At 39.0% G+C, this 60,948-nt stretch overlaps 8 protein-coding genes, 1 long non-coding RNA gene and 1 pseudogene across 13 annotated transcripts; 4 read left to right on the top strand and 6 right to left on the bottom strand.

Moving 5' to 3' along the window:
• Window positions 1-1,053: 1,053 nt before the first annotated feature.
• LOC125201453 (Transducin/WD40 repeat-like superfamily protein) lies at window positions 1,054-4,292 on the bottom strand. Its single transcript, XM_048099569.2, has 8 exons — window positions 4,070-4,292; window positions 3,924-3,983; window positions 3,752-3,841; window positions 3,504-3,636; window positions 2,952-3,070; window positions 2,811-2,878; window positions 2,585-2,633; window positions 1,054-2,297 (listed from the first exon to the last, which is right to left on the bottom strand). Exons 1-8 carry the CDS (start codon window positions 4,124-4,126, stop codon window positions 1,272-1,274), a joined length of 1,602 nt encoding a protein of 533 aa, XP_047955526.2. The 5' UTR covers window positions 4,127-4,292; the 3' UTR covers window positions 1,054-1,271.
• Window positions 4,293-8,380: 4,088 nt separating this feature from the next.
• LOC125190592 (receptor-like protein 33) lies at window positions 8,381-10,800 on the bottom strand. Its single transcript, XM_048087925.2, has 4 exons — window positions 10,631-10,800; window positions 9,977-10,562; window positions 9,107-9,919; window positions 8,381-8,578 (listed from the first exon to the last, which is right to left on the bottom strand). The coding sequence occupies exons 1-4, from the start codon at window positions 10,798-10,800 to the stop codon at window positions 8,381-8,383; spliced, it is 1,767 nt and encodes a 588-aa protein (XP_047943882.2).
• A 1,482-nt stretch (window positions 10,801-12,282) lies between these two features.
• LOC125190581 (receptor-like protein 33) lies at window positions 12,283-14,055 on the bottom strand. The gene has a single exon (XM_048087914.2). It carries the CDS (start codon window positions 14,053-14,055, stop codon window positions 12,283-12,285), a length of 1,773 nt encoding a protein of 590 aa, XP_047943871.2.
• Window positions 14,056-14,907: 852 nt separating this feature from the next.
• On the top strand, window positions 14,908-16,936 carry LOC125190570 (receptor like protein 24-like). Its single transcript, XM_048087903.2, has one exon. It carries the CDS (start codon window positions 15,572-15,574, stop codon window positions 16,823-16,825), a length of 1,254 nt encoding a protein of 417 aa, XP_047943860.2. The 5' UTR covers window positions 14,908-15,571; the 3' UTR covers window positions 16,826-16,936.
• A 1,967-nt stretch (window positions 16,937-18,903) lies between these two features.
• Window positions 18,904-19,660, top strand: LOC125209012 (uncharacterized). The gene is made up of 2 exons (XR_016135489.1): window positions 18,904-19,029; window positions 19,399-19,660. It is a non-coding gene; the product is annotated as an uncharacterized LOC125209012 (long non-coding RNA).
• A 7,750-nt stretch (window positions 19,661-27,410) lies between these two features.
• LOC125190561 (receptor like protein 27-like) lies at window positions 27,411-30,084 on the bottom strand. 4 transcript variants are annotated; one of them, XR_016135976.1, is made up of 3 exons: window positions 28,318-30,084; window positions 28,121-28,241; window positions 27,411-27,894 (listed from the first exon to the last, which is right to left on the bottom strand). XR_016135976.1 is itself a non-coding variant. In XM_089066112.1 (2 exons), the coding sequence occupies exons 1-2, from the start codon at window positions 30,073-30,075 to the stop codon at window positions 27,791-27,793; spliced, it is 1,899 nt and encodes a 632-aa protein (XP_088922238.1). In that variant the 5' UTR covers window positions 30,076-30,084; the 3' UTR covers window positions 27,411-27,790. The 4 variants fall into 4 exon arrangements, 2 of the variants coding, with proteins under 2 accessions (XP_088922238.1, XP_088922239.1); XR_016135975.1 differs by having other exon boundaries at window positions 28,121-30,084; XM_089066112.1 differs by lacking the exon at window positions 28,121-28,241 and having other exon boundaries at window positions 28,281-30,084.
• A 1,969-nt stretch (window positions 30,085-32,053) lies between these two features.
• On the bottom strand, window positions 32,054-40,489 carry LOC125190551 (receptor-like protein 6). Its single transcript, XM_089063957.1, has 2 exons — window positions 39,168-40,489; window positions 32,054-33,827 (listed from the first exon to the last, which is right to left on the bottom strand). Exons 1-2 carry the CDS (start codon window positions 40,487-40,489, stop codon window positions 32,117-32,119), a joined length of 3,033 nt encoding a protein of 1,010 aa, XP_088920083.1. The 3' UTR covers window positions 32,054-32,116.
• Window positions 40,490-42,293: 1,804 nt separating this feature from the next.
• On the bottom strand, window positions 42,294-44,366 carry LOC125190541 (receptor-like protein 54). The gene has a single exon (XM_089064958.1). The coding sequence runs from the start codon at window positions 44,364-44,366 to the stop codon at window positions 42,294-42,296; it is 2,073 nt and encodes a 690-aa protein (XP_088921084.1).
• Window positions 44,367-46,358: 1,992 nt separating this feature from the next.
• LOC125190533 (cytochrome P450 71A8-like) lies at window positions 46,359-50,885 on the top strand. 2 transcript variants are annotated; one of them, XM_089063773.1, is made up of 4 exons: window positions 46,359-46,385; window positions 47,123-47,406; window positions 49,154-49,754; window positions 50,280-50,885. In XM_089063773.1, the coding sequence occupies exons 3-4, from the start codon at window positions 49,722-49,724 to the stop codon at window positions 50,883-50,885; spliced, it is 639 nt and encodes a 212-aa protein (XP_088919899.1). In that variant the 5' UTR covers window positions 46,359-46,385; window positions 47,123-47,406; window positions 49,154-49,721. The 2 variants fall into 2 exon arrangements, with proteins under 2 accessions (XP_088919899.1, XP_088919900.1); XM_089063774.1 differs by lacking the exon at window positions 46,359-46,385 and having other exon boundaries at window positions 47,129-47,408; window positions 49,156-49,754.
• An 8,342-nt stretch (window positions 50,886-59,227) lies between these two features.
• Window positions 59,228-60,948, top strand: part of LOC148931933 (uncharacterized) — a 3,284-nt pseudogene continuing 1,563 nt past the window's right edge.

The raw sequence follows: 60,948 nt of genomic DNA, 5'->3' as shown, positions 1-60,948 counted from the left end.
TATCTTGCTTTCCAATTAACTTACAAGAGAATAGATTCCTACTTAGAGAAAAATAATGATTAATTACTTGAGGCTTTTTAATGTTCTTGAAAGCATTGATACTCCATGTATATTGGTCAAATAAAAGAGCCCATTAGCAATAATTTAATTATAAAGGTTAGGAAGAATCTTAGGAGCAATTCCCTTTTATTGTGGCCATTGTTGACTCATTGAGTTTAGAAGAGGAAAAACCATGGTGGATATTTGGATCTTGGATTAGGTTTCACACATGTTTGAATCAATCCAAAAATTCAAAATTTGAAAGAATATAAATTCGAATTTGAAATCCAATTCTTAACTAAATCTGAGCTGAACCAAAAAATCCAAAAAAATCCCAAAAATCCAAAAAATTCTATAACAACAAATAGAATCTAAAAATAATCATATAAGAAATATAAAAATAAAGTTATATATATTAATTAAAATTTGAATTTTCAATTCTTTTTCGATTGAATTAAAAAATCAAAATTCAAAGAAAAAAAAACTTATATGACCCAAAAAGCCTAAAAATCCAAATCGAATTTAATATATTGTTCTGTTATTCGGATTTAGAGTTTTTTCGCTCTCTCTTTAAAAAATTAATGTTCATGAGTTTTTTAAAAGTCAATAATGGTCCGATTTAATATCTAAATGCACCACCTTATCTTACCATTCATGGATTATGTGTATTATTATATTAAAGTTTATTCAAGTAATTAGTATTATTAAATTTTCCCATTATAGTAGTGTGAGATTAACCATCCCAACATTTCATCACTACCATATTGGGCCAGTTTTCAACTCAAAAAATAGTCCATCATTTGCAAGACCCAATTAATATTTTTTATTAACAAAAAAATGAACCTACAGAGTTTTTTTTTTTTATAAAAATAATATAATGTTCAATCCTAGTGCCCAAATTATTAACTAAAAACCAAAAATTAAATAAAGAGTTAGTAGCAAAGAAAAACAGTGAAAAATAAAAAGAACAGTTGTGGTAAAGTAATGGTAAAAAAACGAAATAAAAAAGTTAAGTAGAGAAAAAATCAAGCTTTTGCACATAGCAAAAAGATAGCACAGCTATCATTCATCTTACATAACTCAGAATTTCTATGTGTAAGCTGCTGCATTTGTCCCATAAATTAAAATAAGCTGGATTATCTATCTAAGTTGCCAAAATTTCAATTTCTACAACAGTAAAGGGATTGATTGAGTAAGAAGAAAGAGCATACAACACCTTGTGGCGGTCGCTTTCAAGAAGCCGGTACCTTCCGTGCAAATCGTTGCAGAGACTTGGGCAATTGATTCTCCTCTTCAACTCTCTTTCTCTTCTTCTTCACCGTCTCATCTTGTTTCTCCAAGAAAGGTTTCTTGGCTCTCATTATGGCTTCTTGCTTCTTCTTAGTCACCTTGCTAGGTTTGCTCCGACCTTTCGTTTTCTTCTTGAGTTTAGTCTTCTTCGCATCTTCTATAGCAGCTTCCTTCTGTGCTTCAATATCCTGCTTCGTGGGCCCTTCTTTCTTCGTAGCAGGCTTCACTGAACCAATTTTGGATGGGTCCAGCATGATGGTCTCTGGGGGAAGTTTGTCGAGAAGGGAGCGCACTTCCTTCTCGTTTCTTTGCTTACGTGTCTCAAAGGGATTCGCCACCCAAGTGTCGAAGTTGGGCTCCCCAGATCCTGGAATCAATATGGAAGACCAACCCTGTGAATGCCCAATGGCGAGAACGTCTTCGTAAGGTCTAAACTGTACTTTCTTTATTTGGTATCCTTTAGCCATGGAATGACCCATGTATCGGCTGTACTCTTGTGACCCGGATAAATCTCCGAATACCTGCACAAAGGATCCGCCGGTGGCAGCTGCGAGCAGACCTTTCTGACTGAATTGCATAGACTTGGTGGTGCCTGGTAATGTTTGGAGAACCTCAAACTTTCTCAAATCCCACAGTTTTATTTTCCTCTCCATTCCGGCTGTTGCCATGAGATGTCCGTTGGAGTGGAACGCCATAGCTGTGACGGGACCTTGATGACACAGCATCTTGACGAGTGGAGCAGCACTGGTAGGCTTCCACATGCTTACTGTGCCACCAGAATGACCGACGCCAATGACATTATTGTAGGGATTAACCTCCATTGTATCAGTGCGACCCAGACCAGTTCGGTAATTGCCAATCATCTCCCCTGTTGTGATATCTTGGTAATGAAGCTGGCCGAGTTTATTGATGGAGGTCAACAGGAAATGCTTATTCAGAAACTGTAATTTCGTTACAGCACCATGCTCCTGAAAAACAGAGAAATATGATCAGCTGTAAACAATCAAAAGAATAATCTCTCAAGCTACTTGTTGTGAAAAATTGGATCTATTGAACATATGGCCAATATTAACTTCATCTAGTGTTGAAAGTCATGAAACATGATCCATTCAACCAGCACAAAAACCAGCTTTTCCACTCTCGATCCTGCATTTTTGTTCTAAATGGTTGCCCACTATGTAAAATCATACGCAGCCTAGTTTAAAACGCTAAAAGATTAGCAACTGTCTAATTAGCAAGAGATTAGATTGCTAACCTTGAGGCAGTGCATTTCAGTTCCATTGTCGCTATACATGTATACATACCTGCCACAAATAAGTGCACCATATTCAGATATATTGCTAAAAAAATCTCTTATATCATTTGGAATTTAAGAAGTTCCAAATAGTTTATGTAAACCATTTGCCCTCAAGAAAAAGCTTTTCATTTCACTGCACAACCAAATCATTTCTCATGTAAAGAAAATGACAAGAGGGACTTACTTCTTCTGAGCAGCAGCGAAAAGCTTCTGATTATGCAAAAACACCACATCACGAACAGTCTCCCTAACCTGAAAAGACTTGCACAGCTTAATATCCCATTTTCAACAAAATACAAATTAGCCTTTAGACACAACTATGTACCTGAAATTCTTTAATGAGGTCCATATTTTTCATGTCCAGAAGGGCCATATGACCCTTTTTTCCACCCGCTATCATATATCGGCCACTCAAGGAGAAATCCAGAGTGTAGGGGCCAAAATCTGCAAATAGATATAACTTGAGAATCGAGAAAAGGTGATGAAGTCATGAAGCAACAACATATATCCTCTGCTTCCAGATTCAATAAGAAGCAGGGTAAAAGAATATGTGAAAATTATAGGAAAGCAACATATAAACAGGTAAATGTTTGCCATTAATCATATTACTATCCAGTTTCTAAGCCAATAAACAAATATGAAGCGTAATCTATCCAATTAAGAACATATATCTAATACAATACCACTCTACATTCGGAAAATATCTTAATTTCCCCAAGCTCCAGAAGACATAACTTTGAGCCATTTCATATCATCGATCAATCAATATTCGAGTCCTCCAACTACGATACAATATATAGCACATCATATCCAAGAATAATTATCATCCAACTTAAACGCCAAAATATACGATTCCACATATAAATGGGATCCGAACCTGGCAAGATAATATCGAATTGTTTCCTCAAACTCAAGATATCTACTTCAGCAGCTATTGCGTCCTGCTTAATCCTCCACGTTTTCTCTATACCCTCAACTTCGAGATAGCCTCCTTCACTCGGCATAAGCCACTACGAAAACACCAAAAAAGAATTAATCTCTTCTCAATGCTGAAAGTTCACTAATAGCTCAATGTTACTGAAAACAAAAGGTAACAATAGCATCTGAAGCAAATCAAGGAGTTACCTTCTCAGCCTGAGCAGCAGCTTGGGCAGACTTCCCATACAACTCTTCCCTCACAGCTAGCTGACCCTTCAATTTCTTATCTTGTAGTTCCTGCAACAAGCAACAAACACAATTATCAAAATATCCAAACAAAAACCTCAAATCACAGCAGTAAATGTAAAAAACAATTTACCCCCAAATCCGCAGCTTCCCCTCGCAGATATTTCTTAACTGACATCTTCTCTTCTTCAGTCTGCCAATCCAAATCAACCTCAAACAATCAATTTACAGTCAAACAATAGAAATTGGAGAGATTGCCAACATTAAGCTTTACTTCACCTGCTCCGCGGCAGGTAAGGGTTTTGTTTTCTGCACTTTTGCCACCTTCACCACCATCTTGTTCACCGCGGTAAATTACCGATGCAGTCCAATTTGTTCAGAAAAACTTTTAAAAATGGAAGCGAGCGAACAGCAGCGGTTCACCGTCGGGAGAGATAACAATGACGGCGCGAATTCGAGCACACGGCGGTAGAGAGAAGAAGGGAGGGAGGCGACTCTGTTTTGAGAGAGAGGTTTGAATTTGGGTCATATTGTGCGTTTGGGTTGGGCCTTTCTTAAGTGTTTGGGCCGAGAAATCAAGATTCATATAAGGCCGAAGGGAATCCTTTTGGGCTGAAGTGTTTTCCGTCGCGTAGAGCTTATTCGTTTATTTAGCATCGTTTTTCTACTCTCTTATACTCCTTCCGTTCCATAGTAATAGAGACGTATCTTTCCGGCACAGAGATTAAGAAAAATTGTGTTAGGTGAGTTAAGTAAAAGGAAAATAAAGTGGAAAATGAAAAATGTAGAAAGATGAAGAGAGAAAAAAAGTAAGAGAGAGTAAAGTAGGTGTGTAAAAATGTGTTGACTTTTACTAAAAGGGGAAATGACTCTATTACTATGGAACGGAGGAAGTATATACTAGTATCACCCACGTGCGATGCATGATCCATTTTCTTTTATTTAAACTTATTTTATACTGTAAAATGATTTTATAAATTTATAAAAATATCATTATATGAAATTTGAAATTATAAATATATAAAATAAAAAACAATTATTAAAAAATATAAAATAAACCAAAGAAAAAAAAAACATATATACCGAATGAGAAACAATATTATTATTTCAAGTTCTAAAATCGCAAATTTATACCATAGCAATTTATTGTACCAATAAAAACTCATATAACCAAATAAGTTTATAAACCAAAAATTGCACATAAATCACATATCATTTAAATCACTTTTAGATCTATACTACAAAAGATCAATCACAAACACATGTAAATAAAAATAGTGCATAAATATATATTAGAAGATAGCCAAATCGATCAAAATCATCAACAAAAATACAACAAAATAGCATAGAATATACAACCGATATCAATATGCATGCATTTAGCCGATTTTTTTTTTGTTGCATACCCTAATAGTATACCCTGCATCGCCTACTTCCCGTGTAGCTGCTACCACCCATACCCGAACAGAGGTGAATCCATATCTCAATGCTTTCACCACTAACCTTTGTAATCCAGGCCTGCTGGATAGCTATTAACACAATTTGTGTTTCTTGGTCTTCAACAAAACCTCAAGGTTCATGACAACAGATGGCAGTTGTTTTCGTCTTCTGCATCCAAGAGCAGTAGAAACAACACGATTGATGATCAAATCTCTTTATAAATCCCAAAGTTAATAGGTTAGTGGGTAAGTGACAATGAATATCACTAGTGGGTAGTTAATCATGAAAAAAATGAGTAGTCATAGTATTAATATTTCATTTAGGTTACATAACCTGATATTTAAATTTAACTAGTATCACACCTGTGCTATGCACAGATTAATATATTTTTAATACAAAATTTTAAAAATTAGAATTAATATTAACGATGAACAATATGAGCAACAATTTTAGTTATTAAGAATAAAAAATCTATACAAATCAATATTGAAGCATAATAAATTTGGAACAAATCACATAATATAATGTATAAACATTAAATCATGGAATAGGAAGATAAAATTCTATCACAATAAAGAATTAAACACAATGGATAATTATTCATCATTTTTAAAATTTCTTTATATACTACATTAAATTTAAAATTAAAATCAATCTCATCATTATAAACTAAATTCTCCAGTTCTTCCCAATTCGTTACTCTTCAACAGAACACATAACTCATAGGTAAAATAACTCGTTTGTCATCTTTAAAGCCGTCCGCCTCACCTAAAACTACAATAAAATAAGAAACAACAATGTATTAAAATGATCATCCGTAGACCAAAGCATAAGATGTGATACGCTAAATGAACATTTAACCACCATGGTCGGGATGCTGCTACATTTGGTGCTGGTCTGTGCCGGCCCAGAACGACGGCCAGTATGTGGCAGCGTCGCCGCCGAAATACAGCGGTGATACGAACTGATTTGGTGATCGTGTGGGATCTGGAAAACTCATTCTCCTTCGTTTGGTGATCTCAGTAGCATCCAATTCTGAAGGGAGAATTTTTTTAATCAAGATTCAATTTTTCTTTTCTTATTGGAACCAATCAAATCCAAATGAAAACGAAAATCATAAAAATTAAAATTTAAAACCAATACTAACAGAATAGAATGAAGAGATTATTGACATGCAAATGTCGGTTTAATGGAAGGAAAGAGTCGTGGATGGGAGAAATGCCGTGAAAAATTGATGGTCCAGGATACGTGCTACTACAGCTGGCAAAAATTAATTGCAGAGACTGCCCGGAAGGGTCTTCAAGGCGAGGAACAATTGCAATGGGACTCGTACGAGATCTTGCATAAAGAGCCAACAACAATGGCAGCACAGTGTCGAAAAAATAAAAAAAGCTTGCCTAGACCAAAGGGAAGCAAGAGAGCGCCCAAATCTGCGGAGTAGAAGAGGAAGATATCAGGCCATAGCTGCAGAATGAGCTGATCCTGTAAGATCTCCGTTCCTTCTATCAAACACTCGTTCCCTCTATCAAACACTCATTTTCTAAGTTTACTATAGATAATAACCACCCATTAACTTCCCACTAACTTTAAATAACTCTCCACTATCTTCATATAATTACCTACTAATTTACCAAGTAACCGTATAATTTTATTTAAATAATAATATCTATTTTAAAAGAATATTTCCCTAAATACACTCAAAACTCCCCTTTTATATATTTATAGATAGATAATATAAAAAGTATATTAGAAAATCTTTTTATATTATTAATGACATTCACGTAATTATTTCCAAAACTCCACCATTGTATATTTATAGATAGATTGATTCCCACTATTCATCGGTGTTTCTCGAGCATTGTTATCCTCAGCTTGGTAATGTTGTGACAATATCAACAAATCTGCACTTATGTTCTCGTGATTAAGTAGTTATCATTACTATGAGATTGATTATCCTTGATTCGAAGTGATTAATCGTCTATTTAAAATTCCTTTTCTACTCTCCTCTTATTTATCCTCACTTGTGTTTCCCGGGCATTGCTATCCTTAATTTGGTAATATCATGACAATATCAAAAAATAAAGTTGATTCATTATATTTATATTTCAACTGCTCCGTATAAATGCAATATTACTCTTTTTGTGTCTATTAAATGTCCAACTTTTTATTTTTATCTATTTTTCTACGAATAAATATCTCATTTTCACTTTTACTTTCTATAAATTAACCTTACATTTTACTAACTCATTTAATTCTTTTTATTATACAATCATAAAACCAATATATACTATAAATGATTTTGTTGAAATCAATTATAGTTTCAATTCCCAAGTCTGAACAAAACTTCAAATTCTTATCCTCAAGTCCAAGATACGAATTGTGCTAATTATAAATTCCCCAATTCACTCTCCCTAACCAAAACAATTGGGCATCTATTTAATTGAAAAATCAACATAACGTTGCAGGAGGCGACAATCAGAGGATGGTCGGCGTCGGCGTCGGCGAGACGGGACGGGAGGTCAGGCAGTTACATTTTGTGATTCATTCATACACATTTATTTACAAATGTTGTTTAAAGACACTGTGTTTGATCATAATTTGCTTTAGTTTAGTATATATTGTGTCAGTGAGTTCACGTAAAAGTTGTTCTTGATGAAGATGCTTTGCTTGAAGAGCTTCTAACTGTTCGATGAAATGCCTAAAGAGATAAATTGGCAAATATTAATATCTAATATTATTAGTGATGCCAAAGACCATTTATAATACTAGCCCTTGTGGTTGGACTTTCGTTTATATGTTCTTACAAATAAGTAAAGCAACAAAATGTAGTACTATTATCTAAACTAAGGAAATGATTCTTCAAACATAGTCATGGAATCGCGTTGGGCGACGCGTATGGCTTGGAGTCTCTGTGTAACGCACGTCTTGTGGTGATGATAGAGTTTGATTTGTTGTGGAGACACATGGTCATGCGAATCTACAACGTTGTCCTCAACGTGGTTCTTATCCATCAAGATATGCGTATCAAAAATGCCATACTTTTACTTTGTACACATGGCATGAACGAGGTAATATTCGTATTTTCCATGATGCATAAACTGATGAATTCCAGCTTTGTGAGAGACGCATGAACCTCACACGTCTTTCACTTTAATGAAACGAATGAGCTTCATGCGTCTTTATGACATACGCATGAGCCTCATCACTCATGCATCTTTCATCGGTTCCTTCTTCAACTGCATCTGGACTCCCGACGAGTTCAAGTGAATGAGGCTCATGCGTCTTCCCTTCTTCAACTGCATCTGGACTCCCGATAAATTCAAGTGAATGAGGCTCATGTGTCTTCAACTGCATCCACACTCCGGACAATTTCAAGTGAATGACGCTCATGTGTCTTCAACTGCATCTTTCATAAAGACGCATGAGGCTCATTCGTCTCTCACAAAGGCTGGAATTTTAAAAAAAAGCTCCCCAATCTGTGAAGCTCTATCGTAGAATTAGCCAAAAGTAGAATTTCGCCCGTAAAACTTAAAATTACAACTTGTACTACCGCAAGACCTAACTTGTTCACTCCAGCTCGTTCAATTCGTCAATCCAACAATGAAATAGACCGACAACATGAGAGGACAACTTCCTTACAATAGATAAATACCAAACAAACATAATCACCTTCATAACCTTATAAAATTATATATCACACAAACAAAGAAAAGTAGAAACTTTCACACCTAAACAAGATACTCAACACCCTTATTTGTTTCTCAATGCATATCACCAACTTCTTTGTTGTCTCCTAAATTCATTCCTCATCTCTAATCTTCATCTATTTTCTTCTCTTCTTTTCGCGGCTCTTCGGTTCAATATCTCCTCAGCAACCTCTTCTATCTTCTCAAAGTATGGCTCCCTAAAGCTTCTGCAACATAAAAGTGCCCAGAAAATGCTTCCTAATCCCACAACATAACCAAGAGCAGCAAACACATATTCCCATTCTATCTCCTTGTGTTTCAATTTTGATGACGTGATACCAGCCCCAGGCGGCCCGTTGCAGTTTCTGTCGAGTGGGAAGCCGCATAACCCTTTGTTCCCTTCAAAGGAATTCGGAGAAAATGTTTGGAATTGTGGGCCACTTGGAATACCTCCGACAAGCACATTGTTAGACACATTCAAGAATGAAAGGAATGTGAGGCGCGCAAGCTCCTCTGGTATTCTTCCTCTGAGCAGGTTGACAGAGAGGTCAAGCGCTTCTAGTAGCCTCAGGGCAGCTAGTGATCTTGGGATTGCGCCAGTGAGAGCGTTGTGGGATAAGTTGAGAAGAAAGAGTGAGCTTAGATCACCGATTGCATCTGGTATGCCTCCGTTGAAACTGTTGGAAGAGAAATCAATGCACGTATACTCCGGAGTTATCTTGACAAGATTAAGCTCAATCCCCTTCATGGTTAATGTCACCTCATTATGGTAGTAATCCAATGGAGAACCAACATTAATAATTCTTTTTTTACGCCTGTTTTCGTCTGGCAGCCCAAAGTCCCCATGTGCTTCTCCTGCTGAGCTTGTGTCCCCAGTTGAGCTTTGGCTAGATGACATTGCTTTTCTGTTAGGCTGGTCAGGCTTTAATGTCAGATGACGTGTCGCATACGCGTGTAGTATCATTCCTTTCCATCCCGAGAATCTTAACGAACCGAGCTTCCACTAAAATCATTGAAGGAAATATCGACAATTTGAAGATTTGGCCAGCTGGTATTACACCTGACCTCGCCACCGAATCTGTTGAAACGCAACACGAGAACCGACAAGCTTGGAGGCAGCATGCATGGGAAGACATAATGAAAGTTGTTGTATCCCACATTCAAGACGCGCAAGGAGCCACAGTTTGCAATGGACTTTGGAATCTCCCCGCCCAAGTCGTTGTTGCTGAGGTCCAACGAGGAAAGGGAGCATCTCTGAAATTGATCCGGGATGCTGCCGTCTATTCCCCCTCAAGTTGAGCACTTTGAGGTTTTGCAGTAGGCAGGGAGGTATGCTACCGATGAAGTTATTGAAGGACAAGTCGAGGCCAACGGTGAAGGTTGGGTAACTGCAGAAGAAGATTGGAATATCTCCGGTTAGATTGTTGTTAGCAAGGTCTAAGAAGTGGCCCAGGAATTCTATGCTGTATTCTTCGCTTTCGGGTTGAGTAAGGGCGAGAAATTCGTCGATTTCGGGTTGGGAAATGTTGTTGAACAAGTTGTTTGAGAGTGAGAGGTACATGAGCTGGTGAAGGGCAAACAATTGGTGGGGAATCATGCCACCCAATGAATTAGAATTCAAATCTAACATTGTCAGATTTCTCAAACTGAAAAGATTTGAAGAGGTACTAATTTCACCTGAAATGGACTCATTTGAGAGATCCAACCAGATTACATAACCATCAATACATTGCACACCAGCCCAGCTGCAACACTCATTGCTTTGATTCCAATGCCCCAGTTTCTTCGAATAAGAAGGGTCGAATTTCCACTCGCTCTTGAGCCCGAGCAACGCAGCCTCTTGGTCCTCGCGGCATGGCCATGGACCGAGACACTCGTTGCCATCACCGTCACAGAGAAAAGGAATAAGTAGGGAAGGGAAGGAGATGCCATTGCATTGAATGTGTAATGGTACAATAATGAAAGAGCACTTGTTTGTAGCTTTTATACATGTTAAAAGTAACTGAATTACTCCCTCCGTCCCCGATTAAGAGTCACACTTTTCTATTTCGGTCCGTCCCCATTTAAGAGTCACACTTCATTTTTACCATAAATAGTAAGTAGGTTCCACATTCCACTAACTTAATTCACTCACATTTTATTATAAAACTAATATAAAAAAATGAGTCCCACATTTCACTAATTTTTTCAACCAACTTTTCTTTACATTTCTTAAAACCCGTGCCCGGTCAAAGTGTGACTCCTAATGGGGGACGGAGGGAGTATATTGTAATGCATAACTAGAAACTAAATGTAAATCTCAATTTAACATGAAAAGTATCACGAAATTTCTTAAAACGTGTGCTGATAAATTTTCTTAGACATTCATCCCACTTTACGATATACTCCCTCCGTCAGTTAATAGGAGTCTCATTTCATTCCGGCGGTTTTACGATATAATCCCACTTGTATATATTAGTTTTAAATGATATGTGAGTAAAATGAGTCGGTGGAATGTGGGGTCTCTTTACCATTAATAGTAATAATGAACCAGGACTCCTATTCGCGGACGGATAGAGTAATTAAGATCTTTATTATTTGATTCAAAATTGTTGGGGTCCTTTTGGTTTGCGAAGACTTGCCTTTTTCAAGTCGTTCTACTTTTGAGTTCCACAAAGAAAAAGGAAAGGAAAAGGAAAAATAATTTGATGTAGTTACGTTAATTTTTTTCGGAAGTGATAGTCCCTTTATGTATGATACATCTATATATCACTTGCACCTATCCCTGAGAACAGTAGAAAACCTGAGAAGGAGCTCTGAATATGCTCTTACAAATAAATAAAACAACAAAATAATAATTAACTAAAAAATTAATTCTTCAAACATAGACATGTAATCGTGTTAGGCAATGCGTGTGGCGATGAATGCGACTTGGAGTCTGCCTGTAACACTCGTCTTGTGGTGATGATAGGGTTTGATTTGTTGCGGAGACATGGTCATGCAAATATACAATGTTGTCCTCAACGCGGTTCTTGTCCATCAAGATATGCGCATCAAAATGCAGTTACTTTAACTTTGTACACATGGCACGAATGAAGGTACGTATTATTCGTACTTGTCATGACACACAAAACTCAAAATTATAACTCGTACTACCACAAGCCTTAACTCGTTCGCTCCAACTCTCGTTCAATTCGTTAATCATCAAAACCTCAACGATGAAATTGACAACATGAGAGGACAACTTTCTCACAAAAGATAAATACCAAACTAACATAATCACCTTTTCACCTTATAAAAATATATGACACAAAGAAAGAAAAGTACAAACTTCAATTCCACACACACAAAAAATACTCAACACCCTTATTTATTTCTAAATGCATATCACCAACTTCTTTGTCTCCTAAGCCCATTCCTCCTTTCTTCTCTTCTCTTCTTCTCTTCTCTTCTTCTTCTTACTCTTCTTTCATGTCTTTTTCTCCTTCCTCTCTCGTAGAATATCTTGTCAGCTATCTCTTCTATCTTCTCAAAGTATGGTTCTCTGACCCTTCCGCAACATAAAAGTGTCAATACAATGCTTCCTGATCCCACAACATAACCAAGCGCAGCAAACACATATTCCCATGTGATCTCCTTATCTTTCGATTTTGATGGTGCGGGGCTAGGAGGCGGCGTGCTGCAGCTTCTGTTGAGTGGGAAGCCGCATAACCCTACATTCCCTTCAAAAGAATTCGAAGAAAATGTGTGGAATTGACGGCCATTTGGGATACCTCCAACCAACACATTGTTGGACACATTCAAGAATGAAAGGAATGTGAGCCGTGCGAGCTCCTCCGGTATTCTCCCTCCAAGCTGATTGACAGAGAGGTCGAGCGCTCCAAGATCCGATAGCGCACCAAGTGACCTTGGGATCGAGCCAGTGAGAGCATTGTGCGATAAGTTGAGAAGATAGAGGGTGCTTAGATCACCGATTGCATCCGGTATGCTTCCGTTGAAATTGTTGGAAGAGAAATCGATGCACGTAAACTCAGGCCAAATCTTGACAATCTTAAGCTCAACCCCCTTAATGCTCAATGTCACCTCATCACGGTAGTAGTGATACAGACCAAGAAGAAGAACATTGTATTCTTCGGAATAGTTACGCTTTACACTTGAATTACTTTCTATTATCATTCCTTCCCAACTTGAAAATCTCAAGGAACTGAGATTGCCGCTTAAATTATTATAAGAGACATCCACAATTTGAAGATCAGGCCAGCTCATGTCGCACCTCACCTCTCCGCGGAATCTGTTGGAACGCAACACAAGAACGTGCAAGCTCGGAGGAAGCATGCACGGGAAAACCCCATCGAAGTTATTGTATCCTACATTCAGAACCTGTAAGGATTCACACCTTGCAATGGACTTCGGGATCTCCCCAGTTAACTCGTTGTTGCTCACGTCTAACGTTGTAAGAGCACACTTGGTGAATTGATCCGGGATGCTGCCATCGAGTTTATTCCCCTTCAAGTTGAGCATCCGAATATACGGATTTTGGAGTAGACAGCGAGGTATGCTGCCACTGAAGTTGTTGAATGACAAATCGAGGCCTTGGATGGTGGGGAGCGCTTTGCAGAAGAAGCTCGGGATGTCTCCACTTAAACGGTTATTAGCAAGAGATAAGAAAACAGTTGGCATTGAGAAATTGGTAGCAATAACAAAAGGACCTGTTGGAGGAGGGGGAGATTCATAGCTTTCTGGTTGAGAAATGTTGTCGAACAAGTTGTTCGAAAGTGTGACGGACCAAAGGCTGAACAGACGGTGGGGAATTGCGCCGCTCAATGAGTTATTGTCCAGTTCTAGGAACAACAGAGATCCTAAACTGAAAATACTTGAAGAGGTGTGTATTTCACCTGAAATGGACTCATTTGTAAGATACAACCCCTGAACTGTGCCATCATTATTGCATCTCACACCACCCCAGCTGCAACAGTCACAGGTCTCATTCCAATGCACTACCTTTTTGGAATACGAAGGGTCGAATTTCCAGCCGCGCTTCAGCTCAAGCAACGCGGCCTTTTGATCCTCGAGGCACTGGCCGTGGACGCGGACGGAGATGCTCGTTGTCGTTAGAATTATGGAGAAAAGGAATAAGTAGGAAAGTGAAGAAATGGCCATTGCAAAAGAGTGAGTAATGATACAATAAACCAGCCCTGATTGTTGCTTTTATGTATGTGAAATATGTCACGACTTTTCTTCAAAGCGTGTGATAATAAATTTGGCGTTTATTGAAAGGTTTGTGTTTTTCTTAGAGATTGGTCCCACTTTTGGATATAACCAATAAAAGAGAAGATCATTAACGATTTGATTCAAAGTTGTTGAATTTTTCTTAGACTTTGGTCCCACTTGGCTGCAAAGTCTTGCATTTTTTAAGTCATCGTAGTTAAGTATGATTAGAAAAAGGAATAGGAAGTCTTTCTAGTTAAGTTGACTTTGAATTATATATTTATACAGCTTGATGATCACTTTATTTATTCCAATAGTCACTCTAAACACAATATCATTTTATATAATACAAAACATTACTTTTTTTTTGGTTTCCTAAGGTATCTCTCGTGCCGACAACTGGAGGACTAATACCCTATCCCAACGGTCAGTGCACTAATCCCTTGTCCAATTACTCGAAAAGAAGCTCGAAATATCGTGTCAAAACAACAATGAAGGACCGGCTAAAAGAGTGAAAAAAGGTAAAACGTGTAAAGTAGAAAGACTTGAGGGTCTACTTTAGGGACAATTTTGAATGGTTCAAAGTCAAGTTAAGTAGAAAAACTTGAGATATTCTAGTCTTCCCAATTATATGTTTATATCTATCCAATATCCCATGCACCTATACGGTACATCTCCTCTCAATTTTCCATCTCTTCAAAATGCCAATTTCTTTGCTTCAACACCTCTTTTTCATCTCTTTAATTTTATCAATTATTAGCCCCAAAAATTTTGGTCATGCACGCAACCTATGCCAAAATAACCAGAAAACACTCTTACTTCAGCTGAAAACAACTTGAAATTCAATGCTTCTGTCTCAACAAAACTGGTGAAATGGAATCAAACTGGTGATTGTTGCGAGTGGGAAGGCGTGGGATGCGACGAAGCAGGCCATGTTGTGCTTCTGCAACTTGACAACGAAGGCATATCCGGTGGAGTTGAGGATTCATCAAGTCTTGTAAGTCTTGAGAAGTTGAACTTAGCACACAATTCATTTGATGGAACCATTCCCACTCTAAATCACCCTAGCTTGATTGTGTTAGATTTGAGTAGCAACCAACTCAAAGGCCCTATTCCCGACTCCTTCCTCAATCTCGAAAGTCTCGAGGTTCTCTCCCTAGCTAATAACTTGTTCAATGACACTACTGAACTAGAAAATCTTCATAGGCTCCACAATCTTACAACTCTCAATCTCTCTCACAACAACTTGTCACTTGATGCAAGTAGCCTGAGTTCAAATTGGTCTAGATTTTCCCATCTAAAGAAGTTGAGCCTATCTTCTTGCAACTTGCACAACATTCCTGAGTTTCTGAAACAATCCAACTTGAACTTTTTGGATCTCTCACAAAACCAGATAACCGGGGAAATACCTAATTGGATTTGGGAAATTGGAAATGGAGATCTTTACCATTTGAACCTTTCATACAACATGCTGGTTGATTTGGAAAAGCCTTTCCATATTCCCAACTTCCTTGCTGAGCTGGACTTGCATTCAAACCAGCTTCGTGGCGAGCTGCCCCTGCTGCCAGAAGGCGCCTTGTACGCGGATTTTTCTCATAACAAGTTTCACAACCCCATTCCTCTTACCTTTGTAAGCTCCAATTTCGTTTTGATTTTCTTATCCATTGCTAATAACAGCATAAGTGGATCGATTCCAACGTGCATTTGTAGTGCTGAATCCACCCAAGTTCTCGACTTGTCTTTGAATAACTTGAGTGACAGTATACCTCCATGTCTCGTGGAAAGGTTGTATAGTCTTCGAGTTTTAAACCTCAGGGGAAACAACATAAGTGGTGCCATCCCGGATAAATTTCCGAGCAACTGTGGCATGAAGATCTTGGATCTCAGTAGCAACAAGTTAGGAGGAAAGTTTCCAAGGTCGTTGGGAAATTGCACGTCGTTATGGTATTTGAGCGTTGGAGAGAACTACATCGGAGGTAGCTTCCCGTGCATGTTGCCAAGATTGAAAGTTTTGGTGCTGCGCTCCAACAGGTTCGAGGGAGAAATGAAATGTGGTGATAACTGGCCATATCTTCAGATCATCGACATCTCTTCCAATAATTTCAGTGGAGATTTGCATCGCATAAGCTTCTCAACCTGGAGGAAAATGATGTCAGACAGTGATCCACGATTTAGACATGGATACTTGGGCGTTAACGTGGTACGCCCCGACTTCAATTACTTGAGCCATGTGACATTAATAATCAAAGGCAATCTGCGCGAGCTGAAGTGGATTGTACCAGAGTTAATGTTAGTTGATTTCTCTAGTAATAGTTTTCAAGGAGAGATACCAGAAGCAATAGGTGATCTTAATTTGCTTATATTTCTCAACTTATCCCACAATTCCCTGACTGGCCCAATCCCAAAGTCAGTAGGCAACATGAAAAATCTTGAATTCCTTGATCTCTCAGTAAACCAGCTAACAAAGACGATTCCGGTGGAACTTGAACGGCTCTACGCACTTTCGTTCTTGAATTTGTCCTACAATAAGCTAGTCGGAAGGATACCAAATGGTAGCTGTCAGCTTTCATCATTTTATAATGATTCATTCAAAGGAAACACAGGGTTATGCGGTCTTCCTCTCACCATAAACTGCACCATGGATGGCTCACCACGTGGAAAGCCGAAGATAGAAGTGTATTATATAGTATCTTTTACCTTTTTAGCTCTCATTTACTTTTAGGTATAGCTTAGACTTTAGATCCATTTGGATTACATATTGTACCAATCACTATGTTTGTATGTTTGCACTAAGATCAATTACATGAAACCAACATCGATTTGTTAGATGAAATGCCCGAGTTAGAAAATTGAATTCTCTTATTAATTATTTACCATAAAAGCCTATCTAATTGGATTACTGGGATCTTAAAACTATTCTAATAAAGTAAAAAAAAAAAAAAAATCAATAGTGAGATACTAAAAGTGGAATAGATGTCATCCAAGTCAATCATTTAAGTCTTCTTCTCAACACATGTAAAAAAGTGTAAGTATTGTGTGTGTAAGTTGGCTTCATGGTTGATGCCGAGGCCAAAGGTCTTGGGTTCGAGCCTACCATGACGTAGCATTTAAATTTCAATTCATTTGCCTACAAAAAGTGTACAAAAAGTGTAAGTACTACTTCACCAATTAGATGAGAATTATTTACTCATGATCCTATAGTTTTCTAAATATGATTATTAGAAAACCAGAATGAAGCTTAAATACTAATCCATCAAGAGAAAAAATTTCCTAGTCTAGACATACCATTTGGCACAATGAGTTGGTATGTCCAATAAATAATCATTTGACAAGTGGAATTTTATAAAAGTTATATTCTAACTATACATGATTATATATGGAAATTAATGGATGTAAATCTAAAAGTCAATTATTACTTTAAATTATGGGAAAAAATCTAAATATTTTGTATTTATGTCATATACATACTTCGAATTTAGTGGGAGTAATATATTTACACAATTTTACATGTTTTTTGTTATTTTATTTTATAATTTAAAAAAATTCTTAAATTTTTATATTCTATCAAAAAATAGATAAAAGTTGAAATAATTAATAATATATCAACAAGATTTAAATTAATTGCCAAACTTTTTATTTTAGGTTAATATACGTTTGTGTATATAATATCACGTCTGTTCTACTGAGTACATAAATAATGAAGTGTGGCTATTAACTTAAATTTTGTTAACATACTAATGTATTAATTTTAATTTTTTTCTAATTTTTTAATAGCATATAAAAATGTAAGAATATTTTAAAACTATAAAATAAAATTGCAAAACACATGTATTATTATGTGTACGCAAATATTATTCCCATTGGATTCAATATGTAGTTGAGAATATTTAAAAAGGTTCAAAATATTTTGAAATTTTTTCCATAATTTAATGTAATACTCATTGAATGTTGATTTACAGTTTTCATGTATAATTATGTAAATGTTGATTTACAGTTTTCATGTATAATTATGTATAGTTGGAATATTAACTTTTATAGAGTTCTACTTGTCAAATAATTATTTATTGGGCACACCAATTCATCATGTCTATGTTGTGTGGATGGTCTACTGAATTTTTTCTCATCCATCAATTGGGGGGGTGAACTTGATATGGATTTATCCATTTTTGTCTTAATTATATGAAATTAATGTGGTAAAGGGTGGTGGGGTTATACTTTTGTTGCTCACATTCAAGAACCAATCAACATTCTTCATAAATGAGGAGGGTGCGTGGGACCTTTTTCATCCACCGGATGTCTAGACCAAGAATAGGAAAGTCCATTCATTAACATTTAAAACTGATACTCCTATGCAAAAGAACCAAATATTCCAATAATGAATCTTTTAAAAATTGTAACCATTTAAAAATTACTACTAATAAATTTGTGACGTTAAAAATGCAACTTATCAAAATTGTGATATGTTGTGATGGCAACTAACAAATTTTATTATATTGTTATAGGTAGTAAAATTAAATAAATATGCATAACTAAATAAACAAATTTTACAACACATTTTATATTCCCACCTAAATAATGTTTACAATTTTGTATCTCAAATTTTTTACACAAAACAACAGCAACTAACACAGCTGTTGCATTTAACAGACTCTGAAACGACGACCTATTAATTAGAGGAGAAATGTTTTATCAACTTAACAACGACCATTTAAAACCACATCTTTATCTGCAAATCCTTCACAATTTTCTCATCCACCTTAAACGCTCCAGCCAGATAACTGCGGAGGCGAAGGCCGCTGCGCTGCCGTACGGGTTGGAGATGTTCCCGGGGCGGTCGAAGCCAGTCAAGAAGAAGTCGTCTGCGGTTACTGAATTTGGATCCTTGCATTGTGCCGGAAGATGTTACTCGATTCATAAAGAGTAAAGGTCAATTTTGGTCCTGAACATTCAAGTTTTGAAAACTAACGCTCATTTTTCCATAAGAAATGAAAATGTCGACGGAGTGGTCATTTTTTTAAGATTCTGTAAAAAAACTAACGGTCATGCCACTGTGCAATTAGCGTTGACCGTTAGTTGTTTGACAGAACAGTAAAAAAAGGACTACTTCGTTGATATTTTCATTTGTTTTGGACCTATTTTCAAAAAGTGAATGTTTTGGACCAAATTCGTATTTTGATCATACGTTTAGGACCAAAATTGACATTTACTTTTATGTTTTAGACGATAAACCACAACTCAGCTGATAAGACGCATTTCGGTTTAGAAAAAATTGCTAATTTATATTTTTCCTTAAAGCAAGATTAACTCAGTGACGAAGGACACGAAATGAGGAGGTTAGATACCTTTTCCGGTGGGATCTGCAACGCAGAAATCTAGCAGAGGACGGGCGTCGAAGGCGAAGGAGATGCATGATGTATTGATGAGGGCTATTGTGATGAGTAAAATATGATTTGAAGCCACTGATTTGGAAATTTGATGTTTTTTATGTCAATGAAGAGTTGTTTTAAATTGTAAGAGTATAAAGAAGCCTCTTTTTTAATTATGTGTTGATGACTTAGTTTCAACAACCCCTTTTTTAATTATTTGTTCTCATTTATATACACTTCACCACAACATATTACACTGGAGATTCGTGTGTCGGTAGTTGGAGTCCTATATTTGGAAAAACAAATAAAAAAGTTTATTTTATTTATGATTTTTTGGTCTTTGGCAAGGGAAATCATTCCTCTCAGGCATTTCATCGAGCAATTTCCCGACCTTAACATCCATGTCCAAATTTGAATAGATAAATCGTAAATAACCGAGTTTGGATCAAGTCCGATCATATATATACAAAACCTAAGATCAATTGTGAAGAGACGAATCCAACTTTCGTAATTAAGTTCTTAGCTCTTTACAGCCAAATCATTCGGTACAGTCTCGTATTCGAAGTGAATCATGATATAACCAAAAACAGAAGATCTCAAATAAGAACCCGTCTTGTTAAAGGCTCAGTCAAGTATGAATATATGCTTTGTCGAACGCCATGATCGGTGACCATTGATTTCCATCAAAGTTTGGGAGTGACTATTGAGGCAAGAAACGTGTTCGATAAAATGAGTGACTGGGATGATTTTTCTTGGTCCCTTTACATACAAAATCTGTTGATGAAAAAGAAAATGGAAGAGGAAGCAAAATAATAGATGCGACTTTTCAATCTTAAAAATAGCTTATCGATTGATGAATTATTAGTTAGGTGTCATATAAAATATAAATACAATGATATTGATAATAATAGTAGCATGCAGTGGCGGAACCAGAAATTTAAAGAAGCCGGTGCTGAAATTTAACGATAAGACAACGCGACACTGACACCCTTATTATCTCCGAAAGCAGATAGTCGATTCTAGTAGTATTAGTTGTCCGCAGTGACGTATAATAATTATCAATTTATGGGCGCGAAGCAAATATTAATACTCTCTCTATCCTAATAAATATGAAACGTTTGGTTTCCGATACGAGATTTTATGCAGGTGAGTTAATGAATATAGAGTAAAGTAAGGAAAATAAAAAAGTAGAATATTGTTATTTTTTATTTTAGAAAATATTTTATTTTTAATATGACAATAAAATAACATGTTTTATTTGTAATAGGATAAGAGGGATTACTTATATAAAGATTGATACTATGAAAGTATTGCAAAATTGGCTAAAACATGTAGTGTATAAAGTATAAAATATAGATATAATGAATCAAAATAAGATATTACTATTACAACAAATTTTCAAATGGTAGCTGAGAAAATTGTAAATACGGAAACTTTGTTAAGAAAGAAAAAAAATTAATTAAAGTATCCCAATATTTATTTAAAGGATAAAAAGATAATTATACCCTCCTCTAAATTTTATAAATAAAAATATCCCCTACTCTGTGACACTAATACCAACAAAATTAATAAAAAATAATGGAAAGCTGTAACTAGGTGTGAACTAGGTAGAGTATTAACTCTCTCTCTCCTCGGCTCATTCACCCTCCCCATTCTCTCTGTCACCGTCCTTTCTATCCCATTTTTAATCTTCTCGGTAAAAATGGCGGACACTCCTTTTACTCTGTATAAATTGGTGGACAGCTCCGGCAAAGCCCCCGCTCAAGCGGGGGCTTGGCCTATGCTGGTTCCGCCAGTGGTAGCATGTTGTAATGGAGTGTTTGTACATGGAAAATAAAAATAATTAAGGTGTTTTGGAATCTAATGCCACAATACAATAATCTTAATTAGCTATAGAAACAGTCTGCTTTCTCAGAAAACCCTTTCTCACACACATAATAAAATTACCAAGAGCCAGGATAGATATATCTTTTTTTTCTCAGTGACTCTTTCCGCGCTGATTTGTAGGCACCTCAATAGGTGGGACAGCTGGCCCAAGGATTTAAAGCTGCTCCTCCATACTCAAAGGCAGGGATCGATCCCCTGACCATTTGGTTAAGGATGGACGAGTCCCATGCCACTCGAGCACACCCCTTGGGTTGTAAGTAACTATCTTCACAACACATTGCATACAATACTGTCAAATGACAATACTCGCACTGTGTTAAGAGTGAGTCTCTCTCAACGAAGAAATATCCGTCAACGTCTCCAACAACACACGATACCGGCGTCCCTGAGGTTGGGATCGGCGGCGTAGAAACAGAGGCTGGCGCGGAAGCTCCTTCCGTCGGCAGCAATCAGGTTTAATTTGTGTATTGCTCAAGTCAGGTGGGCAAAATAGTTCTTCATTCCTTGAATGACGGAATTAATGAATAGCCCTATTTATATATCTAAGACCCTAGGGTTGGTTCGACCTAGTCCTATTCATCGGGAAAGAACCAACAAAGAAAACCCGACGGAGCTTATAAAACGCTCGACTCAATTAAGTTCAAAAATAAAATAAAATAACAATAAGCAAGTAAAACAAAATACTTAATTTAATTAACTCCTAATTCTACTGCTCTCCATACTTCGGCGCCTACTTGGCGACGAAGTTTTGATATCGATCCGGTCGCCTTATTTGCTCCCGCGGCCTCAGCGTCCTGGTCGCTACACTCTCCTCTACTAACACGTCTTCCCCTGATATCTTCTCCTCACCTCCATTCTCCTCTACCTTCTCCTCAGTTGACGAGGAAGCTGGACTCGTCTCTGCAGCTGGGCTCGTCTCTGCAGCAGATGCAGTAGGCGAGGTTGTTGAGGTCGTAACAACTCCCCCTCCCTTAGAAACCTCCTTGCCCTCAAGGGGAATTGTAGGGAAACGTTTCCTGATTTCTGATAATGGCTCCCAAGATGGAGATTCCGACCCGTCGGACCACCGTACCAACACATGTTCAACTGCCGCCCCATCATACCACATAACCTGAGAATCCAAAATTGCTACCGGATGTACTATTGGTCTGTCCCTTTTGAATTTTTCCGGCAACGGCACCACGTTGTCTCCCTTTACGAAGGCGCGCAAAAGGCTCACATGGAAGACATTGTGTATTCGGCTCCCCTCCGGCAGCTGCAACTTGTAAGCTACCGGACCTATACGCTGCAAAATCTCGAACGGCCCATAGAAGCGCTTTGCCAGCTTAGCTGAAATCGGCTTTGCGACGGAGTGTTGGCGATACGGTTGCAATTTCAGCCACACGAAGTCACCCACCTCAAATTCAATGTGACGTCTATGCTTGTTGGCTGATGCACTCATGCGTTGTTGGGCCCTCTTCAAATTTTCACGCAACTCGATCAACAGTTCCCCCCGTTGGGTGATTAATTCCGCCACATTAGGAGGTGTCTTGGCTGACGGTGCAGCTGCCACCAGGAGAGGTGGCTCGCGGCCGTACAGGGCCCGAAAAGGAGAAGTGCCCAAGGCAGCGTGATGAAAACAATTGAGCGACAGCTCCGCCCACGGTAAAAAATTCGACCACGTTGATGGGCGATCAGCTGTGAAGGCGCGGAGGTACTGTTCCAGGCCCTTATTTCGAATTTCTGTTTGGCCATCCGACTGCGGGTGATAGGCAGTCGTGAAATTCAATTTGGTACCACTAAGGCGTAATATCTCCTCCCAGACTGCGTTCAGAAAAACAGAATCACGATCCGACACCAAGGTTTTGGGAAAACCATGATGGCGGACCACTGTGTTGACAAACAGATGAGCCACCCTCAAGGCGTCAAAACGGGTGGGTAGAGCAGCAAAGTGTGCATATTTCGACAGCCTATCCACCACGACCATTATTGTAGTATATCCGCGCGACTGTGGAAGCCCCGTCACGAAGTCCATTGATACATCCTCCCAAACTTGAGAGGGAACGGGTAATGGTTGCAGCAAGCCTGCAGGTTTCTGGGTAGAGTATTTAGTTGCTTGACAAATGACACAAGCATCGACGAAAGCTCGAACATCCTTCCGCATATTAGGCCAATAAAAACCTGCTGCGAGCAACCGGAAAGTCCTTTCGTGTCCCGGATGTCCTGCCATCGGAGTACAGTGGTGTTCTTCCAACAATAACCGCTTCATGGAAGATGAGGAGCTGACCAATATTCGTCGATTGAAGTATATCAGGCCGTCCATAAAGGTCAAATGAGCAGGTGCAGCGCCGGATTTGATCTGTGCGACTAAGTCTCGCAAGTCCGAGCGCGACGCCGTCTCGGAATGTAGCACCTCCAACAGTTTCGGGACCGGCTGGGCAGCAATAGTAAAAGCTGCAGCGATCCCCTCCGGGTCCGCCAAGTCCCGCGAATCTGCCGGGTCAGCTGGCAGAGCTTCTGGCCCTGCTGGTTCCTCGGGCAGTGGATCCCCCTCCTCACGGCGCGATAGTGCATCCGCCGCTTTATTCGAAATGCCCTTCTTGTACTCTATACGGAATTTGTAACCCATAAGTTTTCGCACATATAGTTGTTGATCCGGTGTTTGAACCACCTGTTGAAGCAGCTCCTTCAAACTCTTCTGATCGCTGCGAATTATAAACTCCCTCCCCAAAAGATATTGGCGCCACTTTTGAACGGCTTCCACTATAGCAAAGAGTTCTTTGTGGTAGGTTGAAGCAGCTCTGCGGCGAGGACCCAATTTGCGGCTAAAGAAGGCAATAGGATGACCTTCTTGGAGTAGCACCGCACCGATTCCTACATCTGAAGCGTCGGTTTCCAAGCAAAAGGGCTTGTTGAAATCTGGCAATCTCAACACTGGAGTTGATGTCATAGTCTTCTTAAGAGCGTCAAAAGCATCAGTTGTCGCAGCTGACCATACAACTGAATCCTTTTTAAGAAGGTCCGTCAGGGGCGCTGCGATAAGTGCGTAATTGGCCACAAAACGCCGGTAATATCCGGTCAAACCAAGAAAGCCGCGCAATTGTTTCACATTCTTCGGTACGGGCCACGACGTCATGGCCTCAATTTTGGACGGATCTGCCTTCAAGGTTCCCTCTGCAATTAAATGACCCAAATACTCAACCGTAGTACTGCAGAATACACACTTTGCCAATTTTACAAAAAAATGATGTTCAAGTAGGATGGATAGAACCTGAGATAGATGCGCACAATGTGAATCCAAGTCCGGGCTGTAGATTAGAATGTCATCAAAGAACACTATAACACATTTCCGTAGTAGTGGTTGGAAAATGTTGTTCATAGCGGCCTGGAAAGTTGACGGCGCGTTAGTCAAGCCAAAAGGCATTACCAAAAACTCGAAGTGGCCGTCGTGTGTACGGAATGCTGTTTTAAATATATCCGCATCGTGCATCCGTATCTGATGGTATCCTGATCTCAAATCCAGTTTGGTGAAGAATTTAGCCTTTCCCAGCTCATCAAACAACTCATCGGCAGTGGGGATAGGAAAATGATCCGGTACCGTCGCCAAGTTCAAAGCTCGGTAATCAATGCAGAAGCGAAACGTGCCATCCTTCTTCCGAATTAACAAGACAGGCGACGAAAACGGGCTCTGGCTCCGTTGGATTATGCCTTGCTCCAACATCTCTCTTACTTGCCGCTCTATCTCATTTTTTTGGAAATATGGATAGCGGTATGGTCTCACATTTACCGGCTTCGTGTTTGGCAATAAATGAATCCTGTGGTCGAATGCGCGGGCAGGTGGCATACCCATCGGCAGATCAAACACTTTCTGATTCGCCTCCAGTACCCGGCGAAATTCGACAGGTAAATCCACTGGGAATTGCTGTTCGGCAGACAGCAGCAGCCCCTGTTCGTCCGCGGCATCCAATGCCACAATTTCATAGAATTCGTGGGCGGGGGAATGCGAAGCCAGCAAGGCTAGTGAGTTTAGGGAGATTTCCCGAGGCCCTGGGAGAGAACCCTGCAACACAACCAATTTCTCTCCTTGGTGAAACTCCAATGTTTTCCCGACAAAGTCCGCCGAAATTTTCCCCAATGATTCTAACCACGCCATCCCTAGAATAACATCCGGTCCGTGAATATCCAGAATATGCAGATCCGTTAGGAAGGTCGCACCTTGCATAATTAATTTGGTTCGCCGAGCCACATGTGAGCAAACCAGAGAAGCTCCATTGCCGACATAGACACGAAAAGGGCGGATTGAGGCCAATGACAACTGTAAACGCTCTGCGAAACTTGGGTGCAGGAAATTATGGGTGCTTCCAGTATCAATTAACACAGCTACTTTAGTAGACCCAATTTCACCTGTAACTTGAAACGGAGCAGCGCGGGTATTTCCAGTCAATGCGTGTAAATGGGAGATATCAGCTGTAATCACAGCCATATCGTTCTGTTGCTCCTCCGAGCTACAATCCAGGTCCTCCGCGTCCTCCTCTCCAACATAACAGAGAAGCTTCACTGCGCAGACATGGCCCGGGACATATTTCTCCGGACAATGCCAGCACAATCCTTTCCGCGATCGCTCCGATTTTTCAGCATTCGAAACCAGAATCGGGACTACCTTTGCACGTTCTCGATCGCGGATTGGGGGACCCCCTGATGGCACAAGCTGAGAGCTGGCAGCCTGTCCAATTTGCTGCTTCGAATCGCGACTAGACCATTGGCGTTTTTGGAACGCTGTATTGGACTGGTGGCGGTGCTCTCGGTTAGCGGCTAATCGAAGGGCCAATGCCATAGCCTCCGCAAGGGATTGCAGTTGCTGCAACTCCACTTTCTCCTGCAGAGGTTGTTTTAGGCCTTCAATAAAAATAGGAATCAGTGCATAATCGGAAAGGCCCTCCACTCTGTTCAAATACTTCTCAAAAGTATCGTGATATTCGGCCACCGTGCCCGTCTGAACCAGTTTGGCGAGAGGACCTATGTAGTTCCGAAAGCTCTGGGGATCAAATCTGTGGCGCACATCCTCCACAAACTCCGGCCACGAAACGAAACGATTATTGTTTCGGTAGTTAAAAATCCATTCTGCAGCCGGAGGGTCAAATAACATAACTGCATAGTGAAGGCGCTCCTCCTCTGGCATCCGAACATGGTCGAAATAATATTCCACCCGAGAAATCCAATTTGTGGCATCCGTTCCATCAAAATGGGGAGCGCGCATCTTGACGCTCTCGCGAGTATCGTAATCATGCTGAAAGGTACGATCTCGGTGACGTGGTGGATCCCAACAGGATGCGCGACGACGGTCGCGACCTCCCCTATGACGTGGTTCAGGCGGATCCCAACTAGAGGTGCGACGCTGTCGATGTACCGCCAGCCTGGTTTCTGGCGCGTAATCATGATGCCACTCCCCCGCTCGACGAGAATCATCGCGGGCTGCATATGCACCTGTTCTTCCACGCCGTCCTGCTCCTCTATCGCGAATCCCTAAGTGTTGGCGTCGAGGGATCCTGTCGCGATAAGTTGCGTACTCCTCTTCATCCGAATCAAACTCATCGTCCGGAGGTTCCGACTCGTGAAACACCGGATTCGCCAAAGTCTCCACCCTCCGATCCGAGTTATCCATCCTAACCTCCAAGTGATCAAAACGTGTCATGATCCGATCAAAACCCTGCGTCAACGGATCAGCAGATGTACCCTCCCCGGGGAGGCGCTCTCCACGCGACGGTGGTCGCGGGGGACCGCGAGTCGTATTTTGATTGCGGCGGTAAGGGCCAGTACCCAACCCCTGAGCGTTTCCCCCTGTTAATACTACAGGGGAGCCGTTGAATTCTTCTTGAATCTCCATTCGTTCGGGATGAAAGCACCAGTTTGTTAAGAGTGAGTCTCTCTCAACGAAGAAATATCCGTCAACGTCTCCAACAACACACGATACCGGCGTCCCTGAGGTTGGGATCGGCGGCGTAGAAACAGAGGCTGGCGCGGAAGCTCCTTCCGTCGGCAGCAATCAGGTTTAATTTGTGTATTGCTCAAGTCAGGTGGGCAAAATAGTTCTTCATTCCTTGAATGACGGAATTAATGAATAGCCCTATTTATATATCTAAGACCCTAGGGTTGGTTCGACCTAGTCCTATTCATCGGGAAAGAACCAACAAAGAAAACCCGACGGAGCTTATAAAACGCTCGACTCAATTAAGTTCAAAAATAAAATAAAATAACAATAAGCAAGTAAAACAAAATACTTAATTTAATTAACTCCTAATTCTACTGCTCTCCATACTTCGGCGCCTACTTGGCGACGAAGTTTTGATATCGATCCGGTCGCCTTATTTGCTCCCGCGGCCTCAGCGTCCTGGTCGCTACACTCTCCTCTACTAACACGTCTTCCCCTGATATCTTCTCCTCACCTCCATTCTCCTCTACCGTCTCCTCAGTTGACGAGGAAGCTGGACTCGTCTCTGCAGCTGGGCTCGTCTCTGCAGCAGATGCAGTAGGCGAGGTTGTTGAGGTCGTAACACACTGCCTACACACACATAGCGCATGCACTATTATGGTTACACACAGTGCACAACACAATGCATAAATACATACACACACAGAATACACACTACACACATACATAAAAATACACATATACATCGTACACACATAGTGCGCCCACACTGTACACACACAACATACACACAATACGCACACTGCACAATTCCTAACCTAATCATGCATAATATTGATATTTTTAAAAATCTTACAACGTTTACAATGAGATCAATAGTAATATACGATGCCACCCCATCTCAGGCTTTCCACGTTTTCAAGATTTAGATCCATTGCAGCTTATGGTGAGAGGAGCACCACATAACCCCGCGTTTCCTACGAATGAATCATTGTCAAATGTTGAAAATTGATTACCCTGTGGTATCCTTCCAACAAGCTTATTGTAGGATACCCTGAGGACTGAAAGGAATGTGAGCTGTCTGAGCTCCACCGGAATCGTGCTTGTTAGCTGGTTTAATGAGACATCAAGTGCTTCAAGACCCGACATGTTTCCAAATGACTTTGGGATCGCCCCTATCAGGGAATTGTGGGATAAGTTGAGAACCGTAAGCGAGTTCAGATCACCAATTGCTTCTGGAATCTCTCCATCGAAATTATTGCTAGAAAAATCAACAACTTGCAAGAGCGGAGACAGTGAGCCTTGATTTGAGTCCAAGTAATTAAAGTCTGGAGGTAAAACCCTCTTGTATTTCTTACTACCTAACACCATTTTCTTCCAGCTTGAGAAACTTACCTGTTGCAGATTTCCACTGAAATGATTGGAAGATATGTCAATGATTTGAAGATTAGGCCAATTTGCACCACATCTCACCTCTCCAACGAACAAGTTCGAATACAAAATTAAAACTTTCAACCTTGATGCCAGCATGCATGGAAAGCTACCTTCAATCTTGTTATCCCCAACATTCACCATCTCCAATGAATTGCAATTTCCTAGAGACTTCGGAAAATTCCCTCCTAAGTTGTTGTTGTTGACATCCAAGAACTTCAAGCGACAACTGGTGGAAAATTTATCCGGGATGTCACCACTGATGTTGTTTCTACTAAGATCTAACATTTCAAGACTAGACATCCATTCGGCAAAACATGGAGGTATGCTACCACTCAAGTTATTTAGAGACAAGTCAAGAATTCGAAGTGTCTCACTACCGCAAATGGACGTTGGAATCGATCCACTTATACTGTTGTTTGCAACAGACAAGAACATCATAAAGGTGTTGGAGCTTACAAAGGTAAGAGGAATAGGCTTGTCAAATTTGTTACTAGAAAGGTCGATATACGAGGCGCCTCGTGGGAGAAGGGGCAACTCACCACGAAGCTGGTTCGAATGCAAATCCAACTCAGAAAGAAAGTCGGGAATATGGTAAGGCTTTTGCAAATCAAACAAGAGATTATAAGAAAGATTCAAATGATAAAGACCCCCATTTCCGATTTCCCAAATCCAACTAGGTATCTCCCCGGCTATCCGGTTGTCTGAGATATCCAAAAAGTTCAAGTTGGATTGCTTTAGAAAATCCGGAATCTTGTGCAAGTTGCAAAAAGATAGGCTCAACTTCTTTAGATGGGAAAATCTAGACAAATTTGAATTTGCATCAAGTGACAAGTTGTTGTGAGAAAGATTCAAAGTTGTAAGGTTGTGAAGACTATAGATATTTTCAAGTTGAAAAGTATCATTGAACAAGTTATAAGATAGAGAGAGAACCTCAAGACTTTGGAGATTGAGGGAAGAGTTAGAAATAGGGCCTTTGAGTTGATTACTACTCAAATCTAACTCAATCAAGCTAGAGTGATTTAGAGTGGGAATGGTCCCATTAAGTGAATTGTTTGCTAGCTTCAACTTCTCAAGACTTACAAGACTTGATGAATCCTCAATTCCACCGAATATGCCCTCGCTGTCGAGTTGAAGAATCACAACATGGCCTGCTGAGTCGCATCCCACGCCTTCCCACTCGCAACAATCTTCGGTTTGATTCCATTTCACCAGTTTTGTTGAGACAGACGAATTGAATTTCAAGTTGTTTTTCAGCTCAAGTAAGAGAGTTTTTTGGTCATCTTGGCATAGGTTGTGTGAATGTCCAATATTTGTTAGGCTAAGGATTGTTGAAAATAAAATGATGGGAAAAAACTTTTGAAGCAAAGTGATTGGCATTTTTGGAGTGGAGATATAGAATTAGATAGGTGGATGGATAAATATAATATGAAAATTTTGGCCTGCGAAGACTAGTATTTCTCAAGTCGTCCACTCAAAAAAATAAAGAAAAAGAAAAGAAAAGCAAAAAAAGTCTTTGTAGTTAAGTTTACTTTGATGGTCAAACACAATTAACCAGTTTTTTTCTGGCCCCACTTCCTTTTACCGGTTCATCCTTTCTAATGAACTAAACCGGCTAATAATGAGCTTCGTGTTATCTAATACTACCTCTGTCCCTGAAAATTTGATACATATTACCATTTCGGTCCGTTTCTGAAAATTTGATACACTTCACTTTTACCATTTTTGGTAGTGGACCCCATATTCCACTAACTCATTCCTACTCACATTTTATTATAAAACTAATACTTTAAAAGTAGGACCCACATCCCACTAACTTTTTCAACTCACTTTCCATTACATTTCTTAAAACCCGTGTTGGGTCAAAGTGTAGCAAATTTTGGGGGACGGAGGTAGTAATAATCTTCGTGTTGGTTCTATTGTTTGTCATTAAAATTGAGTTTTTGCTCAATTACTCGAAAATAAAAGCTCGTGGCGTCGCATGGAACAACGAGGAAGAGTATATACAACTTCCTCCATCCCATAAAATTAAACACTCTTTCCAGTTTGATTTGTCCCGTAAAATATAGTCCTTTCTATTTTTTTGTAGTAACTTTTTTCTTTTAATGAGGCGGGTCTCGTTATCTACTAACAATACTTCAATCATTTTTTTTATCTCTCTCCTACTTTACTGATGTGTAATTCCAAAAGTTTCTATTTTTATAAAACTGAGAGACTAGTTATTAGTTAAAATTACCTCCGAAAAGGGATAAGATTGGTTAAAAATCGTGAAAACGGTAAATATGTGTTAAATCATTAGGTCGAGAAATTTTCATGAAAGTTTAATTAGACCCATAAGAATGAAATTTCGTATCATTGAGATTCTTTATATTTCCACACGCTGTCTCCTTGGAAAATTTGAAATACATGTGGCTAGTAATAAGTTTGAAATGATATTAATTGACTAGGTAGCGTATTGCAAAGGTTTGAGGTTTTTTTCCACACTCATGCATTGTACATATATGGTTTACTTGATTTTTCTACTATAATTAAGCAAGTTGATACTTGATGTTGACCTAAGTGAATACCTTTTGTAAGTAGGCCAGCTTGATAATGATCGAATCTATACTGATCTTTGTTGATATTGAGTATGGCATCTGAAAGGAAATTGATTAATCTCCGAAATCTGCTCGAGGCAAGAATTGGGATGCCGTACAGTTATATTCTTTGGCTTGTTATCACCCATATATGTAGATAGATATCATATTGAACTGGATAAATGATTTCTTGTGTTTCGTCTTCAATATTCGATATTATTTGTGCTAATTTCCTAAATTTTGAAATTTATCAATTTTATACCCACCCTTTAGTAATTGTATCAATACTAACCTAGTTTTTTGAACTTACATATCTCAATATTTTTAACTTGTAACTAAATCTATCTTTTTAGATAATTTTTTTCTATAAAATAAAATTATGATTGTTATTCACGTATACAACTTATTATTAAGAAAAAATGATTGGTCATCTACCAACACGTCATGTCATAATTCTACTGTTGTACTGACATTCCGGTAATACAATGATGTAATCATGTAAGATTATAGTATATTTTTGCAAATTTGAACATAGAGAAAACTGGTTAATAATGAAATAACATTTATTTCAATCCTTCTAAGTGTAATTTCACTCACTACTAGAAAAATAGCCTAGTACTACATTAAGCTTGCGACACTTTTTAAAAACAGGTATTGTACATAGCCAATCAATACACAAACCTTTTACCACATTTATCTTTTCAGTTTTTTTTGTAATGGAGATTAAGCTAAGTGCCAAAATGCCATAGACATATTTTCAAAGGCTTGATAGTTATGGAATCACTTGTTATTTTAATACCCAAAATGTTACACACAAGCACATACACTAAATAGCAATACAAACTCTATTGTCTTCTTACTCTATTCCCCTCTACTCTTCTTGCCCGTCTTCTTCTCATGTTGGCGATGAACATGTCTTCAACAACCTCTTCTATTTTCCTGAAGTATCTCTCTCTGAACCTTCGACAGAATAGAAGTAGCCACACAACGCTTCCTATGCCCACAACATATCCAAGCGCAGTAGATACGTATTCCCACTCGATACCCCTCTCCTCTTCCACATCTTCATTCACTGGCGGCAACAAATCACTATCATCGCCACCGCTGCAGCTTATGTTGAGATTGAAACCACATAGCCCCACATTTCCTATGAACGAATCCGCTGAAAATGTTTGCAACTGACGGCCATTTGGTATCCTTCCAACCAACTCATTGTAGGAAAGATTCAAGACTGAAAGGAATGTAAGTCCTCCAAGCTCCGAAGGGATCTCCCCGGTTAATTTGTTTCCAGAGAGATCGAGTGATTCAAGTTGCCTCATTAGACCAAACGACGTAGGAATGCTTCCATTGAACACATTCTGGGAGAAGTTGAGAAGACGAAGGGAGCTGAGGTTCCCAACTGCGCTTGGTATCACGCCTCGAAAATTGTTGCATGAAAAATCAATAGCAGTGAAGTCAGGCCAAATCTTGACAAGCTCTACAGATAGTCCTTTCATGATCAACCTAACCCCAACCTTGTAGTAGCTTGACACCTTCAACACTTTAGAGGTTAACCGGTTGAACCTCACACGCGCGTCATTGCCTCCCGCCATAGCCCTCCAATTACCAAAGCTTATCGACTCCAAACTTCCACCAAAATCATTCAAAGATATATCTACTATTTGGAGATCTGGCCAGCTCTTGCCACATTTCACCTCGCCACGGAACATGTTGTCGTGCAGCATAAGAACGCGCAAGGTCGATGGAAGCATGCATGGAAACGCGTCGCTAATGATGTTGTTCGCGACATTCATGAACTCCAACGACTTGCATTGTTCGAGCGACTTTGGGATTTTTCCTTCCAGAGCATTACTGTTGAGATCAAGTATCTGTAGGCTACAATTTACGGGAAAACTATCCGGGATGCGACCGGTGATGTTGTTTCGGCCTAGGTTGAGCGCGACGCTAACGTTTCCAAGGAGGCAAGAGGGAATACTGCCACTCAAGTTATTGACAGACAAGTCGAGAACACTGAGCTTTGTGGCACTGCAAAGGGAGGTGGGAATCGATCCGCTTATATCGTTACTAGCAAGTAACAAATACTGGAGATCGGACCGTGAGTCCACGATGTTAGGTGGAATGAGCTGGCGCAGGTTTCCCCGGAGATGGTTAGACTGCAAGTCTAGTAACTGAAGAGACACAGGCATGTGATAAGGCTTTTGCAAATCTGTTAAAAGATTAAGGGAAAGGTTCAGGACTTGAAGCTGTGTTCCCCAAATCCAACCAGGTATCTCTCCAGCAATCCGATTGTTTGAGAGGTCTAAAATACTCAAATCAACATGTTTTATAACCTCAGGAAAATCATGCAAGTTGCACGAAGCTAGGCGTAACTCGTTTAACAATGAACTCAAGCTAGTGTTGCTTGTAACAACTGAGAAGTTGTTATAAGACAGATCAAGCAATGTGAGATTGGCAAAACTTTGAATCTTGTCTAGCTGAAAAGTGCCATTGAACATGTTTTCAAAGAGCAACAATGACTCGAGGCTCTGAAGTTTGAAGAACGAGTCGGGAATAGGCTGTTAGAATATGGAAAAGAAATAATGTAAGTAAGGCAAGGATCATGTAATTAGTGAGTGATTGATCTTGTAATTAATGTGTGATTGATACCACCAAAAATAGGAGATAGTATTACCATTTGTAAATTAGGGTAAGCCTCTATATTAAGAGGCTTACTCCAAACGATGAAATACGAAAAAGAAAACAATTCTCCTACAATGTCTTCTTCCTCTTCTCTCTTGGATATCAATTTCAATATGGTACCAGAGCAGGTTGAGAAAAATGGACTCAGAATATAATTTCATCACCGTCCATACCAATCCCGACCTTTCAACCAAGAGTAGAAACCTACATCCAAAAACAAACAGCAGCGATGTCAGACACAGAAGATCACAAGGAGGACCAAAACTCAATAATGAATTTTTCCGGTGATTTTGCAGAAAAATTCGCAGAATTCATCCGTCAAACCATGCAGAAATCCCCAACTCCAACTTCAAAACCAAAGCCAACGGCCAATCCAGACAACCTAGGCGAGATAGTTATTGCCACAAAACTGTCCGGGGATAACTACCCTCTCTGGGCGACCCTCGTAAAACGAGCTATTGGTGGGAAGAGATTATCCTCCCACATCTCTCGGGATTCAGAGCCTCCACCAATCACAGATCCAGATCATGAAACATGGCAGACGCTGGATCATTGCGTGTTCGGGTGGATAATTAACAGCATAGAACCCGAACTCGTAAATGAGGTCTCGCAATATCCGACGGCGAGGGAGCTATGGGAGGCACTGGCCGTGACCTATGGCAGCGGAGGAGATTCGCTACAGGTATACGACCTACACGTGAAAGCAAGCACCATCAAACAAGGCGATATGACCTTGGAGCAATTGTGGTTTCGTCTCCAAAACATATGGATGTCGATTGACAGGAAGAAACCAAATAAAATGATATACGCAGAGGATATTGCAATTCGCAATGCAGAAATACAAGAGGAAAGATTGTACCAATTCTTGATGGCTCTGAATGAAAGCCACGAAGTAACAAGGAAGGACATCCTAAAACGGGATCCACTCCCGTCGGTGAAGAACGCCTACGCCATCGTCCGAAGGGAGGCGACGAACGAAAACGTGCTCAAACCCACACCCGCCGGCGCTGACAGTGGCGGAATTGCAGCGGGCTTGGCGATTCGCGGCAGCGGCGGACGAGGCGGGCAGACTCCGCACCGTGGAGAGGATCGTCGTTTCGAGGAAGATAAGAACAAGCTCTTGTGCTCTCACTGTGGAGGCCGGAAACACACCAAGGAGCAGTGCTTCCACCTCGTCGGATATCCTGATTGGTGGGATGAGATGAAGAAGCGACGGGCTGCTCGAAATTGGGCGAACAAGGGAAACAGGGGACCACCGGCAACAGGGGAGCGAGACCGGGCTACCAGCGCTGCGAATGCAGCGGGCAGCACCGGAGCCACCACTGTCACCGGTCGAGATGAGGCGATTGGAATTGGGACTGCAGCGGCGCCTTCTGGAGAAGAAATGGCATCGGCAAGGGTTGGGAAAGGTAATGGGGGGTTTAATTTTAAATTAAACCCCTCACATCCACCTTTATTATATTCCAGTCCCTCCAGTTCCGTAGAATATGAAAATATACCCCATTCTCTTTTTATGCAGTCCTCAAACACTCCTAAATTAAATATTGACCCCATTTACTCTCATATTGTTGGAAAAAGACCCCCAGACTCTAGAAAATTGGAATTTGAACCTCAAATTGATTGCAAAAATAGGTTTCAAGTTCTAGAAAATTTATCTGCAGCCTGTAGTATGTCTGAATCTTCATATAAGGATAAGGACTGGATTTTTGATTGTGGGGCTACTGACACTATGTCATTTGATGAATCTGATTTTACTGGGATGTCCGAACCTCATAAAAAATATGTCCAGACTGCCAATGGGGAATTGCTTACTGTCAAGGGAACCGGAACCATTAATATTTCACCCGCTCTAAAAATCTCAAATTGCCTATATGTCCCAACCTTGTCCCATAAGTTACTTTCTGTTAGTCATGTCACGAAAGAACTGAATTGCACCTTACTAATGCAACCTTCTTTTTGCATGTTACAGGATACTCAGACGGGGACGATTGTTGGGCGTGGCACTGAGCGACGTGGTCTTTACTATGTGGATGAGGTAGCTCAACAGAGTATTGTGTTGCTGACTCACGGATCCGCGGACAGACAGGCTTGGCTATGGCATCGTCGATTAGGACACCCATCGCTAGGTTATCTTAAAATTTTATTCCCTAGTTTTGATAAAATTACTCGTATGGATTGTGATACTTGTTTTTTGGCTAAGAGTCATCGACATTCTTTTAAAGCTAATAATACCCGTGTGGACCAAGTTTTTTCCCTTATTCATTCTGATGTGTGGGGACCAGCACCTATTACGGGAGGTCAAGGTCTTAAATATTTTGTGCTTTTTATCGATGATTTTTCACGCATGACATGGATATATTTTATGAAATCTAAGTCAGAAGTATTTGATAAATTTGTCCTTTTCTATACCTTTGTTCAAACCCAGTATAAGAAAAACATACAAATCCTTAGGTCTGATAATGGGGGGGAGTATGTTAATACCCAAATGCAACAATTCTTTGCGAAAAATGGCCTTGTACACCAAACCACTTGCCCTCACACACCAGAACAAAATGGGGTAGCAGAACGAAAGAATAGGAAACTCCTTGAAATGACCAGAGCCCATCTTATAGAATCCAAAGTCCCAAAGACTTTTTGGCCTGAAGCCCTAGCCACTTCTGTCTATACCCTGAATCGCCTACCCACTAAAGGCCTCGAAAACAAATCCCCCATACAAGTCCTATCTACCCAAACACAGATACCTCTCCCACTTACTCTTGAGCCTAGAGTTTTTGGATGCTCTACCTTTATTCATATACCAAAACACGAAAGATCCAAATTTTCCCCTTGTGCTGTAAAAGGCGTTTTCCTAGGATATGCCCAACAACAAAAAGGTTATCGATGCTACGACCCCAAAGCCAAACGCATGTTTATCACAATGAACTGTGATTTCGTTGAAAATGAGTACTTCTATCACCAACTTAGCAGTCAGGGGGAGGGAAATCAAAAAGAAACTTCGATTGACCCGCTAAGTTTGTTCCAGAACCTAATCATCAGTCCTATACCAAGTCCTGTTCCCGAAGTGGATCTAACAGAGAAGGTTAGCTTTACCACCGAGCAGGCCTCAAACACACCGGCAGAGACCACTGCGCTCAGTGACAAGGCCCCAATATCTCTGACTGATTATCCTGAGGTAAGGAATTCTGATCCTAGTGAATTCCCTGTTATTGAGACTGACCTTGAGCATAAAGGGGAAACCATCCAAGAGGAGTCAGACACCTCCGGACAGCCTATCCTGCCTCCACGATGCAATAGAGGAGTGCCCCCAAAGAAATACTCCCCAGATTGGAAGGGAAGAAAAGCTCGCTACCCTATGGCCTGCTCCATGACTGCACAGATGACTGAAATGGCACGAGCATTTGAAGCTGCCTTGTATGAGGATGAAATACCAAACTCAGTAGAAGAAGCAATGAAGCACAAACACTGGAGGGAAGCCATGAAGAAGGAGATGGATGCTCTCCTCAAAAACAAGACATGGGAGAAATGTGTACTGCCAGAGGGAAAACGGCCAGTCGGATGCAGATGGATCTTTACTATAAAAAGGCGGGCAGATGGATCGATTGAGAGATATAAGGCAAGACTGGTAGCAAAAGGCTATACTCAGACTTATGGGGTGGATTACGCCGAGACCTTCTCACCAGTAGCCAAGATGAGCACAGTGAGAATTCTATTATCTGTTGCAGCAAATCAGAATTGGCCTTTACATCAGCTTGACGTCACTAATGCCTTCCTACATGGAGAACTAAAGAAAGAGGAGGAGGTATACATGGAGGTTCCTCCGGGCTACAATGGTGAATTTGGACCAGGAGAAGTATGTCGCCTAAAGAAGACACTTTACGGTCTAAAACAGTCACCCAGGGTGTGGTTTGGACGGTTTAGCCAGGCGATGCAGAAGTATGGATACCGGCAGAGCAACTCTGACCATACTCTCTTCCTCAAACAACAAGGTGATAGCATAACCTGTCTTCTGATATATGTGGATGATATGATAATCACAGGAAATGACTCAGTTGAAATCAAGAAGCTGCGAGAAAATCTTTCACAAGAATTTGAGATGAAAGATCTAGGAGATTTGAAGTACTTTCTGGGAATAGAAGTCATGCGATCAAAACGTGGGATATTCTTGAGACAGAAGAAGTACGTCCTCGACTTGCTAACGGAGACAGGACTACTGGAATGCAAGCCCGCAGAAACACCAATGGTACAGAACCATGGTTTGAAGATAGAAGAAGGAGCCAAACCAGCGGACAGAGAGCGATACCAACGTTTGGTTGGAAAACTGATCTACCTAGCCCATACAAGGCCCGATATCGCATATGCAGTCGGAGTGGTGAGTCAGTTCATGCACAGCCCACAGGAAGAGCACATGAATGCTACGATGAGGATAGTAAGATATCTTAAGGGGACAGTTGGCTACGGAATTCTACTGAAAGGTGGAGGGAATTTAGAAGTGTCCGGATACACCGATGCCGACTGGGCAAGCAATCCTATCGATCGAAAGTCAACAGCTGGGTACTTCATGTTCATGGGCGACAACCTTGTCACTTGGAGGAGTAAAAAACAAAAAGTGGTTGCACTTTCTAGTGCTGAAGCTGAATTCCGAGGAGCAAAGAGTGGAATAACCGAAATCCTATGGATACGGAGACTTCTTACAGAAATTGGCTTTCCACCTACTCAGAAGAGTCAACTATTCTGTGACAACAAGGCAGCAATCAGCATAGCAGAAAACCCAGTCCAACACGACCGGACGAAGCATGTGGAGATTGATCGGCACTTTATCAAGGAGAAGATTGAGAAAGGAATTATTGAGTTGCCCTTTGTCCGCTCAGAAGATCAACTAGCAGACATCCTGACCAAAGCAGTCCATTCAAAGGTGTTTGAAGAAGTATTAGGCAAGCTAAGCATCGGAGATGCCGTTACTTAGCTTGAGGGGGAGTGTTAGAATATGGAAAAGAAATAATGTAAGTAAGGCAAGGATCATGTAATTAGTGAGTGATTGATCTTGTAATTAATGTGTGATTGATACCACCAAAAATAGGAGATAGTATTACCATTTGTAAATTAGGGTAAGCCTCTATATTAAGAGGCTTACTCCAAACGATGAAATACGAAAAAGAAAACAATTCTCCTACAATGTCTTCTTCCTCTTCTCTCTTGGATATCAATTTCAATATAGGCCCTTCGAGACGATTGCTACTCAAGTCTAAAATAGCAAGGCTAGAGTGATTCACAATGGAAAATTCTTCAACAAGCCCACTAAATTGGTTTTTGTTAAGATAAAGTTCCACTAATGAAGGGAGACTAAAGAGAGAGTGGGGGAGGCTGCCAGAGAATGAATTAGCCACCAAATCAAGACGAACGAGCTTCAAGAGACAACCAAACATGATCGAAGAAAGTGAGCCCGTGAAGAAGTTATACGACAGGGTAACATACTCTAGCTCGGTTAGGTTAGCGAAGGTGGATGGAATCGGCCCTGTGAATTTGCAACCACCCAAGTTTATCTCGGACAAACCTTTTAAATTGTCAATTGAGCTTGGTATAACCCCGGAAAAGTTTGTGCCGGTTAGTTTTAACAACTTGAGAGATCCATTTTGATTGAATGGAGGTATGCATCCACTCAGAAGTTCATTCTGAGATAAATCAAGATACTCAAGAGTGGGTATTTGGAAGATCACACGAGGAAAAGAGCCCTTTAAACCCGAGTTAAAAAGACTCAAGGTGGTTAGGCTCGAAAAATTAGCAAACAAGTCTAAGTCTACTGCTGAAAGGTCATTTGAATCTAGCCGAAGAACAGAAAGGGAATTGAGATTCGAAAAGGACTTAGCCAAAGGGCCGGACAACGAGCACCAGACCAAGCTCAACCCGGTGAGGTTGGGTAGATATGATGAGACAATGTGGCTCCATTTTCTCCTCTCATAGTTTGAAAGAAAGACTCCATCAAGATAGAGCTCTCTAATCCATGTCATATTTGTTAGCAGCATCTCCATGCTCGGGTGCTCCAGCCTCATAGGCTCGATATCCCAGTAGTCGTTGCTGATATCGAGACTGATCAATCTCCTCAACGTGGTGATCTCAGCGGGAACCTGCCCACCAAAACCGGCATTCGATAAATTCAAGTGTGTCAGATAGTTGAGATTTTGAATACCTCTTGGGAAGGGAGGAGAGTTGAAGTTGTTGTAGGCAAGGTTGAGCTTCTGCAGATGCTTGAGTCTTAAAAGGGATGAGGAATCTCCGACTCCATCAGAGATGGCCTCGTTGTCGAGCTGCAGGCTTATGACGTTGCCTGCAGTGTCACATGCCACGCCGCGCCAACTGCAACACTCACTCGTTTGGTTCCATTGCACGAGTCTCGTTGAGAACAAGGAATCGTAGATTAGTTCTTTCTTGAGTTGAAGCAACAGGGTTTTCTCATGTTGGAGGCATTTTGTGGGAGAAGAATAAGTTGTGGAGATGAAGGAGGAAGTTAGTGTGGCAATGAGGAAGAACAACTTTAGATGCATTGTGAAGAGAATAAAGGTTGATTGTTAATGACTAGAAACTTGGTTTAAATAGGAGGCCTTATTCAACTTTTTAATGTTATGTGTAACTCAACTTAAAATGATTTGAATCAACACTTTTAAGTATGTAGTTATTAATTAATTTAGAGCTAGCTTTTTTGGTGGTTTTCATTTTTTCTAAAAATGGATAAAACTTCCATTTGTTTTAGGAATTTAGAGAACATTCAAGAGGTTCAAGTTCCACTGCTTTTTTATCTCCAAAATCAAAAAATTAAATTAAGGACTTGAGAAGATTAACTTGAGCTATCACTAGTCTAGCTAAGATGACTACAAATTAAATTTAAAAATTACTAATTAGAGAAATTTTTGGAACATTTTGCTAATTAAAGAATTTGCATGATATTTGCTAAGGATCTCAAAGTCTTTGTTTCCCACTTTAACAAAGTATGAAGTCAATGTGATCTTTTGTCCATATATTCATACTCTAGTAGTATTCCACATGTGGGCCAATCCGCGTGACATTTTTAGTGCTACTTATCATAGATATAGAGAAAGCAAAAAAAAGTGGGGAATCAAAGAAATTACATGTGGTGAGAACTGAGAAGGAGACTTAGATGGTTGACTTGAAAGGCAGCTATTTCATTTTTACTACTATCTCACTATTGATTTTTTAAATATTTTTTCTTCAATAGTCTATTTGTATGGTTTAAGGATCACTGATCAGTGCTCAATAATCCAGTTAGATAGGATTTTATAGTAAATAGGAGTATTGATTATAAGTAATTAACACTTTGTCCTTTCAACCATTTTTATCCATTTCAGGTTAATACATTTCAGTGAATAACACTTGAAAGTATAATTTATAAGGAATGTGACATGAGAGATAGATAGAGAAAATATGGGCTTGGATAGTTGTTGGACTTATTAGCTTTGGGCTTTTTAGGCCATTCTAGTGTTTGGGTTGTAAACTTAATAATTGCATTTATTAATGACGCCCATAAGCCCACTTCCTCCATCCTCTAATTTTTTTAAAAAAAAAAAGAAAAAAAGAGAACAACAGCGCTTGGAAATTGGAATAAACTCAAATGGCTGTCTATTTCACTATTTGTTAGACTTGAATTGAGACTATAGTAAAATATTTTGGATTACAAACACATTAATGTACTTAAAAAAAAAAAAAGAGTTTCTCTTCTAAACCCTCCAGAGTTTTTGTCTCCGAAGGTAGTTGTTCCAATCTGCGGCGAGGTTATCTCTGAGTCTCTATCAATGGGCTTGTTGACGAGATGATTGAGGACAATGCGATGGAAAACAACACTCCATAGCTCCACAATCTCCTTTGATGTCTCCGCTGCAGTCTCATTGTTTTGAAAGAGTAAAGGCCAATTTTGGTACGAAACATATTACCAAAATACTAATTTGGTCCAAAACATCCACTTTTTGAAAAATAGGTCTATAACAAATTAAATCTTTGTCGGAGTGGTCTTTTTTTGACGGTTTCATCAAAAAACTAACGGTCATGCCACTGTGCAATTAGCATTGACCGCTAGTTTTTTGACAGAACCGTAAAAAAAAGGAATATTTCGGCGGCATTTTCATTTGTTATGAACCTGTGTTTCAAAAAGTTAATGTTTTGGACCAAATTCGTAATTTGACAATATGTTTAGGACCAAAATTGACCTTTATTATTTTGAAATCCCACATTTGAGATTATATTTCTCAATTAAAAATGATCTACATAGACTTTTAATTTATAGTAGAAAATTGACTAATAATTCGATAAAGATAAAGATTGCATAAAGATATACTGCTACCAACTAAAGTAAAAGAACGCTACATCAAATAAAATGAAGAAGATATATCGGAGATTATTATTCTGCGATTTTGGGTAAGATTTTGATGCGATCTTGTGCCTTATCACATTTCCACTATCCATGCTGCACTTCATTTTGAGAGGGAAACCACACAAGTCTTTGTTTCCTATATATGAATCACTAAAGAACGTATCAAGCTGATGACCATCTGGTATCCTTCCGACAAGTTTATTGTAGGACAGATTCAACACCGAAAGCCAGTTGAGCCGCGCAATTTCCACCGGAATCGTGTTTGTTAGCTGGTTTACAGAGAGATCAAGTGCTCCAAGCTGTCCCATCTTACCAATTGACTTTGGGATTGGGCCAGTCAAGGAATTGTGAGATAAATTGAGGAGATAGAGTGATGTCAGATCACCTATTGCTTCTGGTATCTCTCCTTGAAAACTATTACAAGAGAAATCAATAGATGTATAATCTGGCCAAATCTTTCTAAACTCCACCTGAGTGCCTTTGACGGTTAATATTAAATGAGTCATGTAATTGAAGTCAGGACGCACAATGTTAAGGCTAAGGAATCTATGTCTAAATCGTAGAGGTCCCTCTAACATCATTGTATTCCAGGTTGAGAAGCTTATTTGATGCAAATCTCCACTGAAGTTATTGCGAGAGATGTCGATGATCTGAAGATCAGGCCAGTTATCACCACATTTCATCTCTCCCTCGAACCTGTTGGAGCGCAACACCATAACTTTCAATCTTGGCAACATGCACGGGAAACTACCTCCGATGTAGTTCTCTTCCACGTTCAAGGACCATAATGATGTGCAGTTTCCCAATGACCTTGGAAACTTTCCTCCCAACTTGTTGCTACTAATATCCAAGATCTTCATCCCACAGTTGGTGGGAAATTTATCCGGGATGGCACCACTTATGTTGTTTCTCCTGAGGTTGAGAACCCGAAGACTGTACATCCTCTCCACAAGGCATGGAGGTATACTGTCACTCAAGTTATTCATAGACAAGTCGAGAACTTGGGTCGATTCAGCGCTACAAATGCACGTTGGAATCGACCCACTTATGCTGTTATTTGCAATGGATAAGAAAATCAGAACGAAATTGGAGCTTACAAAGGAAAGAGGAATGGGGTTGTGAAACTTGTTATGAGAAAAATCCGCGTACGAGGCGCCATCTGGCAGGAGTGGCAGCTCGCCACGCAGCTGGTTTGAATGCAAATCCAGCTCAGCAAGGAAGTTGGGAATATGGTAAGGCTTTTGCAAATCAACCAGCATATTGTATGAAAGGTTCAAATGGTAAAGATCTCCATTTCCAATTTCCCAAATCCAATTAGGTATTTCCCCGGTTATCCGGTTGTCTGAGAGATCCAAAAAGGTCAAGTTGGATTGTTTCAGAAACTCGGGAATCTTGTGCAAGTTGCAAGAAGATAGGCTCAACCTCTTTAGATGGGAAAATCTAGACCAATTTGAACTCAGGCTATTTGCATTAAGTGTCAAGTTGTCGTTGTAAGAAAGATTGAGAGTGGTAAGATTGTGAAGTTTATGAAGATTTTCTAGTTCACTAGTGTCATTGAACAAGTTATTAGCTAGGGAGAGAACCTCGAGACTTTCGAGATTGATGAAGGAGTCGGAAATAGGGCCTTTGAGTTGATTACTACTCAAATCTAACTCAATCAAGCTAGGGTGATTTAGAGTGGGAATGGTTCCATTAAGTGAATTGTTTGCTAAACTCAACTTCTCAAGAAACTCAAGACTTACAAAACTTGATGAATCCTCAATTCCACCGGATATGCATTCGTTGTCGAGTTGCAGAAGCACAACATGGCCTGCTGCGTCGCATCCCACGCCTTCCCACTCGCAACAATCACCGGATTGATTCCATTTCACCAGTTTCGTTGAGATAGAGGAATTGAATTTCAAGTTGTTTTTCAGGTCAAGTAAGAGTGTTTTCTGGTTATTTTGGCATAGGTTGTGTGCATGACCAAAATTTGTGAGGCTAATAATTGATGAAATTAATGAGATGAGAAAGAAGTGTTGAAGCAAAGAAATTGGCATTTTGGAGAGATGGTTAATTAAATTGAGATGTGAAGATAGGTGCATGGGGTGGATATAAATATGTAAATGAGAAGACTTGCTTAAGTAAGTCTTTCTACTTCTTGACTTGACTATAAACCCTTCAAATTTGTTAATTTATAAGTTTTGTTTTTTTACAAAAACAATAACGTTAGTAACACCAAAATTGGGAAATAGTTTATGTACTTAACTTTTTTTTTTAATCATAGCAAGAGACAAATTTTCAAATTCTCAAATATAGAGTTAATTCAATAATAATATTCTTTTTTTCAAAAAAATTGCACTTGTTTGTTGCTTTATGTATGAACTCATAAGTTTGAAAAATGGCAGGCGTAATTCACGGATGATCTATGTTTCGTTGTAATTTCTTAAAAAGTGTGTGATAATAAAGGTGAAATAGAATTACTTGTTTGATTGACGTATTGAATGGTTTTGAGCTTTTTTAAGATTTGGTCATACCTTGTTTTAGTTGATTTCTAAAGTCCTTCACATTATATATAAAATGTACTCCTTCGGTTTCAAGGTATTAGACCAACTTTTCTTTTTGGAATGTCCCAACATATTAGACTCGTTTCTTTTTTTTAGCAAAAAGCATCTATCTTATTTTATTCTCCACCTACTTTTTTTCTCTCGTCTCTCCCCTACTTTTTCCCTCTCTCATACTTTACTCTCTCTATTTTAACTATTTAAATATCAATTCCTTAAATCATGTGCCCAAAAAAAGTGAGTCTAATACTCGGAGACGGAGGGAGTATATTATATTAGGATATAGTGAATCTTAGAAAATACTTTAATTTTAATTTAGTTTAGTGGGTGTTGTAGTAGTAGGCCAACGTGATAAAGCAAATTCTTTGTTTAAACTTCTAACTTTTTAAAGCTGTTGTCATAGATTTGATGATCAAAGCATAATTAATTCTTAATACATAATAATTAGAGATTAAATCTCAATCATTAGATCAAGAAATAGAGGGACGAGATTGGATAGATTTTGAAACACATAGTTCAATATAATAGCGTTCTGGTTCATTTCGTATTTTCAAATACTGTGTAATGAACTAAACGCTCTTATAGCTAGTGAACTCTATGTGTTGGTCTCTAGTTATGCATTTGAGTAGTGGTTGTCCTACATCGATTTATATATATATAGGGGTGCATTAAGCTCCTTTTAGATCATCCATTAGATTATAGTAGTGGACAGTCAAGATCAAAATTGGATAATTGATCCCGTGTTGCATTATTAGTCCTATTTTATGCATTATGAGGGTATAATAGTAAACATATAATGGCCTAACAAATAAAAGTTGGTGTCATATACAATTGCGTATCTAGTTTTTTATTTTTATTTTAAGGTCTAACAAATAATTAATTAGATAAAGATCGCGAGAGAGTGCTAGAGATGCAATTAGTGTCGTGTCGAAGCCGTTAGTGTTTGACATTTCTTTCTTTTTTTGTTGTTAAATGAACTTAAGTGTCAGGTAGATTCGAATTTGGGACTTTTGACTACAAACATTAATCATTCTACCACAATAGGACTTCGGTAATTGGATTTTGAAATAAAAATTGAAGGCATATATATACATGCCTTATATAGATAACATAATTGAGTAAGGCTTAGTTACACCCCTTTCAAGACCAAAACAAATTCCAGCACTTAAACTTGGTTCGGAGACAAAGCCCAAACACAAATTCTTGTGCAATTTTCATAAAAGTCACATAAGTACTAGTTTTGTTATGCTAAGCATAAAATCAAACAAATTCAGCTTACGCGATACTTTTGGTAAAATTATTTATTGGACCTAGAAAAAATTATCTTCTGATACAAACTTCTATTTCTGTAAGTTATAACTATATTTCTACAAGATGAGCCTCATTTTTTTACTAAGAATATTCCAATCATTTTTTTTCTATCTCTCTTATATTTTACCAGTTTTACATTAAAACTTGTATCTTCCCAAAAGCTCATATTTTTAAGAAATGGAGGAAGTATTTATTTCATGTCCGGCCTGAGTTCAGAATGTGCATATTACTTATGTTGTCGGTTGAGAATGTGATTAATACATATGTACTTTCCATTTTCGTTCGTCCCACAAAAATATGTGCATGTATTCCATTTTTAGAAAGTTATCTCAATTTATTACTCTTATACATCAACTTATTTACAACATATACAATTATTAAACACTACTAATAATGTGGGTCTCATTATCCACTAACCTTACTTTAGCTACTCTTCTTATTATCTCTCTTATTTTTCCAATTTTATCTTAATTCCCGTGTCATGTCACTTTTCATGGGACGGATGAAGTATAATTTAGTTACTTAGAAAATTTCTTAAATAAAAATGAGACTAATTTTGATAGATGGATAATAATGAAAAAATTAAACTATGTTATCGTGAACGGGAGCATGTAACAACTAATTAACAAGAATATTCTTATTAAGTTTATATTTTACTTCAATAAAAAAAACTTACCACTTGCTCTTGTATGTTTTGCGATGTCATTTTAATTTGTCTTTACTCATTCAAGTTTATCTCTAGCTACTTAGTTGTTCTTGTCATTTGTCAATCTCCCATATTATATGATGTTTGTGTTGAAAAAACAGAGTTATTTTTCCTCTAATAGTGAAATGAACAGATTATGTAATTTCCAAGTTGTCCAAATTGGTTATTTCCCTACATTTATTGAACCATAAATAAGCAAATTAAGCAGCTATTCATGTAGAAGTAAGAAATGGAGTTGATCCTCACATCTCTGGTTTCCCTACTCTTGCCATGGTTCATTACCAAAATCTTCCTCGTATCCTCAACCAAAAAAAACCTCCCCCCTTCTCCCTCAAAGCTACCGATAATCGGAAACCTACATCAGCTCACCTCGCACCCTCACCGCGGCCTCCACTCCTTAGCCTAAAAACACGGCCCGCTCATGCTTCTGCACTTCGGGAGCGTCCCCGTCCTGGTGGTCTCGTCCGCAGAGACGGCCCGCGAGGTCATGAAGACACACGACACCAACTTCTACAACAGGCAAGGGCGAAACTATCTTGGAATTTAAAATTTTAATTTTTTCATTTATATATATGTTATCGTCGAATTTTCAGTATTTTGTTAATCACAATAAAACATAGATAATTATTTTCTCGAAAGGTAAACAAATGACCGAAATACGAAGTTGGATCAGAACATTCACTTTTTGAAAATCGAATCCAAAACAAATGAAATCTTCGTCGAATTGATCCTTTTTTGATGATTCTGTAAAAAAATTAAATTAACGTCAACGGACTATTAGTGAAATTTTGACTAAATTAGAATTATATATGATGGTTAATTAATATAAAATAACATAGAAAATAAAAAAAAAATTTGAAAGCAGGGGAGGGGCGGATGCAGGGTGGGGCCGGGGGGCCCCTTGGCCCCTCACCCATTTTATTATTTAGTATATATAATATATGTAAGTAAGATTAAAAGTATGAATTACTAGCACAGTTGGCTAGAATTTCGGCCTTTCATTAAGGAGTTGCCTAGTTCGAGTCCCTAGTCCTTTATCTTGGGTATTTTTTTTAATTTTAGAATCTATTTCTTCTATTTGTATTCATTTATTTTTATTAGGTTTATAAGTAGTAGTAATTTTGTATAAATAATATTTACTTGTGATAATAAATATACACTAATAAATAATATTAGTAAATTTGATTTTAAAGTTATACACCATTCATTTGTGACTTTTATTTATTTATTTTATCAAGTAGCAATTTTGTTATTTTTCTCATATTCATTTATATTTTATGGATTTTCTTACAAAAACTTGATTTTTTTCACTAGTAAACTTTTACATAAATCATTTTAATTTATAATCATAAAAGAACGATTTTTATAATTTAAGATTATTAAATAATTCTTTGATTTCATAAATATTAGTATAAAATATTACTATATGATATTGATAAAATCAATTTTAATGTGATGCCCGTTATTATAAAAAATCTATAATAGTAGATAATGAATACTGGGAGTGTGAAAATATATCATAAATTATTAGTAAAAATATGTGCTTTGTGCTAAAAAAACTATTCACTAATTAATTTTCTCATCGTCCATTTCTCACGCGCGGCTTTTTTATATTGTTCACGTTCGAGTTGTTTCCGCATCAAACAAACTCAAAAAATTTTAATTACAGTTTGGGCCCCCATCGTTAAAATTCTGGCTCTGCCACTAGCTGCAGGAGAGGAGAGAGAGAGAGAGATGGGATGGAGAGAAGAAGAGAAATAAGAGTGAATTTTTATTTATTTATTTTCCATTTTATTTTATTCTAATTAATTATCGATTAATATTCTAAAATAGTCAAAATTCCACTAATCATCCGTTGACCATTAGTTTTTGATGGAACCGTCACAAAAGGACTAATCCGACAGCAATTTCATTTGTTTAGGATTCGATTTTAAAAAGTGAATATTCTGGACCAACTTCGCATTTCGGCCATATGTTTAAGACATAACTTTTAGTACGGATATTAAGAAATTGTGTTGAAAAGTAGGAAAGAGGAATAAAGTAGAAAAGATAAAGAGAGAGTAAAATAAATAGTGGAATAAAATAAGAGTGATTGGATGTTTTGTTTTTTTGTTAAAAAAAGAAAATGACTTAACTTAGTTGAGGCATCCCAAATGAAATACGACTCAACTTAGTTGAGATGGAGGGAGTACTTTATCAAAATTTCATTAATTGAATTTTAGCCGCTAACAAAATAAATTTTTGCGACTGGACCAACAACACCACAGGCCCAGTTCAAGGCTCTGAGCAAGCTCTTCTACGGCTGCAAAGACGTAACTTGCGCCCCATACGGCGAATACTGGTGCCAGATAAGGAGCATATTCGTCCTGCAGATGCTGAGCCACAAAAGGGTCCAATCATTCGGTCACACGAGGGAGGAACAGACGGCCCGTCTCGTGAAAAGGATCGAGGGGTGCGTCGGCGCCTTGGCCCCCGTGGATCTGAGGAGGTTGATTGCGGAGATGAATGACCAAGTGATTTTCAGGTCGAGCTTCAGTGGGAGAAACGGTGAGACTATAAATGGGTAGAAGTTCTTGCGTTTGATTAGGGTTTTGATAGATCTTGTAGGGGAAATTAACGTTGGTGATTTTATTCCGTGGCTTGGATGAATTGGTCGTGTTAATGGTTTTGATAAGAGGATTGATAGCACATCCAAAGAGTTAGATCAAATTTTGGAGAGTGTGATTCAAGACCGCCAGCACTTGGTCAAAGCCAAGGGCAAAATCGAAGGAGAAGAACAAGAAGAAGAAGATTTTCTGGATATTTTGCTCCAAATCTACAACCAAGATGCCTCCATGGATCGAGATAGCATTAAAGCATTGCTTTTGGTAAACGCTCTCACTCACCCCTAATTCTATTTTGTTACGTCCGTCACTACATGTATCATTAGTACCTTTTATTGCTTCACCTAGTCCTTATTAGATGTCTCCTATTTATTCGGTGCGAGTTTCAAAAAATTGTGTTGTTTCATTGTTTGACTTTATTTATTTAAGAGTAAAGGTTAATTTTGGCCCTAAACATAAGATCAAAATACGAATTTGGTCCAAAAGTGAATAGTTTTATTATGGTACTGTCAAGAAAAGAACTACTTCGGCCACATTTTCATTTTGTTACAGACCTGTTTTTCAAAACGTGAATATTTTGGACCAAATTCGTATTTTGGTCATATGTTTAGGACCAAAATACTCTATTTATAATGGATAAAGTTTATTGTCATTTTTATTAAATTCTAAAGGGGTTGGGATCAGACGAAAGTAGCAAAATTGGTCTTCTAAATTTCTAATAGGGACCATAGGGAGTATAAAAAAGTATGACTGACATTCTACTAACTTTTTACTGACTTGGATATGCAGGATGTATTTGTTCGTGCAACTGATTCAATCTCCTCATCTTTGGAATGGGCGATGTTGGAACTCTTACGACAACCTAGGGTGATGGAAAAGTTGCAATCCGAGGTTCGAGGTATCGTTAAACAGAAGCAACACATAACTCAAGATGATCTAGAGAAAATGGGCTATATGAACGCCGTGATCAAGGAAAACATGCGTCTCCATCCACCATTCCCACTTTCACCTCAAGTCGCAAGCAACGATGCCCAGATCAAAGGGTACGATGTCGCAGCCGGAACCATGGCGATGGTCAACATGTGGGCCATCGGGAGGGAACTCGTCTCATGGGACGAGCCAGACAAGTTTATGCCCGAAAGGTTCTTGAATTCTTCAATAGATTCCAAAGGCCAAGATTTCGAGCTGATCCCATTTGGAACCGGAAGAAGGGGATGCCCTGGGATTGGATATGCTTCAGCTACAATGGAGCTTGTGTTATCCAGCCTCATGCAAAAGTTTGACTGGAAATTGCCTAATGGGATTTCTCCAAAACACTTGGATATGAATGAGAGCTCGGGAATTACTCTCCATCAAGCACTCCCTCTTCTTGCACTTGCCTCTCATGCTAAATGATTTCGACAAATTTTATACTTTCTCCGTCCATGATTAGGAGTTCCTTTTTTCAGGTTGAGTTTTAAGAGATGCGAATTGAAAAGTTGATGGTATATGACTATGAGTCAATTTTCTACATATTTGTTTTTATAATAAAAAATTATAGCGAGACCCACATCATAAATAGTGCAAGGGATGTGATCAATTGTAAACTAGCTTAATTTGCTATTTGTCAAGTTTGTATATTAAATATGTCAACACGTTGACATACTATATTTTAAAATGTCAACACAAAGAATGACTGATGCGAAGTTAGTGAAATGTGGATTCCCTTATCAAAATTAATAAAGACTAAGCGTGACAAAATGTCAACATAAACTTAGTTGATATTTTAATACATTGTGTTGACATTCATATTTAAAATGTCAACACAGTATATTAATACATTGCATTGATGAATTAGCAGAGTTACCAACATAAGAAAAGTTAGCAATATAACGCACCTCATAAGGCGAATGTAACAAATAGGAAAGCAGGGGTTTGTTATATTGCTAACTCATCAACGCAGTGTATTAAAAATCTCAGCACAATCACATTAAAATGCCAATACAAATTTGTGTTGATATTTTAAATATCAATGCCAACACGGTGTGTAAAATATCAACTAAATTTATATTAACATTTTTAATACACTGTCTTGATGAGTTAACGGAGTTAGTAATTTAAAAAAAAGTTAACGGATCACACCTCTAGAAAATATTAGGTAAAGTCAAAGTCATGAATAACGTTGTATCTATCTGATTATTGATAATGCCTCGGCGGCTTCAGTGATAACACTCTAATTTATTTACTAAGTCAATGAAAATGGTCTCAATTTTTAAGGTATATATCTACCAATTATAAGAATTTTGATTTTTTAATGCAAGCTGTCGTCAGATTTTCTCAAATATTATATTGTACGAGATTGAATCAGATAAATACCACCTTCTCTAATAGGGCGTTTCCTAGGATTCAAGTCAAAAATATGAATGTTGACATCTTTAATATTTTTATGATAACTGAAGTGACATATAACAAGTAGACAGAATATTTATTGATAGCAAAATGCTAGTTTGAAATGGGCTTTTCATCGAAGATAGGCTCAACTTCTTTAGATGGGAAAATCTAGACCAATTTGAACTTAGTCTACTTGCACCAAGTGTAAGTTGTTGTAAGAAAGATTGAGAGTTGTAAGATTGTGAAGGCTATGATGAATATTTGGTCATATCTTGTTTTATATATTTGTCACATGTTTCCATTTCCGTTTTTCGCATAAAAACACATTTTATCATTTTAGTAAATGGATCTCACATTTCACTAATTCATTCTCACCCACATTTCACTATTTTTTTCAGTTTTTAAAGTACATTTCTTAAAATATGGGTCCTATCCAAATTTGGCAAAATTTAAGAGACGGAGGGAGTAATGAATACTATACAATGAATCTTAGAAAATACTTTAGTTTTAGGAATATTTTGATTTAATGTAATCGGTGTTTTAGAAGTAGGCCAACGTGAATACGTGACATAGAAAATTCTTCGTTTAAACTTCTTACTTTCTTTAGGGTTTAGGGCTAAACCCTAAACCCTTATTTTCTTTCTTTGTTGTTGTTAAATGAACAGAAGCATTAGGTGGATTTGAACCAGGGACTTTTGGCTACAACCTACAAGCATTAAAACTGAAGGCAATTATATACATGTCTTATATTGATAAGGCTTTGTTACACCTCTTTCAAGCCCAAAACAAATTCAAGCACTTAAACTTGGTTAGGAAACAAAGCCAAAACACAAATTCTTTTCCAAATTTCACTAGGTACATAAGTAAATTAGTTCTGTTATGCTAAGCATAAAACCAAACAAATTCAATTTACGTGATGCTTTTGATAAAATTATTTATTGGACCTAGAAAAATTATACTTATTCTGCTAATACAAAATTCTATTTCTAGTAAACTTGTATATTTATACGAGATGAGCTCCATCTTCTTTACTAACAATACTACAATTATTTTTTCTTTCTATTTCTCTTATATTTTACTTCCTCCATCCCCAAAAAATATGCACTTTGAGTTTGACACGAGTTTTAATGCAAAATTGATACAGTAAGAGAGAGGTAGAGGGAAAATGTAACATCCCGAATTTCTGAACCCTAATTCTAGAGCCCAAAAATTTATTATTGATGACGTGGAAGATGTGAATTATTTGATAAGTGAATTTATTGCATGAGTTTCCTTGACCGGGAAGTTTGAAAAGTCAAATTCGTTGACTATGTGATGTGGCATGTGATTTATTAAATTAAGAGATGAATTATTTGTCTAAGGGTGAGTGAGAATATTAGAAAAAAATTTCCATAAATACTAGCCACCTAATTGTTGAAAATTTCGAACCCTTGGACTTTTGGAGAGGGAATTCTTTTCTTCCGGATTTAATTTAATTCTTGGGATATTTATCCAAATTAAATCCAAAACCCAATTATTCTTTATTTTAATGAGAAAATCGACACCCCCTTATTTAATAGTGATTTTCGAAAATATTTTGCCTATTTTATTGATTCCTTACTTGATTTCCTTCCATACCTAGAATTTAAATATTCTACCAAATCTTTTCATACCTCAAGAGATCTTGTCATATCTTATTTTAGTTGATATTAAAAAAATCCATGCCTTATTTAAAAGGCTACTACACGCCTATTTCCCTTCCTCCAATGGGAGAATTTTTATTTTATTTTGCTCCGTGATATTTTATTCTACTCCGTAAAATATACCAAAACAAAATCTTGGCTAATTGGGAGCCATATATTTCGAAAATTACATGCCTTGATACCCTAGTCTATTTTTGTTAATTCTTCTTCCCTATTTCACAATATTTATTTATTTAATTGTGGAGAATAAAATCTTACCAAATATTCTATTCTATTTACCTAAAGATCTTATTGAGCACTATAAATAAGAGAAACCCCTAACCCTAGCCCCCATAATTTTCGCCCCCCTCCCTTCTCCACTCTCTCCAATTTTTCTTCTTCTATTCTCCAATAGTTTGTCATCTTTTGAAGAAGAATTGAAGTTTGATCCAAGAATCTTGAAGAACCGAGTCTAATACTTAATTTCTACCGTTCGTTTTTCTCATAAGGTATTTTTATATTCATCTTCTTCGTTTCTGCTTGATTCCTCTTCTTTCTAACCGATTAATCGGTATTCTTGAACCCTCATGCATCTTGTTTGAGTGAAAGTGGGATAAAGGGGATATGGAAATATGTATACATGTGTGTGGCATGTGTGTGTGCGTGTGCGTGTCGTGTGTGTGTGTGTTGTGTTTGTGTGGTGTGTGTTTGATGGCTAAATACTCTTGTGTGACATATGTTGATGTTAGATCTAGAATTGAGATGCAAATGGAACTTTATGCGATGAACATGATCTTGATTGATTAATGATGCTAAAATAGATCGGTGGGAAAAGGGAAAAAGCGTTGAAACATGCATGAGTGATAAGGCTAATTTCATGCATCGGTTATATGTGAAAAAACGTTATAATTTGCTGGGTCTAACACGTTTCCTAAGCCAGGTGTGTGAAGAAAAATCGCTAGTTCGAGGAAATGCTGAAGGAGATGGTCTAGCGAAGGAAAGGAACAAAGTGAGCAGGATTTAAAAGAAAAGAAGGCGTGACAGAGGAGTCAATAGCTGAGGGCAACAAAGTCTTATCTATACCTCGCTGGACCCTACTCCAACGCCTATATATATAGAAGAGCATGCAACGCACATACTATCACTTTTTTCACTCTCTTCTTAGCTCACACACATTACACACACTTGGGAATGGGAGATATGGGGTAGTCGGGTACGAAGGGTTATTTTCTTTAGAAGTTTCGCGTTTGCAACACCATCCGAGTGTGGACGAAGATACAATTTCTCTTAATTTCAGTTGTTTACTCGTTTTTGCTGTCGAACTTCACTTTTGGGAGTCAACTTGGTTGTTGATGATACTTATTATCTTTTCGCTTTGGTTGATTTGCGCTTAGTAGTTGAATTTCAAGTTGGTTTACGTAGATCTCTCTGCTGGAAGTTTATTTTTACAAGTATTATGTCGATCTCTGTTTTATTTTGATATTGTGGTGTTTGATATGGGAATTTGGTGATAGATCTGTGGTTTATTGACTGTTTGGAGGTTGTTGTTCGAATCTGAAGTGATGAAGTGTTTCTGTTGGTTGGAGTTCGTGTTGGACGCTTGGATCCGGAGTGGATTTAGCGTCTGAGGTTGGATTCGAAGTGAGAAAAGAAAGTTGTTAGATGGATTTGAGTTTTCTTCTTGTTTTCTGTTTTGCTTCGTCTAGCGTCTGCAGATCTGTTCAGTTCTTCGTTGATTATGCATTGATTTGACTTAAAATTAGTTTGCTCTGTTTTGATTTCGTTCATGTTGATTTTCTTATGAGTTTTACGCAATTTGGTTGTAGAAGATGATGTCGCTGTTAGATAGTACTAGAGTTAGTTATTCTGCCAGCTTTTCGTACGTACTCTGCTTTTTCAGTCATGGTCCCCACAGTCAGTTTGTTTCCTAGGTCTAGTAAGTGAAGTAGTATTCTTAGAGCAAGTGTTGAGCAGTTAATTTCCTTTGCAACGTTCTCTTATACTTTCACCTAGGTCTAGCTGTTAGCTTAGGAGTTTTAAAGATTCCCAAGTCAAGTTTAATTTGTTTTCCTCAACCCAAAAAATGCGTGGCAACAGCCAACACCAAAAACACACCCAAATCCTTGAACATGAGTATTACGCATCCTTCTCTGTGGGATCGATCCCTACTTCTCTATACTAGGTTTAGTAAAGTGGTTGAGGGTTTTTGAAAGAAGTGCTCTGTGTGTCCGACGACAGGGATTTCCTGCGACCAACGAGTTCCTAGACCGCGTGATCTAGTGGATTTGCTGGACCTAGGGAACCTGTTATTACCTTGTAAACACATAACCAGATGACCTTTCAATGAGTTAGGAGTTTGTATTGAATCTGATTTGTGAATATGTGCCTATGTGATTAAAAAGGTGAAACCTCAGTTGCGAAGCCGGATAACAAGGGAAAAAACATACTTGAAACCTAAGCAGTCGAGGTGGGCTTTACTCTTAAAACTCTCTTTTATTTTGTCAAAAATATTGATTGGTGTTATAAGGGTGGTTTAACTGTTATGCCATGTCTATGTCTGTTTTGTTATGATATTGTGTGTCTGATGCCTAGTTTGTGAGTTCGCTCCATTGGGCTATAGGGCTATGGATATGTTAAACGAATTCGGGTCTGAGTATGGGCCGCAAACCCTACCAGGCTGTGTACACGAGGGGATCGGGAGCCGTCCTTGCTAGTCGGCCGGTCTCGTGGGCGAAAAGTGTGGCCACACTTTCGTCGCACCATGGAAAGATTGTGATTGTGATTGTGGAAATTGATGAGAAAAGTGGGGAATTGTTTGACTGGCCAGTCTATGGAAAATATATTTTGTGATACTCGTGATATTCTCTTATAACTGCTTAAAACTCGAGTTCACTTGGTAAGGGTGGCATAACTTATAAGTTTTGGCAACGAGTTCACTGAGTATTTCAAAATACTCAGCCCTGCATGTGTTTTCCTTATGTGCAGGTTGAACGATGACGAGCGGTGGCGGGTGTTGAGCATGTTAACTAATTAAGATGGATGTTTTTGAACTTCAAGCGTAGTTGTGTCTTCATACATAGCTGCTCTTTCTCTTGGTCGTTTTCCGCTGAAATTATTTGAAACACTTTAGTATCTTTGAATATTTTGCACTCTCCTTTCGGTTTAGAGGCCTTAGACTATCTTGTGGTTTTTATCTTGGAAACTATGTCACACTCTTGAGATTTTTTATCGTAATTTATGATGCCTTTCTTTTACTCTTTAAAGCCTCTAGGTTAAGATATTGATTTATTACTCTGATAGTTCCTTTAAATACTTTGGTCAAAACTCTTTAAATGAAACCCTAGCCTATGTTGAATTCTTTGAGTCCGTTTTGGTAGCAGTCGCCGCATTTATTGTACCCTAGGATGGCGGGCTGTTACAGTTGGTATCAGAGCCTCAGTTCTTTCCGCTCTGGACCCAAGAGTCTTTTCAAAACTTTTTCTTTCTTTTTTCTTGTAACCCTTTACTAATGTGCTAAATACGGAAAGCTCAACACCGCAACTCGTCCCGTTCAACCACGAAGAAAGAGGTACGAAATATTACTATGACTTTTGGATGAGAATGTTATACTTCTGAAAATTTCCAGTGGAAAATATTTTGACTGTGAAAATAGAAAGCATGCCATATGATGATTCCTAGGAGTTAGAAAATATTATGTACATGTGAAGCGATGCTTCTTGAATGATGATTCGTGGAATATCGTTTGTGAACTTGTGAAATTGTGAAATGCGAAACGTGATTATGTGAGAATTATGTTACAATGTTTGCAACACATAGACCTGAATTACTTGTTACCTAGCATAATACACGTGTAGTTGAGAGTTGTGATTGTGATATAGATGCGCATGAATTGCATGATTTATGAAATGTGATTCCATAAATGATTGATTGACTGAGTGTTGTACGATGATTGTTATGCTATGAAACACCAAATGGTTTATATGATAAACATGTTTGATGTGGTGAAAATTCATGACCAATGAAGTACGAGGTATCGTTAGAACCACTAAGAAAGTGGAATGTGGAACTTATCAAATCTGTTGCGAACGTAGAAGTCGTGGAGCTTGAGTTAGGTAATGATCGAATATACGTTGAAGTACGAGACTTCAAGCTATGCTTGAAATTATAGAGTGCCTAAGAAGTAGGCCAGACTGAACGTGCTAGAACTTAGTTGTAGGTTGACAACTGCAGTATCACTTTCCTGAGTGATAGAACCAACGAAAATAAGTATATATCGAGCCTTGGTGTATCTTTACAAGGTGAGATCATACCTAAGATCTAATAAAACTATGCAGTCTTGCATACCATGCCAAAGTTGCGACGCGACATAAATACGACGACGTTCACGACACATTAAGACTACGTGTATAATGGCAATCGAAAAAGACTATGTGACATGGAAAGAAGAAGACTTTGAAGATGCGACCATCAAAATAGTTATTAATTTCGACGATACGATGAATCTCAACTTGGAGTCCACGGTTTCATAGAACGATGTTGCCATGTTCAGGCTCAGGAAAATGTGCGAGGAAGTGCGACCTTCGTAGCTAGAATGAACGATTCTTTTAGTCAACAGTACTTACTTGGATCCTAAGTTCTTTTCGGGACGTTTTGAATAACCATGAGCCCTTATCTATTTAAACACATTGGTTGACTCACAATTTGCAAGTGATGTCCCTTATTTCTTTTCCAATATCGAGTCATGACTCACTTGGCTTGAAATTCGTGCCTGCCCTTGTAACTTTGGACCTCTTGCTTGAGTAGTATTCTTTAAATTCATAAGAACGATATTTGATTTTATGAGCTTCCGTCATTGAACTTTAATCCTAAAGTTGTTTGCAACTTATGACCTTCAGTATGATCACATCTCCAGACCTGTTTTTCTTCAAAGGATGGAATATTCTTCTTGGAACTTTGGTTCACCCCTTTGTTTTGTAACCATGTTTGTGGCAAGCTCTTTCTGGCAGAAGTGAAATTCTTTTTAGCTCGGTTTCACTACATATATTGTTTCACACCCAATGATTTTTCTTTCTTCAGCACCAAGTTAAGGCTATCATGTTCTCTTCTTCCTTAACGGTTCTGAAAAGTTCCAATCACTTTGAGTTGCCCTCAACGAACCCGTTGAACCATTATTAGTGCAACTTCATGACATCTGTCCATATTCCTAAATTCTGACTCGACTGATTGTTTTAGGCCTTGACATGTTTGATCAATAACCGCTGTCCAAAATTTTTGCAAATTTTGATCGGGCAGTCTGGTATGTAATTTGAGATTTCTAAAGCTTTTATTCACCTTACCATTTTACCTTCGCATTGGCGTTACTACTTTTCGTTCGTTGTACTGAGACCCCTTTGAGACCACATTTTGAGATTCTATGGGGAATTCGCACCTTTTATTATTTTATCTTGCACTGAGCCACTTCTACTCTTTTCTACCTTATTGCGAGAATGTACTTGCCCGTTCTATTTTTTTCTCCCAAACATCTTTCATCTTGTGGTGCAACCTTATTGTCTCTTTTCTTGCGCAACTGTTTTCCTACAATGCGATTGAGTGGTCATTCCTTGGACCCTGCTTGTAGAAGGAATCAAACTTTTCTTTCAAATATACCACATCACTATTATTGGATTTGAATAAGTACGCTAACGACTCGAGTGAAAATGAATCAGAATGCCGCCTAGACGCAACGTAAGACGTGCGAACGAGGAGCCTTCTTCCCAAGCTTCGGAAGAAGAAAGCGTGACGCAACCAAGGCCACCAACACCACCTCCCCGAGTAGATAGGGAAGTCGTAAAGCTATTTCTAGACCAAAAGCCTCCTACCTTCGACGGGATGGGTGAACCCGCAAGGGCTGAAACTTGGGTACGCGCTTTGGAGCCCATCTTCAGAACCTTGGTGTGCAACGATGCGGAGAAGATGATCTGCGTGACGCATCAACTGACCGGGTCCGCCGACTTTTGGTGGGACACCAAGCTGAAGACCATGCCCCAGGATCGTGTGGACGGGATAACGTGGGAAGACTTCAAGACCGAGGTGTACGACAAGTACATACCTAAGAGCTACCGCAAGGCAAAAACAGCCGAGTTCCACAACCTCACTCAGGGACGCCTGTCCGTGACCGAATACGACCGCGCGCTTTGTGACATGACCCGCTATGCGCCGGAACAGACGGATACTGACGAGAAGCTGGCCGATAAGTTTCGTGAGGGCCTAAGGCACGAGATTAGGATGGCATTGGCAGTCCGTGGGACCCTTACGTACGCCGAGGCGCTGGCCCTCGCATTGGATGTTGAGGCAGCGATGCCCAAGGAGAGGAGCGCGGGGAACACTACGCTGGCACTACCCCTGCCACGCCCTAACCATGATAAGAGGAGATGGGACGGAAGTAGGACCCACTACGATAGCAAGCGATACCGCCCCACCCAGAACCGACCGCCGTACGGAGGAGGGCAGACTTCGTTCAACCCATGGAGCGACCCCCGGGCCAGACCACCCCAATGTAACATTTGCGCCAAGTACCATTTTGGGGAGTGTAGAGGGCCAAACCCGACTAGGTGCTACAACTGTGGAAGAAATGGTCATTTCTCTAGAGAGTGCCCGAGTAGGAACGTGGGGACCGGGTCGAGGCATAACAATCAGGGTTTCCGTCAGCAGCCGAGGGCGCCACCAACGAGTTCGGGAGCTAACCGGGACCAACCCCAGCGGCAGCAGCAGCCTGTCCGCCCAAGATTTCCCGCCCAGGCTAGAGCGTACGCCATGAGTCAGAAGCAGCCCAGGATCGAGCAAGGAAACCACGAGAGTGGAAATTTGGCAGGTATAGGCGAAATCCTCGAGACCCCTATTGTTGTTTTGTTTGACACGGGCGCGTCGCATTCTTTCATATCTGAGTTGTGTGTGCATACCTTAAGCTTGCCTTCTAGGAAGTCTGAACATAGGATGATGGTGTCCTCACCAGTAGGCGGGATAGTAGAGATTTCCCGATTTTGCTCGAACGTAGAAATCGTACTAGGAGAATAGGAGAACTTAAGTTAGTTGCTCACGATCTGCGAGTTATGGCGATGAGAAATGTAAACATAATCTTAGGAATGGACTGGTTAACCGCGAACTTTACGACGATTCGTTGTAAGGAGCGACAGATATCCCTATAAGCTCCGGGTACGGAACCCATCGTGTACCACGGGATCTCAATGAACCGGCGAACCGCCATAATCTCCGCGTTACAAGCCACCGCCATGTTGAAGAAAGGACGTCCGGCCTACCTTGTCCATCTCCACGGAGAAGAGAAGGAGGAAAGGAGGCTCGAAGACGTCGCCGTCGTACGAGATTTTCCAGACGTTTTTCCCGAAGTGTTACCTGGACCGCCGCCGAATAGGGAGTTAGAATTTACGATC

Source organism: Salvia hispanica, chromosome 2 (genome assembly GCF_029641045.1).
Source record: "Salvia hispanica isolate PSC_SH4W2 chromosome 2, Shi_PSC_v1, whole genome shotgun sequence".
NCBI classification, from domain to species: Eukaryota; Viridiplantae; Streptophyta; class Magnoliopsida; order Lamiales; family Lamiaceae; genus Salvia; species Salvia hispanica.
Note: the sequence above shows the minus strand (reverse complement) of the source record. Positions and strands in the feature narration are given on the sequence as shown.

Excerpts from the sequence above, each read along its gene's own strand:
- LOC125201453 (XM_048099569.2), bottom strand. The coding sequence starts at position 4,126 with ATGGTGGTGAAGGTGGCAAAAGTGCAGAAAACAAAACCCTTACCTGCC. Across the intron at positions 3,984-4,069 it reads CCTTACCTGCCGCGGAGCAG|ACTGAAGAAGAGAAGATGTC; the intron begins GTGAAGTAAAGC and ends TTGGATTGGCAG. Across the intron at positions 3,071-3,503 it reads ATTCGATATTATCTTGCCAG|ATTTTGGCCCCTACACTCTG; the intron begins GTTCGGATCCCA and ends ATCTATTTGCAG.
- LOC125190592 (XM_048087925.2), bottom strand. The coding sequence starts at position 10,800 with ATGGCAACGAGTGTCTCGGTCCATGGCCATGCCGCGAGGACCAAGAGG. Across the intron at positions 10,563-10,630 it reads TGCAATGTATTGATGGTTAT|TTTGAGAAATCTGACAATGT; the intron begins GTAATCTGGTTG and ends AAATCTTTTCAG. Across the intron at positions 8,579-9,106 it reads ACTTTGAGAAGATAGAAGAG|TTGAAGACACATGAGCCTCA; the intron begins GTTGCTGAGGAG and ends GTGTGGATGCAG.
- LOC125190581 (XM_048087914.2), bottom strand. The coding sequence starts at position 14,055 with ATGGCCATTTCTTCACTTTCCTACTTATTCCTTTTCTCCATAATTCTA.
- LOC125190570 (XM_048087903.2), top strand. The coding sequence starts at position 15,572 with ATGCTGGTTGATTTGGAAAAGCCTTTCCATATTCCCAACTTCCTTGCT.
- LOC125190561 (XM_089066112.1), bottom strand. The coding sequence starts at position 30,075 with ATGCCAATCACTTTGCTTCAAAAGTTTTTTCCCATCATTTTATTTTCA. Across the intron at positions 27,895-28,280 it reads TGTTGGAAGGATACCACAGG|GCAGTGTGTTACGACCTCAA; the intron begins GTAATCAATTTT and ends ATGTGTGTGTAG.
- LOC125190551 (XM_089063957.1), bottom strand. The coding sequence starts at position 40,489 with ATGCATCTAAAGTTGTTCTTCCTCATTGCCACACTAACTTCCTCCTTC. Across the intron at positions 33,828-39,167 it reads AGTAGCAATCGTCTCGAAGG|GCCTATTCCCGACTCGTTCT; the intron begins GCCTATATTGAA and ends CATATTCTAACA.
- LOC125190541 (XM_089064958.1), bottom strand. The coding sequence starts at position 44,366 with ATGCCAATTTCTTTGCTTCAACACTTCTTTCTCATCTCATTAATTTCA.
- LOC125190533 (XM_089063773.1), top strand. The coding sequence starts at position 49,722 with ATGGATCGAGATAGCATTAAAGCATTGCTTTTG. Across the intron at positions 49,755-50,279 it reads GCATTAAAGCATTGCTTTTG|GATGTATTTGTTCGTGCAAC; the intron begins GTAAACGCTCTC and ends TTGGATATGCAG.